This window comes from Leptinotarsa decemlineata, unplaced genomic scaffold (genome assembly GCF_025532065.1).
Source record: "Leptinotarsa decemlineata unplaced genomic scaffold, Ldec_3_MD MMD2_tig00000026_RagTag_RagTag, whole genome shotgun sequence".
Taxonomy (NCBI): domain Eukaryota; kingdom Metazoa; phylum Arthropoda; class Insecta; order Coleoptera; family Chrysomelidae; genus Leptinotarsa; species Leptinotarsa decemlineata.
In genome coordinates this window covers 8102822-8174910 of record NW_027412539.1, presented here as the reverse complement: position 1 = coordinate 8174910, position 72089 = coordinate 8102822, and positions in this window count along the sequence as shown.

Below are 72089 nucleotides of genomic sequence, written 5' to 3'. Positions count from 1 at the left end.
GGTTGGTGGGATCTTATCGGTTCGAAGGCTGAACTAATTTATAGAAGAGTGTTGCCAGCAGGTGCAGGGTGTTAGTTAATTCCCTTGTAGCGTTTTCCATTGGTAAAACTAGCGGTGCCCTCGTGTCGCACTGCCACTACACCAATTCTGTGAAACTTGAATATTTGTACAGTCACATGGAAATTTCAGCATACTTAAAAATTCCACTACTCTAACGGAAAAGATCGAATACAGAATATACTACTATGTGTTTATTTTGTAATAATTCATGATCATAAAAGTGTTTTTATTCATTTCATCGAAGAGAATATACCATTTTTTTTATTATTATTGATATATTTATTTATTTATTTGAAATACAATACTTTGCAGGACATAGACCAATTACAGAGCAGGAAATAACAGAGTATAATAAATACATTACTAGAGATTACAATTTTATATTTATTATAGCTGACAAAACAACTATTTTAGGAAGTGTGATTTTAATCTGACAATTTGCAACTAAATATATCTAAATTATCGCTAACAGAGTTCGTCACTTTACACAAGGTATGGATTGGAGAATTCTCCAGAACATTTGTGCGAGATGTTTTTATAAAGAAAGTACTCGGGTGTCTGGAACAGATTCTAGGAATGCAAATAGTAAACTTTTCCAGTAATGTTGGGCAGTCAACTATGCTTTTGATAATTTTATAGGTTAGTACAACACTATAATACACCTTTTTTTCGAGACTGAAAAAGTTATGCTCTTGTAGCAATTCAAAGTGGGTTGTTCCTATTGGAGGATAAATGCCATCGGTTTTTAGGCTTAGCAGTTTTAAAAATCGTAGTTGACTTGCTTCTATTCTATCAATATGATTTTGATAAAAGGGGATCCACACAACTGACGCGTATTCCAACTTTGATCTTATGAAAGCATAGAATAAAGTTTTTAAGGTCGAAGTTTCTTTGAAATCACTACTATTACGTGCAATTCATCCGTACAAACGACCGGAGGAGGTTACAACATTATCGATATGCCTATTAAATGATAGTGCAGTGTCAAATATGACGCCAAGATCAGTAAGTGCTGTTTCTGGTCTCACCAGGGAAACGTTTTCTATTGAATAATCAAAGATAAAGATGTTCGTTTTTAAACATGACCTTACATTTATCCGGGTTTAGCGACAAGTTATTCAGATAACACCATTCTACAACCCGTCCTACGTTACCTGAGAGGTTCACACAATCATCTATGTTCTCAACGAGGCAGTATAGTTTTAGATAATCGGCATTATATAATTGAATCAGTCTTTTGAAAAAACCCAACCGCTAACAGAAACTTGTGGAGAAAACAAAAGAAATATTTCAAAACCTATCAGATGGGATACGTAGATATGCATAATATACAAAATAATAGAAAAAAAAGAGGCGAGTGGGGTTTCCCAAACGAGTGAATCAATTAAGAAAAATGCAGGAGTTTCAAATTCTTGAATATTTTCTGTTGAAATTACCAACCGAGAAAGGAAGTCGCAGTCTCTAGAAGAAAACATTTACATACTTTTGGCGCTTGCAGTAAATATTCAAATTCGTTCGTTTATTATCATTCCCAGAACCGAAACAGTAGCTGCCACCCTTAGCGGCACCCACCGCCCTTCAATATATGTCTGCTGTTTATTTTTATAGTACTACACTTTGACACAAAGAGCGCATTCAATCCTTTTATGACACTCGACCATACCTAACATGGCAAAAACTTTCGATTTCTAAAATAGGCCAGTTTTTGCTCTTAGTTTTTGCTGGTCGTCTTTATGCTTGTTTCCGCGTTGGGACTTTATGTTTATATGGCTTTGTTAGAATCATTTTTATGGTAATCCAAACACCACATAATGAAAGGGAGCTGGGACTCTGGTGAAAACTACACTATAAAGTTTATTTAATATTCAAACGCTTATGTTGAAAAATTTCGAGGGATAATTTATATTTCTCTTAACTTACATTATCGATTTATTATCTAAAACACAGAAATGGGTCTATTGAAAACATTTTCCCAATATCAGAACAAAAATACTTTTCTATTTGCTGATTTGAGTAACTCAGTCTAGTTGAAAAACTCCAGACATCCCTAGAAGATAGATAAGTACCATTGTGATTATTCTCACATTGATTTCAATTTAAGAGCCACCGGTAGACAGCTCTTTCAGCCTAATGGGCATCGTCAGAATGGTACTTATCTATTTATCTTTTGATTTTCATGGAAAAAAAAATATATATATATATATATATATATATATATATATATATATATATATATATATTTTTATGTGACAGGCAATATCTGGTTTGTTGAAGGAGATACACAAAAATGTTTCATACAAAAGTTTTAGGAGTTCATGAGAGCTATATTTTGATATAATTTTTAAATATACAGGGTGTTTGGTGTAGGTGCTACAGACCAAAATTCCATTTTTTTAAATAAAACGCCCTGTATATCATTACATATTCAGATGCTACGTTGAATTCTGATATCATTTCATGTTTGGTTTTTGAAATTCGGTTACGGCGTTGTTGAGTTATTGCACTTTTCCTTAAATATAAAGTTTCAAAAAAACTTATTTACTCGTACACGAATCCAGTCTATATCTTTTATTAAATTGAACTAGACTACTACTGAATACAAACCATTATTCTCACCTCTACGATACGATATCGATATCAGTTGAATATAATATTGAAATTCTTGAGAATGTGACTAACTTGGGGGTGAATTGCTTTATATTGCACAATTTCATCAAGTAGCTTATGCTTGTTGATGCCATAGTAACAAATGTTGTTGAATTGTATCTACTTGTCAGTTCGATTCAGTGATTCTTTGCAAAACAGTAACTGTGTTCTTTGTGCGAAAACTCCAGTATGCCTTTCGCGTTTAGTCCAAGTGATTGCATTGATATGTTATTAATTTTTGGGGAATGTCAGAAAAACTGCCGTCAAGCACAACGTCTATACCAAGAACGTTTTCCAGACAGACCCATTCCGTCACGAATGACTTTTTCGAAAGTTGTAGAAAAATTGCGAACTGGGTCATTTCCTTCTACTATAAAGCATCATCGTCATACGAGATCTGTTAGAACTGAAGATTCAGGGATCAATGTGTTGGCTTATATTATTATTCATCCACATGTTTCTATCTGTACTCTTGCAGAAGAAGTCGGTGTGAGTAAATCTAATGTACAGAGAATTCTGAAAGAAAATAAATACCACCCATTCAAAATTCAGTTGGTACAAGGTTTGAAACCCACGGACTTTGAACGACGACTTGAATTCATTGCTTGTATTCAGGTAATATTACATGAAAGTCCTAACATATTCAGTCAAATTTTGTGGAGCGATGAATCGCGATTCCACAATAATGGAGTTGTGAATCGACATAACAGTCACTATTGGTCTCAAGAAAATCCCCACTGGGTCCGCGAAAGTAATTTTCAAACTACTTGGGGTATTGGGGTATTAATGTATGGTGTGGATTGTTCAATGGCCGCATCATAGGACCTTACTTTTTCAATGAAAATCTCAATGGATTGCGATATTTACATTTTCTAGAAAATGATTTGATCCAGTTGATGGAAGATATTCCCATAGCAGAACGACAAGGAATTTGGTGGCAACAAGATGGTGCTCCTCCTCACAATTCACAGGTTGTTACTGAATATCTGGATAGAACGTACCCAAATAGATGGATTGGTAATAAGGGTCCAATTCGGTGGCCGGCTCGTTCCCCAGATTTATCACCGCTTGATTTTTTCCTATGGGGTTATTTAAAAGATATTGTTTTCACTTCTCCCCCTTTGCATGTGGATGATCTGAAAATGAAAATTCGACTAGCGTGCAGTGATATATATATATATATATATATATATATATATATATATATATATATATATATATATATATATATATATATATACAATATATAGTGCATTCCATTTGAAACGAGCAAACCTGAATAACTTGCTGGAAAAATAAAAAACGTCAACAATAGTATACAGGGGGACACATTTTGACATATTCACATTTGATATTACTTCCCCTATCGCACTTTTTTTTAATGGATCACCCTATATTGCTTCGCATTATCAGATGCTCCATGATGAGCAGATTTCAACAAAGTTGAATACATTATGATCTAAAGTTCATAATTTGAAAGCTAAAAATTATTTGAGTTGAAAACGAGCCACCCTGAATGAACCTCTGTACAATCTGTTACCTAGATTCCATAGGTGTTTTCGTGAAGTATACTTCAAAAAAAGTATTATTTTGCCTAGTTAAGTTTGAATTCAATATTCTCTCCATTTTGTATTTGTCTCATTCTAAAATAACGATTGCCTACCAGGTGAAGTTAAAATTGCTGTTTCTGTTTTAATGAATTCTTGAGAAGCAATGTTTTATACGAGAACGGATTGAAATTGTGAATTTGTATTACCAGAATGGAAATAGTGGTAGAGCTGCTGCCCATAGGTATGTTCAATGATGTTTGTTTGAAGGTGGTTGACAATGTTACGTGGTGTATTTCATCAGTTCGGACTTCCATTGTCTAATATAATATAAATTGATTTGAAAACCCTGAAAGATTAACCGAAAATAACAATTTTATTAAACGAAAAACTGAAATTACAAAGAAATATACAAGCAACAACCAAACAAATAAAAATTGAAATAATAATGAAAGCTGAAAAATAAAAATTAAAAATTATTATTAACAAAAATGAAAAGGTTTCAAACCAAGTTATGTCACGACGTTTCGATTATTAGTATCCACAATCGTTTTCGGGTGATAACTGGATTTATTTGTCCGAGATCTGACTATTCATAGGTCGCTCGAGTGCTTTCACCTATCCCCTCTTCACTTTCTCCGCTTCATTGGTTTTTAGCGGGAGATCCGTTTGGCGGGAATTGGTCGTTTTTCGATTGACTAGAGGTTTCCATATTGTTTCCATATTATTCAATGATAATCATCCAGGAAAAAATGTACGACACAAATACGTTTCAGAATTATTGAAAAAATTTAAGGAAACTGGATTTGTTAACAATAAAAAGCATAACAGTTCAGCAGGAGTTGTCAACGATGAAGCTATTCGTTCTGCCGTTTTAGGGCATGTTGGACTAATGGAAAATTCGCAATCTCTTACTAAGTTATCTCGAGAATCGGGAGTCAGTCGTACAAACGAAGATGATTTCCATGAACGTATCGAGTTTTGTGAAAGTCTCACTGAACGGATCAACTTGAATCAGAATTTCTTGTACGTTTAGTTTGAATGGAGAGGTGAATCGGCAAAATTCTCGATATTGGAGTGATACGAGTCCTCATTTATACCGTAAAGTTCATACCCGACGACCTCAAAAACTGAATGTTGGGGCAGGCATTTTTGGTGGCTACATACTTATCGATGATAATTTGACTACTGATGAATATTTGGATATGTTGGAGAATCGAATAATATCGTGCATCAATAGGGCAATTGCAGAGGAAATAAATTTATTCAAAAACGGAATAGTTTTTCAGCAGGATGGTGCACCTCCTCATTATGCAGCTCTAGTGCCACAATTTTTGGATGATCATTTTTCTGGTCGCTGGATTGGCAGAAGAGGTCCTACAGAATGGCCACCAGGGTCTCCGGATATATCATTCCTGTAGATTACTTTCTATGGAGTTATTTGAAGTCTGAACTTAATTCTTAACCATGTGAGGGCGGCAATGAAAGCTCGTTTGTACCATTGCATGGAAGTTGGTGGAAACGTTTTTGAACATTTACTATAGACGATTTGTTTCTTCCCATTGTCCTGTCATAAGATTTTGATTTAAGAATTAATAAAATCTTTTTCTGATTTATTGCTTCCATATTTGTCTCTGGAACGAATATTTCAAAAAGTGACCTCCTGTATAATTGTTGACCTGTTTTTTAATTTTTCCTGCAAATCATTGTTTTAAAAGTTATTCAGGTTGGCTCGTTTTCAACTCAAATAATTTGTAGCTCCCGAAGCATGAGCTTCAGACCATATACTCTATTCAAATCTGATCATCATGGAGCATCTGATAACGCGAAACAATTTAGGGTGATCCATTTAAACAAAAATTGGTGACATGCTCTGGGGCTACGATAGGGGAAGTAACATCAAATGTGAATATGTCCAAATGTGTCCCTCTGTATACTATTGTTGAGGTTTTTTATTTTTCCTGAAAATCATTGTACCAAAAGTTTTTCATGGTGGCTCGTATATTCAAAATATTGTATAATACAATATAATAATAATAATAATATTGATGTTTAATTTAATCATCGTTAATACTATTAGTAACATAATATATATGTATTTTCATTCTGTCATCAAATAATATCGACAAAATGTTCTCAACGAATGGGGCAATGTACAAGGGTGTGCATTTTAACTGATTAGTTATAAGAGAACAGCAATGAACCAGATAAATCAATTGAGAAAACTACATACTTTCCTGATTGCATCGTCCTGACATCTTTTAGAAGGGCTATACCCACCCTTTGAATAAACATTTTCCCTCAATAAGCAAACATGGGGTTTTCAAAATATTCACGAACAGCTTCGATATAAGAATTTATCTTCTTTCCACCCTATATGCTTATAAAGGTCAGAGCCGAACTTGGGGTAGAACATTGGAAAATATTCCTCAATGAGGAAGGCAGCCTGTCTGGCCCACAATTGTCACCCAAAGATTATTGTGGATACTAGTTTGAATATTTTGAAATAATAGTAAGAAAATATTTTTATAAAAAAATATATATAGGTATATATATATATATATATATATATATATATATATATATATATATATATATATATATATATATATAACCCTTTCAATTCAAATAAGACAGTATTCTCCGAAGAAAAAATATTGTTGACAAAGCTATTAAGTAAATATAAAATAAAATAAATAAATGTCCTATGAATATAAAAATATAAATTTCATTGATTATTTTTCTGTATTGATTGGTGTTGATAATTGTCTCTTTAGAGTAACGCGGCAGGTCGTAACTATTGAAATAGTTTGAAACTACATCCATTTGCAGATATCACCAAACTAATATCATCTACATAAGCGGTTACTGCAGAATATGGTATTTTCCTGTCTATATTATTGATATATAATAGGAATAAGAGTGGCCCAAGTATAGATGACTCATACTTGATGAAAATCCATATTTTCAGTGGAAATTTCAAAATAAAGTGTTACTTGAATAAAATGACTGATGTTTTTAAAATAACTTAGGGTTACTATTAGTACTATTTTCAGTGTTTATAAATTATAAAGCTGAGATGTTCTATCGAGAACTCTTTTTCCAGACCAGAACATCATCACGAGATGACATTTTCAGTCACTGTTATAAATATTCAACCATCTATTATTTCTGTGAGTAACTTTGTCTCTATTGTCTGATGTTTCAGTTCGGTAGTTAATCAAACTATAAATGATACAACATTTATAGCCTCTAATTTTATTCCTATGCAGATATCTTCATTTCACAACGATGCGATGGTAAATCACCAGGCATTATTCAGAACAAACAACTAGTTTAGTGATCCAATAATTTATTTTTCAAGAAGGGTAAGTTGGCTAACAGGATTTTTCTTTAAAAAAACAATTTTTTTCTTGCAAACGTTTCGAATTAAATTAAATTCTTCCTCCCACAAAACGTATAACTGCTATTATTTCAATTTTACGAGGAATCGTGAATTCTTAATTGAATTTCTTACCGATACAAGTTTCTTTGTGTTTAAATTATAACTATTTTGAAAAACATCATCATACTAGACATTTTAGATACATAATAAAAATAAAAAAAACACTGCAATAATTAAAATTTGCGAGTCAACAACAACACTACACAAAAACATAAAACAAGCAGATGGCTTTATCTATGATACTGATAACGTAGTGTCTGTTCTTATCAATGACCAAAAAAATGGGAATGAAAAAAAAGTGAATTATTCAGTTATTTTACTGAATAAATTGTAATATGCCGTATTTTTTTTCATAAATAAAACACAAGCACTACAAAAAAATCCTTAAGGCGCTCTAATAGCGGTGCCTATGAATCGCTGAAGATTCAAACCATTTGGAAAAACGTTCTCAGGAAGTTTATTCCACATAAACGCAGTTCTCCAAATGAAAGAGTTCTTAAACAGTGAATTTTAGGTGTACTGAGTTGAACTCAGTGCCAAGTCACTTGAACACTTCCCGTGAAAGTATCTAAAGAAGAGAGACAAATCTCCAACCTTTCTTCGAAGTTCCAGACTATCAAAGTTGCAAGTCAGACGATTGATCTTCTCTGGATGGAATTCAGTAAGTTCAGAGTATGTTTGGGGGCAGAGCTCCATACATGAGAACAATACTCCAATGAAGGTTTGATCTGTACTTCATAAAGCATCAAAAGTTGCTGAGGTGTTTACAGTTTTCTAGTTCAGAACAGTGTTCCAAGCTTTTGAGAAGCAGCCTTTATAATTCCAGTGACATGATTGTGCCAAGATATAGTGATGTCCATTTTAACCTCCAACAAACTTATCGAAGCAGGAAGCGGAATTGTCTGTCCTGACAATATGATCCCTGGGTTTTTGTGGCATTGAAATGAGCCTGATTACTGATCACTTCTGCATCCTCATTAAGATATGCAACCTCCTGCTGCCGGTGAAGATATGCATCCACAGCCGATGTCCTGGATTCCAAATGGAATGACGAGACAAGTGTGCTGTCGTCAGCAAAGCAATATATTGGATTCTTGTTTTTTTTTCCAATATAGATCCCTGGAGAACAAACACCATCGCTGATGGTAAAAGTATTCAACAGATATACATCAACGGCCACTTGCAGGGAACGTTCTTTCAGGAAGCTGGAGAGCCATACACAAAAATGATTCCACAAGCCATAGCATCGAAGTTTGACCAGTCAAACATGTCTCCATGTTCTCCTTCATGTTCAACAAGAACTGTGGAGTTTTTGATATTCTGTTTTTTACAGTCCCTCATGTACTCTGATACGCGTGTTTTAAGATATCGTCTGGTTTGACCAACATAGCATTTGGGTCAGCTTTTACAGTTCAATATGCACACTACGTTGGATTGTATGTCTGGCTGTGTTTTAGTTTTTTGTTTTGAGAAAAAATACTCTCCAAATGTATTTTCTATTGAAACAGTCAGTTCTATATGTTCATTACTGAGTAACATTCCAAGTTTCCCAGACAAATTTTCTACATATGTTATTTTGTGATATTTGGTGTGGACTCTTGAATTTTGGGATGATGAACTCCTTTCTTTAATAATTTTTCTGATAAGATCCCTTGGAACATTATTTTCTACTAGGTGGTGCTTGGTTGATTGGAAAATTTTGCTCTGGAACAAAAAAAAATTGTTGTTTTAGGAAAAATTGATGATGTTGCCCAATTAACTCATTTTGGAAAATAAATTATTCAGAATTTTTACCATCTGCAACTGTTATCCTATCATAACTTTTCGAAACAATTTTTTCAGAAGTTTTCTTACGACGCCTCGTTATGATCATGATCATTTGACATGCAAACTCCTCGAGGCCAACAATTTCCAAGTCCACCACTGTAGGCATTCCTGCAACTCCGAAAAACGCCCCCCGTTTATGGATATTAGCTGCTGGGTAAACTCTGGCTGAATTCAATTAAATTTAGCCACGTTGGTGCTCTAAGCGACATTATGGCTGCTCCAAAGCATGGGCGACTTGATTAAACGTTGCATTAGACGAGTTATCAGTTGATTAGTGTGAACGAGCCTGGCACGTTTCGAATGGAATGGAGTCTGAGTTACGATTATTGATTTTTTACGACCCTCTTTGAATGGCTGGTAGCACTGTTAGAGGAAGGGTGAGAATATTGGAAAGTGTATTCTTAGACTGTCCCTCAGTTTTGATATATTGAATAATGGATGGATTTTGTCAAATCTGAAATATTTTGAAAAAAAAATTTGAAACATTCATCCTTTCCAACGTACCTACCCATACACATGAAAAACAACTACTTTCTCGGCTAATACCATGCTGGGCATTGAATTATGTCCGACAGACATTTAAGGAAGTTACCTCTCAGTTGTTAGACTTGTAGATGTTTTTTCTTCAGCAGTACCAAGCTGTGAAGAATCGAGAAGATCATCTTCAAACCGGTTTCGAGGTATTATCTATATATAAAAAAGCGTTTGGATTAACGAGTCACTATAAACATTCAAAGTTATGAAAAATATTGATGGCAGATAAAAGGTAAAAACAGAAATCTGGTTTGATTGATTCATTTCATCATATATATTATAATTTTTAATATAATTGAACAGTTTTAAGGTTGAAAATATTTTGTATATAACTTCATATGGACAATCTGAAGGTCTTAACTTTGAACTATTCCGTGCTCAACTTTCAAGAGAAATTTCTTTGTTCAATGATAACTTTGGTATTACCTTATACATTGCATAAGCAAATGCATTGGAAGATTTTTTCACTGAACAAATCAATTGTTTTGTGCTTTCCAGTGAAGCCATGTCAGTCAGAATGAAGGATTTTCTAGAGAAGGAATGAGTTTTTCAGAAATGAGTTTACATCATCGTCACCGATTGAAAAGTGGTGACGAATCTCATTATGATTCAGTTCACTTGAACAAAAATATTTACCAGAAAATGCCTTCCGATGACCATAGGTCAATTTTTTCCCAAATTTGGTCGACACAAAACTTTCCTAAATATGTATCACCCGATATATATGTCATCACCCGAAGACGATTGTAGATACCAACAATCGAAACGTCGTGAACTAACGTGACTTGGAATCTCTACACTTTTTTATTTTTATTATTTTCTTTTTTCATTCCTTTAATTTTTATTTATTCAATTATTGTATTTTTACTTGTAGGTTATTTCACTATCATTTCATTTCAGGTTTATTGTTGCTTAATATAATTGTTATTTTCAACTATTCTTTTTTTAATTATTCTCTTTTACTTGTTTCAGGGATTTCAAATCATTTTATATAGTAGACAATGGAAGTCCGAACTAGTGAAACTCATCACGAAACATTGTCAATCACCTTCAAATGTATAAGCATGTTAATAAAAAAATATATCGGTTTCGAAGTGGTTCTTCTGGAACAATAATTGAAAATAACATTTTATACATTTGTTAATTATTAGTGACAAACGTAATCACAATAATCGTTATAACTCAAATACTCATGATGCACTGTTTGGAACCTTTGGTGTAGTAATTAATGAATATTACTGGAGTTTTTTCCCATCGTTATTTTCAACACTTCGGCACGTGTTTCGATCACCAAGTGATCAAAATAGCGATTTGGTGTTGGGAAAAAACTCTAGTAATATTCATAACTCACATAGTTTTTTGGAAAACTTCCCTAATATTTTTTTTTATTTTCATTCTCTAATTTCAGAGTGGGTTCATGCGTTAGTCTTATACAGTCCAGTTCTCTCATATAATTTGGCCAAACAGGATCAATATTTATAAGAATTTTAATTTATAGGGTACTTAGCATCTACTGCAAAGCTGACGCTGTACTCGGGGTTGTTTTAACTTTGGGGGGTGGATACCACCCCTTTTCGGAGGTGAAAAATGTTGCTTTAAAAATACACCTGAAAACGAATAGGTTGGATATTTCTGAGAAATTTTTGATATATAAAGGTTTTTTACTGAAAGTCAATAATTTCGAACTGATTCGCGAGTAAACTGTCAAGTTTGCAACCAATACCATGTTTTCAGACGGTTCTTCTTGAATAACTCAAAAAGTTATCTTTTATTGAAAAAATATTCCCTAGAAAAATGTTGATAGAAAAACAAAAAAAATGGTGGATTTATGGTTTCTGTAGACCCATTACAAACGACCAATAGCTTGTTGAAGGATGGTTTTAATTCGTCAAATCTCAAAATTGGGAGTTTCAACGTAAACTATACTTTCGTAGCGAAACTCGAAGAATATTCTTGGAGTGCTTAAAAAAAACCTTTTCTTATTTTTAAGGAGGTCCTTAGCATCGAAACTAAGCAAGTAGTGATGGAAATAATGTTGGTCCATATTGATCGGCGACGAAAAAAGTGAAAATCACCTCCAATTACCACCCCAAATGATAATTATCGTTACCACACTAAAATCCATTATCTACTTATTATATACTTTTAAATTTCGCTCAGTTTAAAAAAAAATTCAAGCTTGAAGTGAAAAAAGCGTCAATGTAAGTTTGCAAAAAATTGTTTCTTCTTCGAACTATACTTTGCATATTATCAATCGTTTTTGAGTTATTTTGAAGAAACCTTTCAAACTACTAGTTTGAATGGTTTTCAAGCTTATTTTCTTTCAAACTTCTAGAGCAGAATAAAAGTACATAAATGAAGTGAATTGTGAAGTGAAATGGATAATAGTGCATGACATTATTTTTGTATTAACTTGTATACTTTCAATGCTAGGAACTGTTATTAATGAAAAATAGAAATGAAGGTTTTCTTCAAAAAAATTAAATGAGTTTTGCCAGAAAAATGCATTGTTCTTTAGTTACTTTACATTGAAACTTTTCATTTTGGCGTTTGATGAAAAAGAAACAAATCTTCAACAAACTATTACTCCGTTTGTATTGGGTCTACATACACCATCAACCCACCTTTTTGATTGTTTTTCTTTTTCACAAGCTTCATTTTTACTACTCGTAGTTTATCCATAAAACTATTTTCATAACTATTTAAGTAAATCGCTAGATTCATTGACTGGAAAATTGACACTTTCATGTTGAAAATCAATGACTTTCAGAAATAAAAAATGAAATGAATGTTGCTTAGACAAACCATGTATTTCCGAACTCCCTTCCTATGAAAAATAATCAACCCACGAGAAAAAGTGGGGCCTATTCCCAGTGAAATAGCAACCCCCGGGTAAACTTTAAAGTAGAAGTAATTATAGGGTTTTCCATTAGGCACTTTTTATCAGCGGAGGATCGTCCGAGGAGGCAAGGGAGGCTTAGCCTCCCTATAAAATTTGAGGCTATTCATCGCAATAAATTAAAAGATATTGACAAATAATTATGATTATTTTTTTCTAAAAATGCTTGGGTATCATTACTTCACCATTAATTTTTAATATAAATACATAATATGCCCGAAAAAACACTATTACTCACTACGTAGTACGTACCACATTGTATCCTGCATCAACAAAACTCAAACGCACCGCCCATGAACAAATAACGAATAAACTATCAACCCGAAATAATAAATGGCATACGTTGCAAGGGAGCCAAGCCTCCGACCGCTTTAAAAAACACAGGCTTAACGAGACCGATCCAACCAGCGACATACGTCCCGATTTGTAATTCCAGTTGCAGAAATTATAGCGTCAGAGGAGGCTTGCCTCCAGTTGGTCTCCGTTAGTGTACGAATGCGTTTGTTCTTTATTTAATTATTTGGACGGGATAACGTGATGGACCGGGACTGAAAAATATTCCGGTTAATCGTTTTAGTATTTCTTGATAATATTTGTTATTTGTGTATAAAACAGGCAGTAAGTTTTTTAAAATTATTATGGATAAGTTGGACGAAATTAAAAATTCTGACGATATACCTAGTCGATTGGTTGCTGACAAATAATTTCAAGTCTTTATCTTATGATAATAAATTTTACATTATTAAAACTCTGGGAAGGCCTCAACCAAATTTGATTTCAATTAAATAGTCAGATAATCGACAAAATCGTGAATTTAATATTAGTTGGTACGATAAATGCGATTGGTTAACCGGTTCTATTAAACGAGAAAAACTTTTTTGTTGGCCCTGTGTTTTATTTTCCGTACAAACCGAATACCAAACGTGGTCTAAAATAGGATACTCCGATTTAAAAAATTTACCTCGTGTTATGGGGCAAATATGATTCACAATTTGGCACTTTTTTAAACGGTAGCGTTTTTTCGGGCACCTCAAAAACCATCCAAAATGAGCTTATTATAAACAGTGTGGCATACATTATTGAGGAAAATATAAGCAAGAAGATTGAAAGTGTTTCTTTTTTGCTTGGGAAATTGATGAAACTACCGATATTACCTGTACATCACAACTTTCAATCGTTTTTGATATGTCAAAGATGGTAATGTGGTAGAACGTTTTATGAGTTTTCATGATGTTTCATCTGGGCGCATAGCTGACGATTTATTTGATTTTTTAATTCATACGTGTAACACCTATAATTTTTGCGCAAACCTACGATGGGGCTGCGGTCATGGCCGACCATTTAAATGGTTTACAAACTAAAATATAAAGTCCATAGCTCCTCATGCACTTTTTACGCATTGTCATGCCCATGCCCTAACTTTATTCTTAAGCAAAGCGTGCAACAACATAAAAATTTTCGCGTCTCCGCGGGCTTTTCTGTGTGTATATAGTCTATATGACTTAAGCCTCCCCTGTTCTCCAATACACGAGCTGCCACTGCTTTTTATCTTTAAATTTAAATAAAACAAAGTGTGTGTGATATATCATCAAAATATTTTATTCGTTTAAAAGACCTATTGATGCCATTATGTATGGAATATAACATCGTTTGGATGTCCTTCTCGGCTTCTCTGGGTTGAGTGCATCCGAAACGTTCAATTGAAGATGATTTTTCGATGAAAATGAGGGTCAGTTGTCGATTGCTCCACATCTCATTCAGCGAACACACGTCGTTGTTTATGGTCGTTTACCTTCAGTTTCTGGCTCAATTAAATTTTGTATGGCTGCAGGCCCAAGTTGCGACGCATAATTTGCCAAGTTGCGGTCTGTGAAAGACCGAGTTCTTGTGAGCGACACGAAACCGACTGCTTCGGATTCTCCTGTATACTATCACAGACAGCGGCGATGATTTCGGCAGATCATGCGTTTCGTCGACAAAGGGGTGCTGGTCAATCGTTTACTGAACCAGTGGACTCAAATGTATCCACATTGCGAATAGTCCTCTCGGTTAGTCAATTATGGCGACCGTGAAATGAGAGAAGCGCGCGGTACGTTGCCCGAACACAACACCTATTTCGATTGAACAATGTTATCATTATTTCGTGTTGTTGAATGCTATATTATCTCCCCATTAAGTCGGACGTCGTCAGAATTACTATATATTGCAATTCTTCAATGAATTATGAATCCACCTTTGCTTTTTTCGACATGTCGTGAGTAGGTTCGATCACTCTTTCAAGTACCGTTTGTTTCACTATGGCCTCAATTCTCTATGGTTTACAGCCTGGATAGGTTTTAAACACAACTGAATTTCTCATGTTTTGTAGGTTAGGTTGCAGCTCTCTTCAGTGAACTCAGTAACAACTCATCCCCATTTCGATTTTCATTCAGATGCAAATGTTCTAGATCAATGCTTCTTCATTTTGTGAAACGTAATCACCAAAATTTCATTCTTCAAGAAATACTCCAAACCTCCGACATTTACGTCATCCTCCAAGTATTTTATGCGTTTGGGGTGTCCAATACCATCACGAAATCCACCGAAGCGCGTCATAAATACCGATATTTCTTCGAAACCGAGCATAATCCAATTATATACGCCTCGTGGAAACGAACCGAAGAACGGAGAAGAAAGATCGAAGAACCCGCTATCGTATTTCACTAGCCTCATACATATATGCAAATGAGGCAAGAATTTACGAGGCAGGCACTTGCTGGAAAAGCGACACGTCAAGATATAAAACTATCACCCAATGTAACTGCCTGTCCGAGAGCCCATGTCAAATTTTTTAAAAATATTCCAGGTATCTCGGATTATAAATTTAAAGTACCCACAATCGTAGTATCCAATAAAGTAGAGAAGTTCAATTTTGTTTTCGGACGTGGCTATCTTACCTGTTTATCTTCTTTTCGAGGAAATGACATTTATGGCGGAGTTGTGGGTTTTGTTTATGCCTAATTGGGTATTTCGATCGGGGATCCTCTGATAGGTTCATCCAATTTATTTTATGTCCATCATGGTGCCTTGGCAGCTCCGATATCGGTTTTTTATGAGAATGGTTCGGCTTGAGATAATACCGGTTACTAATTCTAGCTAATGGATGAAATTCTCGATGGCCACTCAACGTTCTTTCGTCTTCTACGAAAACATCAGTGTATAATGGTTTTGAACACGTTTCTGTAAATTTTATTTTGGCTTCAGTGAGAACTGTTTTAAATACTATTGAAAAAGAATCAAAGGTCAGAAATCTGCGGTAATCAAAGATGTAACTCGGGATGTAAGTCGACGAAGGCCGTTTTTCAAATACTGAAATGTCTCTCATTTCTTTCGGCACCTTATTGAACAGAGTGATTGAGTTACAAATACAAAAATTTGAAAAATGAGTCTTATGTAATAAATGCGACTTGTGGAGCTGGTGCTTACGATTTACAAGATATTCTATATCTGGGTTGAAAGTTGAAAGCTTTGAACGGAGGTCACTTTCCTATTTCTATAATTATTTTTCAAATATACCAAAGTAGAGAATACTCTCTCACACAAATATATGGTTGAAAACCCCATCAGCTCTTTTGAGGCTATGTTCGAAAGAACTGGATACCCTCCCCTAGCCTTTATCCAAAATGGGAAAAACCATTGAAAAGTATTAAGTAATTTTAATGTGTTTTCGCGACCTACCCAAATTGCTCCCGCGACCCACCAGTGGGTCGAGATCCATAATTTGGGAACCTGTGTTTTTGTTTTTCATTTCGTAAAAAACGATTTTCAACTCTGGTTTCACATTTCATACTGATTTTGAAATTTTCATTATCTGGAACTTTGCATAGCTGCGGTGTCAGACTTGCTGAATACGGTAATTTGAAATATGTAATGTTCAACGGTGCTTTTTTTTGTGTATTTTCTCTGTCGGAATATACTAATTTTTCAGTCAAATATCTAGGATAGCAGTTCTCAAGTAACTATCTAACTATCAGTTTTAGGTTTTGGTGCTAAGTATGTAGCACATGAGAATTTTAAAAACCAAAACCTAAAACTAATATAAACTATGTTGCGTCAATATTTCACTAAGAGAAAAAAGTTAATCATGAAGCGGGATAATGAGCGATTTCTATCAAATTGGTACTTCCATACCCTTTTATTTAGCAGAAAATAGTCAATAATCTGATGCATACTCTAGGTTTGAGATGGAAATTGGTTTAATTACTGGAAAAATCGTAGGTGAATAGATTTTTTTATGTATTTATGTGATTTTATTTTATGTACCTATTAACGTATTTTATGTATTGGCATTTTATTGTATTTTAATGTACTACACAGTAATTAGGTAAAGTACATGTCTTTCAAACTGTATGGAGATTTATTTCAATTTAAATATATGATTTTGACTCAAATGGTTTGAGTTCTTCTCAATTCAAGAATGATTTTGGGTTAAATTGAAAGTGGTATATTTTAAGGAGAGAATAATTTCCCCATCTTTGTACAAATTAATTGTTTTCTTCTTTCCTTTAGAAGATTTCCTTATTTTTCTAAAGATAGAGAAAGAAGTGGAAAGCCAAAACTTTTCCATTACAAAAATCATGGTCTATTTTGAACGGATGTCCATTCAAAGTGATTGAACGAATAATATCATTTATTTTTGCACATCACGAATGGGGTTACTGGTGAAGAACTGTTTTGTTCTGTGGTGATAGGAGCCCGTTATATTGCAGTTTGTGTTTTCCAAAATTACAGTCCCCCGACGCCTATTTCGCTAACCAAGATAAAAACATAAGGAGATAATTAAAACGGTCATGAAGTCTTGATAAATCAGATGGAATTGATGATCGATCTCTATTTTGGATTCTCGAAAAAGAACAGATCTTGTGTTAGTATCACCTGAGCTACGGAATTGCTTGTTGGGAGGAACCTACCATACTCACCTTCGCCCTCTTGAGTTGCTCCAAAACAGGTTCCTGTTTATTGTTCAAACCGCCTTATTATTCTACTGAAACTCTGTTCAACGAAGCAAAAGTTTTTGATATTCGCCAGCTCTTTTATTATAATATTATCATACCATAAGAACAGAAATTTCGCTCTACTGACTCACTTGCACAATACCCGCAGAAAAAATGATCATGTTATTCCCCAGACACAAAAATCAATTTTCCAATTAGGAAACCACACACTAAATAGCTTTATTCATATTACATATTTTATTGTGTTCCAATTATTGTTCCATATTCTTTTACTAGTATATAGGTATATATTATTCTTTCCATTCAATTGAAAGTTTTACTTTTATTTACATTTTATTTTACCTACCTTGTGTAACTGAAATTGCCACTAACAGTAGTTATATTTTGAACTCTTATAGGTATATTTTTTGTACCATCATTATTGTTATAGTTTTAACTTTATATCTATATATTATATCTATGTTTTGATAAATTCTTGAAATTGTATTGTTCCTGTTATACGAAGCAAGTGCTTTTGCACTTATCGTCATTTTCTTTTATTCAACTATTATTATTATTATTATGTTGTCTTAAACCTTTCAAATGAATGAATAAATTTATTATTATTATTTTTTTCCAGAATATGCGCTGGTCAGGCCCTATCCCCCGAAGCCTCGATACATTCGAGAGGGCGCGCCAGCATTATCAACCAATGACCACTCCCAACACCGTGGGGTAAATGATCATTGGTTCCTAGAATCATGTGCCCTGAGCAAGCGCAGCGAGCCAAGAATGGCAGCCTTCTGCATCTGTCCGGCTAAGATTTCTGCCTTAGTGCGGCAAGCCGTTATATTTTAAGATTCGTAAGTAGAGAGGGCATCATTCCACCAAGGACTCGAATAATCAGAAACCATATTGACACAGTGGTCCGGATAATAGAGTCTGCGGAGTTCGAAGAGAAAATCTCGATATTTTATCCGTTTTTCCTCCTCTTTTCGGACGATATTCTTCTCGCCAGGAGCTGGAAACTCCACGACAAATATCGTTTTCTTATTATTATTATTATCATCACTCATGTAACTCAAATTCTTGGCGATCTTGAGAGATCTTCTTCTGAATATGTCCCTGAAAAAATTATCCAGAGCATTAGAGATATATAAATGATGTGAAGGATATGCTCCAGCAGAACACTTATCTTCAAGAATTTGACCTTAAAGCTCTAGTATGTTTCTTCTTATGATGATTTGAAAAGTAGTCTACTACATTCAATATGAAATATTTGATGAATATATGGGTTATGTTTTTGTTTTTGATATATCGAGGTGACCACAACTTGTGCTGAGGAACAGTTGAATGAGGAAACGTGTTGTGAAAATCTCATTTGTCAAAAAAATTTTTGTTTATAGTATTCCTATAAAGTGTGAAATATAACTTCATCTAAGATCTTTATAATTCGTCGAAAATATAGAGAAATAATTGTAATAATGTAGTAGCAAAAATAATAATTGTATTTATGTCGTATTGAAGGCGTCACATTCACTACTTACAGACTAGGCAGCAGTCTTTAGATTTCAATTATATAATACCAATAATGACAAAATTACAACCGAAATCAGAGTTGCATCTTAAACATCAACAGGAAGTTTGCTTGTTAGAAGTTATCACTGTCGTATTAGGCTCATTACACCGGGGGAACTTTGATTTTCTGATTAATTAATAGCCGAGATGGAGTTGACGATAAAAAGGTATCCTCAAGAGATTATTGATCTTTCAACTGATGAGACGATATTATTATCGAGTACCAAATAACTCCTGTCTCTTTCGAGAGTTACCTAGTCTAAAAATGCCTCTTTTATAATGTCGAAGGTAAACTGGAAGTAGGGCTGAAGTAAATTTCCGAAATAGGTAATCTGGACACAAACAATAACAATGAGTATTCTGGGCACAGGTACCTTCCAAACGGTTTCATTGCCGTTTTTCAACGGCAAAAATATAGTTTCAATGAAAATGTCACTATGGTTTTGAGCTATGTTGTAAAATAACGTTGGAAAAAAAATATAAACGAAAATTCCGATTTTCAGTTTTTTTCCGGATATATCCGGAAATACTCGGAATTTTATAAGTTTCAAAACAGTATTTTGTTAAGCTCAAAAAAAAACGCAACTTTGCCCCAATTTAAGCTTCGACCTATCTCCTGTAGTTTAGGAGATCCCAATGGTGTGGGTCGAATTTGAATTACCCTGTATGATTTTTTGATTCTATCTGTACTTTTGTATTGGGTATTGTGTGTAGCTATTTTCAATTTTTAAATTATATTTAATGAAATGGTTCCTGAATCCGTGAGTAAATGAATAAATTATAAATAAATTTGTATACCAGACCAGTGTTTTTGAAATATATTTTTACTGTGGTTTCCACAGTGTATAAAGTTCATCAGTTCGCTAAATAAATCCTTCTAATAAATTCCTGCAACAACGAACATCTTTCAGAACTCACAACCCTCTTTAGATGTATACAAATTACCGAATTACCATACCAACGCTGAAAAATAAATCTCCCCTCGCATTAAAAATTTTCACATCAATAATTAGTCACAAACACGTAATAAAGTCGTTCTACAATGTCTTCCATTCTATTCAACGTGTTAAATGATGTCTGAAGAACTTAGATGAGTTAAATGAGATATGAATAAATTCTTCTCATGCGAAGTCGTTTCCATTTTTAAGAGCCATGTTCATTCTCGGGCATAATGCACATTTTGAAAGGGATCTTGTCTGGCATTCTTTAGAAGCTGTCACATATTTCATCGGGCCCCTCCCGACGGCAAGCTGAGAATCTTCTCTTCTGAAAGTTGACTCCTATCTCTAGAAGGGTCTTACAAAAACATCCTGTCGTGGAATGATGGCTGAAAGCTTTTTTGCTGTCAGTAGCGTACTATTGGGACGAAAGTGGTAGAAAAGGTTTACGTATATATGTGTGTGTGATAACTTATTACTGAAGTGAACTGAAAAAATGAAAAGGCTTTTCACTAAATTAATAGAATTGAGTGAAACATAAAGACAAAGTCAAGTAACAATATTTTAAAATAAATATGTTTAAAAGCTGTTTAAAATCTGTTAATCAGCTGTCGCCCCCATACGAACATAAAAGGTAAGACCTCGTTAGTCCTTAGCTCGCACAAGTTTCTCAACTTCTGAGAGTTGTCGTTCGAATGGAGGCGACAGCTGATTAACGGAAAAACAGAATTACTTCTTTGTCTCGAATAATTACGCTGATAATTGCTAACAATTCTTTGAAATTAATACATAGACCTGAAATGAAACTTGAAATCTAATTCTGTGAAAAACATTAAAATTGCACGAAATACTAATTGGTCCATTACTAGTATACAGAGTATTCCAAATTAAGTTGGCACCATTGCTAACTCCGTTATTATCGATGCTACGAACTCGGTTTAATGGGAAAACTAGTAGCATTTTTAATGGCCTTCTCGATGCCGAAAACAAAAAAGAATTGACAGTCGCGTCTTCAAAATATTTCATAAAATGATATTTTTTTAAATGGGCCACCCTATATTTTATCTTGCATTTCGATTCGTAATAACATTATTAACAATGAATCCCGTATCACCTTTCTTCTTAAAGTTAAAAATGAGCGACTTATGTGGAAATATTTATTTATTTCACTAGTACTAAAAATGTATTTCCAAGAATATCACGAGATGTTTCGCAATTACACTAGCTTTTTCGTAGTGAATAACATAGCAAAGTATGTATATTTTCCAAAACTATATCTTTTCAGGTCTGCATTTCTTTTAATGATTTAATTTGATATCATAACAATTAAAACTGCTGAAATATTTTTGAATAGTGGTGTTTTTTATTTGAATATGCATCACTGGAACATAGTAGGTTCTATTCACGAATCATGTTCTGATGAACAGGTATTTTATATTTTTTTATCAATAGAGTATATTTATAAAAGTAATACAAATGATGAAATTATGATACAACAACAAAAAAAATTAATTGGCGCTCCGGGCCAACTTGATTGATTCCAGTGACGCATTTGCTTTTTCAGCTGCAGAAAAACCCGGAAAAACCTGCAGCACCACACTATCTGGAAATCTTGATCTGCCAATGGCCTCTCTTTCATAGAATAAAATTTAGTGTCTCCAGAGGCTCCAATAAATTGAAGATATCGCTAGAATATTTAGTGACACGACAATGAGGCAATTTGGATTATTACAGCAAATGCAAGTTTCAACAAAATAAAGTTAAATTTAATTCATGAGTTTTTCAAATTCACTTCGAAAAGTATTCAAATTGATGTTTCAGATGTTGGGTTTTAATTTTTGAATGGATTTGTTTCTAATTCACATATTGGCAAGAGCGCCTATATGAAATTGAAATAATTTATACGTAGGGAAAATTATCTTTATAAATCAACAATTGAGGCAAAATATAAATTATAGTTCAATACCACTTCCACAAGACACATAAACAACAGTTGTTTTGTTATTTATTTATATAGAGGAAGATATGTTAGGTGGACAAAATGTAATATGTCACAGAATGTCTCGGAACTCGGAACATAAGTAAACAGAACACCACGCCTTGAAATATGTCATCTTTGTTTGTCTCATACAGGTAACAGATTCATTGTCCTTTATTAGCTATAACCGATGTTGCCAAATGGTGAAATAGAAACAAATCCCTTTAAATGTTGAATGCATTATTTCATTCCTCTTTTTTAAGTATTTAAATAATTTTTTAAAGAAAAAGGTTGAAATGATAAGTTTAAAATGCGTTGTTTTAGATCTCTTTTATGAAAACTACTTGATTTTCGTCTGGAGAAACATTCCCCAGTTCGTTTCGTCTTTGACCAATGCCATAACCACAGTAACATGGACTGCATGAAGATTATAATAGCGGCCTGCTAGATTGAAGTGTTTATCTATTCGAACTTTCGTAAGAGTTTGGTGATCATCATGTTATTATCAGATTGACTGGTGCTTCAGCTATACTTGTTTTCTTATAATAGTCAGTTAGTTTGGCGCATATTTGGCAATATAGATGATTGTCACCTGTTAAAAGTTCTATTTCCAGATGATTTAATAAAAATCTTTGAACGGATTGGTTATCAGTCATATAGGAAACGCTAGTTGAAGTTTCAGAAAGTCACATACATTTTTGTTGCGTCTTGAACATGTACTACAAAGTAAACTAGTGAGGATTCTTCCAGCAAAAGATTTACAAATACAAAACGAGATAGACCATATGGAATCATTCAATCCAGAGCGGTCAAGAGTATTGATTCTGCTATTTTCCTGCTCACGAAGAGTATTTAACAAGAACCCCAAGAACTCGGAATAATTCTCATGTAAGAAACATTGTCGTCCTCGTTCATCGTTAAAACCTCGTTCGTGAAATTTTTCGTTATAAACAACACTTTAAGAAAGCTATTCATGTAGCAACTGTTTCCTAAATTATCTTATCCAATTATCTTTGCAAAATTTTCAGGACATCAGTCTACTGATTCGTAAGGAAGAACATGTTCCACATAATCTGCATCAGAACCATTTTTCAAGCTGCATTCGATACTTCCAAGTGATGGAGGGTTTCGTAGAGGAATCGATTAGGCTCTGGCTCCACTGAATCTACGAGGACTGCAGCTCATATTTTGAGGGCAAGAATGACCCATATGTCCATTGACCGCGCTGAAAAAGAAGAAAGTGGATCAATCACTTGCGAATTAAGCTTACAATCGAACATGGACCATGAAACACAACAATTCAGTGTCGAAAATAAAGTAACTCATTTTTCAATATCAGTTCGATATAGACAGTGAATTGAAAATATCCTTAACTCAAACTGATATATTGAGTGAATTTTTTTAATAACTTAAATATATTCTAAACTACTTTTGTTTTCAGGTTGGAACAAGTCAACAAGGGTAATTTTGGTATTATTATTCATGTTGTCTCCAACCCTCAAATCAAGAAGTAGAAATCATTCTACGGGGACCTTTGGAAGGTTCATAATATTCGAACATGGAAGTGTCTGCAAAGAGTTAAAAATAAAGGTCATATGCCACAAAATGTTAAATTACATTCTGTTTTCGTAAGAGGTGAATCTAGCTAGAGGTATTTTCAAATTCTAGCTAGATTCAATTTAAAATTTTCCACTCTAACTGAAGTTGAATTTGAACTATAGCAAGAAGCAATTTCAAACTGTAACTAGATGTAGTTAAACTTGAGTTCAACTATAACATAAACACTAGCTAGATTCAAAAGTCAAACCCTATAATAAAGAGTAGATATTTTTACACTGAATCTATCAATGGTATTAGAGAAGAAAAAAGTACCATTTACTCTAAGGAAGTTGATTTAACTCTGAAAAACAGTAGGTGACAGAAACTTGTGTGTGTAGTGACAGAAAGTTGGATTTCATAGAAAGTTGACGTTTTGGGCATTACTTTTCCAGTTTCAGAACCAGTTTTTCAATATAAGATTTGTTTCGATTCTTAAATTTTCTTGTAGCTTTTGCGAGTTGTCAAAAGAATAGCAAGTGTCTACATGACATATTGGATAGCTCAATTTATAGAATATTGTCTGAGATTTAAACCACGGCAAATTTACTTCCAGCAAGATGGAGCACCACCCCATAATAGCAGAGACGTACTTGATTTTTTAATAGAGCATTTTAATAATAGAGTTATTGCAACCAACGGTCCAGTACGGTGGCCTGCCCGCTCACCAGATCTGACTGTGTTAGATTTCTTCATTTGGGGATATGTAAAAGAAAGGGTCTACTATGTAACAGCCCCAGCCACTCTCGAAATCTTAGAAGAAAGGATTCAACAGGCATTTAGAAGTATATCGCCTCAAATGTTACAAAACGTGTTGAGAGAAACAATTGAACGAGCTGAAATGTGTCTTGAACAAGGAGGGATGCACTTTGAAAATTTACTATAGTGGAATTTTCAAGAACTTAGGATATTGCAAAAAATCTAAGTGCATCGCTGAAATTATTAGTTAAATTTGTTAAATTTGTTGATCCAATCGCAAATAAATTAGTAACGTTAGATTCGTCAAAAAATCCTTTTTTCGGAAATTGCTTGTCAAAAAATGGTCGCCATTTGAAAAATAATAGTTAGACACGAAAATGTTATTTTGTAAACTTGTCTCATTCATATTCAACACACTAGTCACTAAAACTCCGCTATTGCAATTTTCTGATATCACCTGAGGTCCATAGATTAGTTTACGTCCGATCATGGCCACCTAGATGCAATTTTAAAAGTGACTCTGAAAAACTTCCGGAAGTGTCAGTTTCTGATCCAGAATTGTCTCAGAAATCCAAAAATGTTACAATATACAGGGTGTTCCATTTAAAAATTCAGAACCGGAGCCATTTCCGCTGAAACCGGAAGTGACCGGAAAGTGAAAAATATGTGAAAACTCTCCTCTCCACATACCATTTATCTGTACCAAATCTCGTTTTGATACACCTAATAGTCTAGAAGTTATGACTTGTCTAATAGATTCTACGGATGCTATACAATGTGCCACTTCTCTCATCGCTTTCATACGTTCAAAACGAAAGATTTCTTACGCAGTGAGAAATATCCGCCATTAAAGTGAGAAATAATGAATGTTACATGTCAGATTGATATGCAATATCCAAGTAGCCCATTGTCGGCGTTTCCATAACAACAAAATCGAAGCACTGCATAATTGATGCTGTCAATTTACCCAACGCAAATAGTTTCATTGTTGATTGTTGTAGTGTAAACAGATTTATTAAATATTGAATATAATGGAATACGAAGATTGAGAGTTGGGAAATAAACCTCCAGAAATTGTTCAGAAGAAGTCAAGAAGATTGAAATCATCAACATTATGGTTTCAGTACTCGATGCTGAGGAGTACCTTAATTATTAAAAATTGTGTTGATATATCAAAATACGTAAAACTACGTGCATTTTTAAAACGAAAATCTGAAAAATATGCTCCAAAACAGTCAAAAACATTAACTTCTGAAGAAATTCAACAGTTTTCAAAAGATGAAAATTTTTAAATTGTTATCGAAAAATTAATGTTTGGTTTTGATTTCAGCTATTGCTATTACAGGATTTAGCTATCGGCCTTACAGGGGCATGCCGTTGTGATGAACTTCGAAAATCAAAAATTGATGACATGGAAGATCTTAATTCGGCCCGTTTAATAAAATTACCCGATGCTAAAACCAAGGTTCCTAGACATTTCACAGTCACAGAAACATTCTACCAAATTCACAAAAATATGTGAAACTTTGACCATGCACAAATGGAACATGTTTTATTTAAATTACAAAAATAGCAAGTGTACGAAACAGCCTGTGGAGATAAATAAATTTGGCACCATGGCGAAAAAAATGGCGAAACCCTGAATTATATACTGGCCACTGTTTCCGAAGGTAACTAAGGAGTAATTTTCGGTGTTAACAAAAAATAAAAATAACTTTGCACCAACAACTTTGAAAATTATTTTACTTTTCAAAAAAATTGAGAGTGGTTAACACCATAGTTGTGTGATTTGTAATATTACAGGCTTTTAAAATGAACCATCGTATACAGGATGTTGTCTATTTATCGTTTTACAAATTTTCATTTTTCGTAGTCCCCATTTTGAAAAAATTAGTAAAAAAATAATACTTCGCTTAGATGGCCATGACAAATCTAGATGTATTTTTCTAAGCTGAACAACTTTTTCAAATAACATTTTCCGAGAGTTTTCAAAATAAGAGTACTTCATTCGTGTCTCAAAATAAAATTATTTGAAGGCTCTTCGTATATTACGTGTGTTTTACTGTGTTTTGTTGGTGCATGTTCAGTTTTAGGGGATGCACTAACTTTCATCAGGAGTAAAATTTTTTCGAAAAACCCTTAATAAATAATGAAAAGAGAAATGAAAATTTCTATGTTTTTTACCACTTTTATTTGTAACTAACGTTACTGCAGTTCCGTCCTATACAGACATTTTCAAACTCATACAATAAACTGTATTGTATAAGTATAAGTTGAATAAGTTTGAAAATGTCCGTATAGGACGAAACTACAGTAACGTTAGTTACAAATAAAAGTGGTAAAAAACATAGAAACTTTCATTTCTCTTTTCATTATGATTTCCTACCACGTAGTAACGGTTACATCCATCAATTTACCTTAATAAATAAGTTTCCCATATGTTGGATACTTTGGGAATGACACTGTATGTATTTTAATTTTCAATATTCGAAAACAAAGCAACCGTAGAAAAAGTACAGTGTACAATGCATGAGAAAATGACATATTTCTCACTCGCTTGAGTTGCGGCACTCGCCTTAGGCTCGTGCCAAAAAACTTCTGCGCTCTTGAGAAATATGTCGTTTTTCTCACTTGTTGTTCGATATACTATTGTACTCCATTATCAACATTTTGGTGTCCACCAGGTATAATCCACTTTCTTAGAGTTAGTTTCATTTGCTTTCCGCCTTTTCAAAATTTAATTTTCGTTTGATTCACCAGGTGTTTCTGTTCAAAAATTCTCATCGATATTCCACCGTAAAATTGTGTATTCTAATAAACGGCATCGGAAGAATAGTACCACCCACTTATGTGAAAAAAGCCGGCTCAAAAGATGTTTAGAAACATTGCTAAGACATAAAATCGTTATACAACATCGACCGTGAAGGTATTATTTACAACAATGGAACTAAAATAAATTATCTACATTGTATTTGAGTACTCGTAACCTATTTTTTATGTCCCATGAAGATCATAAAACAAAACATAAATTGAACACCACACATGCCTACATATTATGTGTTTTTGAATAAGGCCCATTCGTTACCATGTCGTTATTGGCATCCACCGTACTCACCGCTTTGAATTTGTAATGAGGGAGGTACCTCGCTTAGCATATTAGAACGAGCCACATGGCGTCTAACCCTAAAACATTTTGTAAAGTTTCACAAAACGCTCATGTTTCTTCTTAGATCATTCTTAAAAAAGTCCCACTCGATCCTAGCTGGAATATTAGAATTAGCTCAATGGTTCCAGAGATACAAATTTTGAAAGAGAAGTACACCACCATTCGTTCCGTAAGATACTGATCATTTTTTGCTTTGTTGTAAATGAATCGTGAATAAATCGTTTATCTTAAGTGACTTGGAATCATGTCCGTACCTTGACTTCAGAAATTCCTTTAGACACCTGGAGAACCAACTATATCTGTAAATATTGAAGATACATTTGAGGTAAGTTAAAAAAAACCCATTTACGCACCAACAACGCACACACTTGACAACAAAAGTCACACCTTATTTTCTCGGTTTATCTGAAAAGTTGGAAATAATTGGTTGAAGGTATGATGTTCAGACAACTTTTAGACTCATCATCACGTTGATATTTCTTCTCACAGCGACAACATATGAAAATATCAAAGAAAAAAAGCAAGACTCTTCAAGCTCTCACTACTGTAACCCTTTGGTACATGAAGAATGTCTTTAGTGTATTAATTCAATACTTTATTGTGAGATTTCACTGAACAGTTTACAAAACCGGAACACGTACCGGCGTGTTCATTCTACCTACTGCTTTGTATAAATTATCAATTTGAATTATATTAACCTACCTAGTCACTTCATGACTAATAATTTCACCTCAGTTTGCATCTCTGTATCTGTAGAGTAGTAGAGTGAGTGTAGGTCCACAGCACTTAGGCCACATGTGACCATTGTACATCCTCCCGAGGAGTTGTCCTCCTAGGTCATCGTACGTCCTGTCTTTTCCAGGAAGGTGAACAGGTCACTAGGAGACATCTCCCTTATATTGGCAGGTATAGGCCAAGCCTCGCCGAACACACACTCTCTTTGGCAACCTTGAGGTGTCTCACGATGGCCTCCGCGAAGGTTTTGAAAGGTGCAGCGATATTACTGTCGTTGCGCGGCTTCTTCAACCTTCTTGGGTTTTCCTCCGTGGAGGTGCACAAGTGAGGGAGCTTTCCTGCAGGGGCAGCCGGTTCCTTGCATTTATTCAAGTCGGAGCTCTTGGCGCCCGCCGCAGGCAGTGTCCTTGCTGTTGGAGGTGATCTGCTATCTCCAGTCTGTAGATTCTGGTGGACATTTCTGTTCATCCCCAGCCACCGCCTTAGATTGATGTGAGCACTTCTGTCCAGCCTCGGGATTGGTTTTTGTTTTTGTTGTTTCTGTTGTTCCATTCATGTGTGTTCCCACGAGTAGCAAGGGAAGAGTTGGTTACCTCTGGCAGAGCCCCGCATTACCAGAGGTAGGCTGATTACAATGAGGTTTCGTCCAGTTCCCCAAGGGGATCGTTCGTGACCGCATCTCACCCTGCGGCCATTCAGTTGTCGGCACGATTCCTTACACCTTAGCTTGGGTAGGCTGATCCACGGTGGCATGTTTTGCAAAGGCTTTTGGGGGGTTTTAGTTCTCCTAACCTGTCCGTAAGGCCACATTATCCTCCCGGACAGGGCCTCCAGTCCCCTGGCCGTTCCCTTATCCGCCACCTGCGGACGCGCTCGATAATTAGCCCTAAGATGCGCATTCGCTAGGAGACTGTGCGTGTGAGAGAGAGAGAGAGAGAGAGATTCAACTCTCATGTCTCTTCCTAGTTTTGATAAGCTGTAACAATATGAACATTAGGAAATTAATTCAACAGACTCGTTCAAATAACAGTAAATAAAATAAAATTTCTTCAGTTTACGTATCAACTGAATACCAGTTTCAACGTTAGAAAACAAATATAGAAAGAAGACCTCAATTATATAAGGCAATTCAGTGAATTTTTCCGAGCTCTCAACCTACTGGTTTTCAAGATTGAGCCAAATGTAGTGCGCCATGACCCCCTGCCAAAAGATGGTTCCTCTTTTGTTCTCCGGAAAAAGGATCTCTCCGTTTGGTCTATATTTAAATTTTTGTGCAAAATTCACCAGTTAACTTATACAATTTATCCATCCGGCACTAATTTTGCAGAAATTATTATGTGTTCTTCAAGCCACGTTCAAGTTTTTCTGTTTGAATGAAACGAGCAATATTATTGATGGGTTCACCAAAGTATGTCAATGTCGTTTCATGAAGTTGGATATTAGTGGTTTAACTTATTTATCATAAATTTTCATCAAGTTTCGGATATTTCCATTACATATTATCTTTACTATATGGAAACTTTATTCAAGTGGAAAAGTTATATTGATGTATCTTAGTAACAAAGGTATGTATTTTAACCAATTCTATCCTGATTTTCAAGAACAAAGTAGTGGTAAATTTCCTTTTAACAGAGACAGTGAGACAGAAGGGCTGTTTGCACATTCCGTTTCTGTTCTGTTTAGAATTTTTGTGACTTGTTCATTTCTTTCAGTGGTTTATTGAGCTTATTGAGATTTGATACAATGGATCATACACTTTTTTGTAAGAAGATTTCATACTTTGGATTCGATAAACACATCGTTGAGTTGTTAGGCAGTTACCTACAAAATCGAAAGAAAATTGTATGTATGGATGGTAGCTATTCACATGCTTTACCAGTTAGTTTTGGAGTCCAACAATAATCAATCCTTGGAACACTTCTGTTTTCAATATATATTTCAGATTTCCTTGGCATAATAAATAACTGTCGTGCACATCATTATGCAGATGACAATCAGTTATACTACTCATTTAATAAAAATAACTGGCAAGAAGCTTTTCATAAAGTCAATCAGGATTTCGACAATCTCTCGCACATGTCCGCAGCTAACAATCTGAAACTGAACACTAATAAATCCCAACTTTTTCTGACAGATACGAAACGCAAAAAGACTGAAATTGAAGGTCTGATCGATGATACACTTTCGAAAGTTAACGAAAGCAAAAACCTAAGACTGAGATTAGACTCCGACCTCAGATTACACCAGCATGTTAGTGTAATTTATCAGAACTCCTATAATATTTTCGGCAGCTGTATCGAAATAGGTACTTGATAACATCTAGACTTAAACTGAAGCTTTGCAAAGCACTAATATCATCCAGAGTCTCTTAATTTGATTATCATATATGGGTTTGGATCACATATCAGCTGAATTTGAGAAGTTTGAGTCAAGCTGATTGAAATTAGGCAACTCCACTTTCTTGTTACAACTCACAAATTTATCTCTGGAAGGTAACCTCACTATTCATTTGAAAGATAAGTAACATTTGAAACACAGAGTCAATCTAAAAGCGGAAGTCGTGGTAAATGTATCATCCCCGAACACACCACAGCTTGTTTCACTCGAAGTTTCATATATAATTCAGTTATTCTCTATAATGCACTTCCCAGTGACTTCAGAAACTATACGTTATATAACTTCAAGAAGAAATTGAAACTGTTTTCCTGTGTACTATTTTATTCTTCATTTTCCAATGTTTTGTTCAACTTTCAAATATTCTTATATAAGTTAACTATTTGAATGTCTGTGTATATTTGTGTCTTTTTAACTAGGTTAAGTTGAAAAACAGCTCAAGCTGAACTTCTCTTTTCGTTATTTTTGTTTTTGTGTCTCCCATTCGCATTAAACATAACAAACTGCATATGCTCCTTTTTTGTACTGCTTACAGTTATGCTCTCTATTATACAAGCCTATTTCGCCTAAGTCTACTCTATTCTGTACTGCTGCAACATTTCTTTTCCCAGAATATCTTTTCATGAAGGGGGACCCGTGAGTGTTCCCAGGTATATTTTCTCAGTATTATTTTTTTCATATTCCCTGAGTTCAATTCCTAAGATGATGATACCTCCAGAGCTTGCTCTTGGTCTATATGGAGTTTATGATCCACATCTAGATTACTGAGTATCCAGACTACCAGTATAGAGTCAATCTCGATGTTACTGGGTTCAACAGTACTCCAAGTGCAGCTTTACTGTCAACCTGTAAAAATATTGGTTCACTCATTTTATTTTTTGGATAGCACTAGCTTTAGTCTGGAGGACGGAATACCCGTGCACCGTGTATACCAAGTGTTTTTGACAATCATGTTCGTTCCTCCATGAATTCTGAAATAATTATTCTGCTCGAGATATTCCACTCTTGACTTCCCCTATTACGAGCAGTAATTATATTCTATACTGCTGTTAGCGCCGGTTCTCATTCCTTCCGTTATTTCTAAAACCCTACCTGGTTTGTTGATAGCTGCCGATTCTTTCGTCTTTGAAGCAACCAAACTAGAGGTGTATATTGGGTTCAACGACCATTGTGTATAAACAATATGTCATGTCTGGTTTCAGCTTCTATGTTTTCTCGTAGATATGTCTAGTTAGCGTTAGTGAACATTGAAAATGGTATGCTTGGTTGTTTCTTCAAATATCTTCTTTCAAGGGAGTCAGCAGTTTCATTACCTTCCAGGCCATTGTGGCTAGTAATCCAGACCAGAGACAATTTGTTACATTTATATCCAATATATTGCTTTGCTGACGACAGCACACTTTTTTTTCTGATTGATTCGGCCGTTACTTGATGAAGATCCATAGTAATTTCAAAAACTACACCTGACGATTTGATCTCCACAAACTTTATTTGAAAAATATATCACAACATATTTCGGTAAAACATTAGCTTTTTCAAGTGATAAATGATCAAGTGATAAATCAGTAGAAAAAGGTAATGTTTTAGCGAAACATGTTGTGATATATTTTTCAATTGAAGTTTGTGGAGATCAAATCGTCAGGTGTAGTTTTTGAAAAGATAGCACACTTGTCTTGTCATCACATTTGGATTCCAGGACATCGGCAGCGGATGCACATCTTCATCGACAGCAGAAGGTTGCATATCTTCAGTAATTTCGAATTGGGGTGAGAGTAACCAGGTTCAATTAAACACCACAAAAACCCAAGCATCGGTTTTCTCCAAGAAGATAAATGTCTCCGAACCGGATATAATAATGTCAGGTTAGACAATTCCTCTTTATGCTTCCATAAGTTTGTTGGGGGTTACATCACTTGCAACCTTGATAGTCTGGAACATCGAAGAAAGGTTGGAAATTTGTCTCTCTTCTATAGATACTCTCACGGTAAGTGTTCAAGTGACTTAACATGTTTGATTTCCCAAGAGCGGTACATATCAGAAATACGCGACATATTATTAAAAAGTATCGGACTTACTTTGCTATACCCCTCTGTCATATATTAAATTTATTCTTCGTAGTAGGAGAAATACCAGCGTCCTTCAAAGAATCAATTACAGTACCAATTTTTAAGTCTGTGGATAAAAAACTATATAACTAATTCTAGACCTATAACAATCATAAACAATTTTGCAAAAATTTTGCAAAATTGGTGGTGCAAAAAGAGTGGTGCATTTCTAAGAAAATAATATTTTTTTTTCTCAATGTCAATTTGGTTTCAGAGAAAACAGATCCACTGAAAGAGCCATCTTTGAAGTAGTTAATTTAGTTAACAATTCTGTTTTTTTAGATTTAGCTAAGGCCTTTGACACGGTGGATCACAATATACTTCTTCAGCGTTTACATGATTCGGGTATAAGAGGAGTAGCGTTAAACATCTTTGAGGATTATTTGTCTAATAAGATTCAGAGAGTTAAAATAAATGATTCAATTAGTGAACCTCTAATAATAAGCAGGGGCGTACCTCAAGGAACGGTGCTTGGCCCTATCTTATTTCCAATATACATAAATAATATTTTTTCAGTGAGGTACTTCGAAGGTAATATAACTTCTTTTGCGGATGATACAGCATTAACTTTTGTCGGGACCACATGGGAAGAAGCTCATAGGTAGGTATAAATATAATTTTCCACTGGCTAAGTAATAATTTATTAAGTGTTAACGTCAAAAAAACTAAATTTATTGCATTCTCCTCAACAAAGAAGGATCAGCCCACTATTACAGAGATTAAAATCCATAAACTTACTTGCCAAAACGATAGACTCTCTTGCACTTGTTCCTTCATAGAAAAAACTGATACAATAAAATACTTAGGGGTTCTAGTGGATCAGTGCCTTCGTTGGAATGATCATATTGACTATACGGTGAAAAGAACACGTAAGCTCACTTACAAATTTTATCAACTCAGAAGTATAGTCAGTAGAAAAATGTTGCTTACTGTATATGATGCCCTGGCCGAGTCCATTTTACGGTATTGTCTAATAATATGGGGCGGAATATTCAAATCTTCCTTACGTAATTTAGAAATGATCCAAAACTCACCCATAAAAATTATGTTGAAAAAAAATAAATGCTATAATACTCAAGCATTATATGAAGAGAGTGGAATACATAGTGTAAGAAAACTGTATACTTTCCGTTATATATCATGGACAGCCAGTGTTACGAGTTCATTTGTTCAGAATATATATTTAATACTCGTTTAAAAACTTCTCAGATTGCAAAGGTTCCACGATGCCGACTCAATCACAATCAAAAATGTATCACATACATTGGACCAAAACTCTATGTATAATTCTTTACCGCCGTCACTAAAATGTATCAAAAGTTATACTGAATTGAAAATAGAATTTAAGAAATTCAACAATCACAACTACCACAGATTGGAAACAATACTGGATAGTTGACTAATTTACCATACTGCAATCACTCAAAACAATGTCACAAGCTGATGTTTCTGTATCTTCTTTCGTATTTGATGCTCTTGTTATGCTAAAAGACTACTCATCATTTTGGTCGTCCTTCTAGGACTTTCCAGAACTAATTAGTAGGATCATCTTAGTTTGTAAATGTATTGTTTGTATTGGATTCGTGGCTGTAACACAAGCTTGGCTTAGATAGCTACGATCCATCATAGATGTAATTGATAGTTCTGTAAAATGAGTTGTTATGGTTTATATTTTATATTAATCTGAATTGAATAAATTTTGATTTTGATTTGACTGTGGCTGCGCTCATCATTTTGAGGTTCATTTGGAGAACTTCGTTCATGTGGAATAAACTTCCAGTTTTTCCAGTCAAGAATCAAGCCAGAATCAAGTCAGCTTGACTATCCGAGACTATTTTCATTGGTTTATGCTTGTTCTTTGCCGTAAACCTTTGAGCTATTAATTGCTTCCTATATGATCATTGCTGGTCTGATGAGCATCAAATATGTCTAATGGATTTGTTTTGGCCCTAAGCTCCAAATTTTTCCAAAGATCCCTCAACATTCACATTTTGATAGCCTGGTTTTGTGTGAATAGTTTTCCAAGTGAGCGATGCAAGATACGAATTTTATCTAGGATAATACCTAGATATTTCGCACCATCTGACACCAACAATCAATATCTTCCAATAAATATTACAGGCTACTATCTTCGACGTGTTCCTTGCCAAGGCGAAATGCGGTTATTTGAATAAGCTTGCAGATATACCACTTTTCTTCCAGTATAGGTGAATAGGCTAATTTGGTTATTTAGAAATTTGTTTAGATCATTTCTGATGAAACCGACTTGGTTATCATATGTGAGGGAAGTGTTTTTGTTGATTTGTTGTTTCAGATTGTAGAGTCTTTTATGTTTTTCTAAAATTATACGATCATATTGTTATCTACATTTATTTTCGGAACCAACTTAAGCCGTTGGTTGCTATTTGACGGACCTACATAACTTATCACCATCGAAAATTCAAAATTTCGAGGGTCTTACCTGTTACCTACCCGTTTGAGTTTTTTGGTTTGATTTTCAATAATAAGGTTTTAATACTGCGCATTAGTCCGGTCAAATTAGTATAATAACATTGAAATGAACAGAGATTACCGATTACAACTTTTACAACTTTTTGACTCGTCATATCTCAGAAACGGTGGCTCTAAGAAAAAAAGTTTTTTGTAGAGAATTTGATGATCTACAATTCTTATATGAGGTTATTTTATGATAAAACTTACCGTTTTCCTGAAAATCGCGAAAAAACAATATTTTTCGAAATTTTCAACCTTTGACCTCGAATAAATTTTTTTCCAGGCATCACAATCATTCTGAATTTTGAAATCTTATTTTCAACTGTTTTAAACAATAACACGCGTTTGCAGCTTGTTGTAAATTTATGTACCTTCCAATGTCTAGATTGACCGGATTAATATAGCAAGAATTCGATTCATGATACAAAGTGGTAGATGATTTAATGATTTGAAATTAAAATACAACGTTCAATAATATTTAACATTTATAATTCAACATCTTTCGTAATGATTCGAGAATGTTGTAAGTAGTGAAACAAATAACTAATTAACTAACGAACATAAAATCCATAATTAAATTTGTGAAACATGGATATGTACACAGAATAAATAGCTAATGTGTTTTTTCATGAAATTTATATTGAACATTGTTTTTTTTAGCTTTAAAACTAATGATTATAATCATATAACGTTTCTGCGCATAATTTATTAATGGAATGAATCCCGTGTTCAAGTTTTTCGTAATAATGCTCTACACATAAATATTGGTTATATTTATTACAGCATACCATGTGTCAAATTTATAAGTCGCCAGAATGAAGAGCATTTTATCAACCAAGTTGACGTCATCAGGAAATAGTATGAACCAATATCCAACAGGTTGAACATTCATCTCCTGTTGCTGTTCATAGTACTATGATGCCGAGATATTTAATAGTTCTGTTTTCCATCCAATGTATTGAGTAAAATATTTCTCCTTTGAAAAATGCATCTTAGTTCGTAGATATTTCAGTGGCAGAGCACTGTATTGACCTAGTATTCCAAAAAGCTCTCTAAGTTCAGTTCTAACTCTTGTTAGTTGCGCCAAAAGTAGTTGTACCTTTTGTCAATCTATTGAACGTTTTTCTCTGACAAACCCGCAGGAGTACTTGTGTTTTGTCTTTCGACTTCTTATTTTTATTGTTGATCCGATTTCTGAAGATTTTGAGGGTAATATTTTGAATAAATTTATATAAAGTGCATTATATATTTCAATAAATGGTAAATGGATTCTGAGAAAGAACAAAACCATAAAAGGCTGATCATAATTTGAGTAGGAGTTTTTTGTAAAAATCCATCAAAGTGACGACATGTAGAAACTTTTATTAAGAGGATCGGGATAAAGTTTTAGAGAAACAGATGTTGTATGTAGTAGAATGTTAACTTTTTTCATTTCAGCAAAATCTATATGGTGTATGCGCCCAACAGCATAAAATACCTTGGTTCTAAAATAATTTTGTTGAAAGAAGCGTCGAACTCCACTACTAAATATGATAAGAGTAGTTTGAGAGAGAGAGAGACATTATCTGCATTATTGTCCGAAGTATAATTGCTGTAAACCTTGCGGTAAAACCTTCTAAAGGATCTACTTGGCTTATGCTCCATTCTTTCTTGCGGTGTTGATGTCGATGGTGCATTGGCTTGAGGATACGCGAGGTTGTGAATTTTCTCCATCAACATCGTCAGATGCAAGAGAAGCTGCATCCTCAATCAGTAAAGATGGAGCAAAATATTTCTGGAATTTCTTGCGTAGTTAATAGATATTGCATCACTGTGTTTTGCTCCATCACTCCTGCATCCCAGTGATGTGCAAATGATCTATAGATGGCATTCTCGAGGGGTTGAAATTCATGTATGTTCAATTCTGGAACAAATATGCACTTTCCTGCACTTTTTATCTGGATATGTGCTTTGAAAATTCATCAGAAGGTTAATTAGTCATAAAAATCTTTGAAGATTCTTCTATTGATGTTCCCGGTGGCAAGTTAACATATAATTCTGGTTTCAATATTTTTCCTTAATATGATCTTCAGCGTGTTCAGAAGACTATGATTGCACTCTTTTAGCCCCTGTGGATGGTGGATTGTCAGGCGGCAACCTTTTAGATATTAGATATTAATGCGTGTAGTGGTATTTACAGTACCACTACACGCATCCATATTATTATGTTCAGATTGCATTTGATTTCTATGGAATTATGTCAGATATTCTTTTATCATGTGGTAACTTTTCTATATTCTAAACCGTAAGAGATACGAAGATGATTAAATGGGAAAGAAGGTAACTGTCATCGGGAACAATACAATGGTCAAAGAAAATTTGCGGGGACTCTCGCCCTTCTCAAGTTATACGGGGAAAACCAAAAATGCTGGTTTTCGTTTTCTTGAATGGAAGAATAACAAAAAATGAAAAACAAAAATGTTATTTTTTTCGAAGTGTACTATGACGATGTAGTAATAAATATTCGATAAAACGTTTCGTGTCAACATGGCCACCATCAACTTAAAAAAAAACGGACTTGTCAATAAATTCACCATCATCAGTGACAACAATCAAACAGAAAAATAATTTATTTTGTTATTAATAACTTTTGGAAAAAATGAAACCAACACGTAAAATCAAAGCTACATGGCAATCTATAATAAATGCTCGAATTAACGACCTCATTGTTGAATGCACATAAGTTGTCAGTCCAGACAATTTCTGTGGCAATTTTCTAACATAATGTATGTATATGTGTGTATAATACTAATACGTGCATCTCTCATTTCTTGTTTGAGATGGTCGATATCTGTACTTGGTGTTGAAAAAATTTTATCCATTATGTATCCCCAGACAAAAAAATCCAAAGTAGTAAGATCTGGGGATCGAACTGGTCAGTTAATTGGTCCATTGTTTCCAATCCATTTTCTTGGGAATATTGCATCTGAATGTTCTCTTACTATTGGTGCATTATGGGGAGGAGCGCCGTCCTGTTCAAATTATTGTATTTCATGGCGGATTTTCAGTGGCAATTCATCTAAAGAGCCATCGAATTCATTGAATAGAAAATGGAGATACATTTCACTATTCGAATGATCATCGTAAAAAAGGGCCAAGGATGTTCGTTCCCACAATTCCCCACCAAACATTTATTACTAACCTTTCTTGGAAATTGGTTTCGCTATGTAAATGTTCATTTGTATTATTCCATCTATAATGGACATGTCTGTTAAACCAACCATTGTTGGTGAATTTTGATTCGTCGGTCCATATTATTTTTTACAAATATTTCCAACTTCCCGATTTCTACACCTCAACCACTTCGCAAATCGTACTCTCCTTCCGTAATCCCTTTCATTGAGGCGATGAACTGCGTATCCTGTAGCATTAATATTTATTCTTTTTCAAAATAAATCTGGGGATTTTACAGAAATCCCCATTTCATGGTCAACTTTTCGTAAAGAACAATTTATATTAGCCTAATTTTTGTTACTGGCCAATATTAAATAAAAAAAAGATGTTTTCACTGTTTAAATTCTTTTGTGGTAATATTTGTCTACCCATAACATTCATTTGATTCCTCGCACTCCCAGTAACCACACATTTTCTTGTTTTCTCTCTGTCAAATGCACCATAATTCCTCAAGTTTCTTTCTAATCGTCTAAACATTTGGATGTTTGGAATACGACGATTGGGGTATAGCTCAACATACATATTCCTTGCCAAAGGAAGATTTCTATTTGATTTTGCATAAATAAATAGCGTCTCAGTCCTTCCATCATTTGAATACATCTTTCATAAGTTCATAAACGTCTGACAGTTCTCAACAGATATCAACAAAGCATTTATTTTTCCTGCCATAGAGACCAAGCAAAGCCTACGCCTACGCGTTTGAGATGGTAAATGAATTGAAATGCTATTTGATCATATCAGTTTATACAACAATCGAATTTTGACCAAAAACTGATATTATATTACTTCCAGTATTGAGAATTATAAAAATATCACGAATTATAATTGACTAGGGAGATATAATCCTTTAAAGAAGGATTACGGCAATACAAATAATTCGAAAACGAAAAAGTACGAATTTTCATTGTGTTAGAGTACCTACCTGTCGAATGTATTAGGTTGTCTGAATTATATTCTGAAGAAATCGAAAAAATTTACAAAAGAAATAACGACAGGACCGTAATTTGAAATTGGTGTCACTGATGATGGTGGTTATTTCAAATGAAACGCTATAAAAATGTCAAATGTGATGTACCCTTGGATTGTGAATTTATTGCTTTGTCAATATCTGTAATGAAAAAGACAGATCCGTATTTAAAAAAAAGTTGATGGTGTTTTTGGTGTTTTCCCCGTATAACTCGAAAAGAGCGGAAGTACCCTTAAATTTTCTTCGACCTTTTTTACCTTTTTTTCAATTTAATCGTGTTTGTATCTGTTACGGTTTAGAATATAGCACACCGGTTATTTTTTGTGAAAAAATCTCGAGAATGGGCTTCAGTTTTCAAAATGGTTCAAAATGGTTTTCTGACTATGAAAAAACAACAAAGACTCAATATGATGATTGTTTATTGGCAGAAAAAAATCATTTACCACATGCAACCTTCAGGTTTTTTAGTTAACAATACATCTCTGTTATATAAGTATCGGAGTCATCAATGACAATGACTGCGATAATAAATCATTTTCCATTACTTTTTCAACTTTTTAGTTTTCATGGAAGATTTCTCTTGTGAATTATTACTGAACTAGATCTTTTCAGCGCACCCTTTTCCTTGGGATTTATAGTTTCAAATGAAATTAAATTAAATTTCATTTGAGTGAATACGAATACCCAGTAGCTCCTACATTTACTGTTACTAAAAAAAAATATGACGAAAGCAATCCGGACCCATTCATTTCAAAGAAAAAGCCACCATGACCCTCCACTGATCCTCAAAAACGAACTCTAATCAATAAACCTTAAAATCTGTTTTCGTGTAACATAGAGAATAACTTCCTGTCCTTTTTTAAACATCGAAACTCGCAAGCTTGCAATTGTGAACAGCTTTAGCGGAAGCAATAAAACCAAGATCCTGTTTCATCCCTCTTTCATCCCCTTTCAGCGCTCCAGATTGCTATCCCGTAGAATGTGACCACTCCAGGCGAGATTGCATGTTGAGTCAGATTGAGTTATCTGAAGCATATGTAGAAATGGCCGTTTTATGATTCGTTTGGAATATATGTCATAAAATTTCTCATATGTGAATATCATTCATGTCTATCTATCTTTTGTATATATTATATTCGATATGAAACAAGAATTAGGTGCGAAGAGTCTTCAAAATGAGTAACTATTGAGTTGAATGATTTTTCAACTGGTTATGTTACATTGAGTTAAATGAAAAAATCGCCGAATAGGTTGAGAATTCATTTAAATAAATTGTAATTACCTTAAATTTATTAACAACGTTTCGATCACAGTTTGGGGTTTCCCCAAGGCCTGAAAAATTATTTATTCATTGAATTTATCTATTGAAATAATTGGTGATAAAGCAGGTGAAAAGGAACTGTAAAATCAATTACAATATATTGGAATTGAGGAGTTGAACCTGGACATTCACCACTTGATAAAAACAAAAATGTTTTCAGCAATGTTTTGATAATTGTAATTCATCAAAAACCATTTACAATGCATGAATATCTGAGAAAATTTAAATAATTAGCTTATCTTCGAAGAAAAGTAATTATTCGACGTATAGATTCAAAAATTAAATCATTTTCCGTGATATATCAGAAGTTATCATTCTTTTTCAAAAAATTGGAGATATTGAAAAAAATTAATTCTTATCATAATAGGCATTGACTTCGATGTTTCTGAATTTGACTTTCAATTTGTTACACTCAATGACATTTTGTTATTGTACAAGTCATTGAATTTTTGGCAGAAAATGGCTCTCACGAATGAAGAAAAAAGATTTATATATAAATTTATTACAAATACGATAGAAACAGTGTTAGGACATCGGCAATGTATTTAAACTTGTATCTCGAAAGACGACAACCATATCGAACTATGTTCAAGTTATTGGATCAAAATCTTATCGAGTTTGGTTCATTTGAAAAGCCGAGGAAAAAATACGGAGACAGAACGGACCAGGACACTAAAGAAAATTTGATAAATGAGGTATGTATGAGGTAAGTTAGACATTGTGTCCTTTTTAATAATTAGCACATTAAAAGAACGAGATTTTGATGTCCGTTTGGGGTTTTCATTCTGGTTTCAAGGAGAGAGATGGACAGATGAGGCAACGTTCTCTTCAACTGAAACGGTAAGTTCTCAAAATTGCCGATGGTGGGACCAAGAAAATCCCAATTTCACAGTTGAATGTGGTGATCAGTATTCCTTTAAAACTAATGTATGGTGTGGGATACTTAAAGACCCAATAATTGGGCCATTTTTCTTTAGGGAAAATTTATCATCCGTCGGTTATCTCAACCTTTTAAATAATGAGGTTAGTGAAGTTTTAGATAATATGCATTTAAATATTAAATACGACCTATGGTATCAGCTTGATGGCACACCAATACATCACACGGTTGCTGTAAAACAGTCCCTCCAACAAATGTTCAGAGGCAAAGTTATTGGACGTAACTGGGAACATTATTGGCCACCTAGATCACCCGACTTGACGCCGTTAGACTTTTTCTTGTGAGGTTACCTGAAACAAAAAGTGTAGCGAAGTAGACCATTTACTGACATACAACATCTGGAAAATACCATTCGCGAGTGCTGTGCAAATATAAATCCCCGATTTATTAAAAATGCAGTTACAGATGTCAGTAGAAGGACCATAATTTGTATTGAACCTGGAGGACGACATACTGAAATGTAGGCTATAAGTGTTTGACAACCTCATTTAGATCAATAAGTAATTTTTTGTACCCATTTGTATTTTCTATAATATTATTGTTGTTTGAAATCCATAATAATAATAATAGTTCTATCGAAATTATTTGCATTTTTTTTAGTTGCCTCTGCTTTTTCGAAATCAAAGGTTTGTTTAAGAAAATTGCATCAGTCATGTTAAAATTTTTATAGCAAATTTTTAATTTCTCTCTAAAAATGTCCGTATTAGTAAAAATGTATCAGAAAAGTTAAACATGATGAGTTTGTTATGTATACATTTATTGATGACAATTAACCGAAGTTGTTTTTTAAAATAAAGGGGATATCTGTCAAAAATAAGCAAAACGTTAACTTTATCCTTGTTGCATAAAATTTGGCATATGGATATAAAATTGCCGTAGACACAACTTTTTCAAGTAACTTTTTGTTAAATTCGATCTAGAAATGCAGTTTTTCAATAAAAAAAAAAGTTGAATTTGACAAACACTGAACGTCAGTGGATCGCAGTTGGCCGCATCATTTTGAGTTAAATTTAAAGCACAAACAAGTGCCGAAGTTAAACTTCATTGAAACTTTTCGAAAAAAAAATTTCCCATATGGTGCGCACTTTAATGGTGACACTGTATATCTATATTGCAAAAAAATTACTTTTTTAAGATGAACCAATTATTCATACAAAGTTTATCAATAAAAATCAAATGAAGATTCAGTACCTGAAATGTCATACATTGAAAATGCTGGTTATTTGAGTCCCACTACTTCAATTGTATTCATTTCCAGGAAATTCACAATCCTCACAGTCTTGAATCTCATTACGGCTTCATAGGGAAGTGAAGTGAAATACTGTATCTTCGCAATGCGTAGGGAAGTTCAGCGAATGGCTGTAATAAAACAGGGAAATTGAAAAGGGGTCCACATTATTTCTCTCTGGAATTCCAAGAAACTGAAATATTTCTCCTCTGCAATTCGTGAATTTTATCGCCCAAGAAAACTCCTAACCTTTTGGAATGACTTTGATTTACTTAAACATTTTGTTTTATTGCAGGAATATAGTAAAGCATTCTCATCAAGAAGACGATCGTTTTTTTAGCCCCAGCTCAGCGAAGACGTGAACAGCATGAAAATACGATATGCAGGATCTTTCGTTAAGCGCTTGCTATTTTTAAAATAGAACGAAGTGTGTGAGAAAACGTCAATTGGTCAACATGGTCTTCTTTAGGAGTCGAGTCCATAGAAACTGAGAAATATTTTGCAGTTTTCACTCGATCAATATTTTTTTGAAACGGCTTTTCCTGAAATTTCTAGCAGTTCTTCACAAATCGTGGATGACAAGTAGTTTGTGTGACCACTTTCGCGGTTGCCATGTTCTTCTGAATGTTTAAAAAAAACATCGTAATCATCTAAAAGTTCTAATATTTCAAGGTAGTTGCCGTTGTTAGGAGATCCGAAAGTTTCGTTGTCCCCTCTAAATGCCAATCCCCTTTCGCTAAGAAAAGCTATGACTCGCAATACTCTTTTAAGAACTTCTCGCCAATATTTAACACTTTTTTCCATTTGCTCCGACAGTTCTCGATCTATGCAACCAATTAGTTGGGATCACCCACTATAATCGATTGAAGCCTTCAATTGACTTTTCGAGGTTTCGTGTTCAATCAATCGTGCGACGGCATTTCTCCAATCACAAAAGCCCTCCCTCATGGGTAGACTGTGACCGTACGGGTGAGAAAAAAATATGTTTTATAATCTGTTTTTCCGTTAACCAGCTATCGCACCCCTATGAACGACAATCTTCAGAAGTCGAAACTCGTGCGAGCTAAGGATTAACGAGATCTTATCTTTTAACGTGTGATTCCTAATACAATTGCATACAAAACAGAAGAGATGCCCTTTGCATGGAGAAAAACATAACCAGCGTTTCTTAGCCCACCGTTATTTGTTCTTCGAATTCAAAAAACTTTTCTTGCATTTCCTTGTATACAGTGTCACACATAAAGTCCGCATCAAATGGGATATTTTTTTGTTCATCTCTTCAAGCAACTTTTGATATCTTCATTAGGTTGTGCTTTGAAAATGATGCCAAATGACATGCATATGACGGATCAAGTGATTTTTCTTCCCTGTCCAATTTGACATTTTTTCCAAAAAATGTTCAGAAAAGCAGTTATTGCTCGAAATTTCGAAAATCGGTAAAGAGAGAAGATGATTGTTTTTTCATTTTCTACCCATATACCAATTTTTAGCTCTCTAGTACAAATTTAGTTTTTTTACAGTTTTTCGAAAATTTGACATTTGCCGATTTCTCAAATTTAGCCAAACCTCAACAAAGTTAGTGCTTTATGCTTAACTTATCTTTCCAACGCATTTTTATTACCAATTGCAATTCTAAACAACGAACAACTTATTTCGCAAAAATTCAAAACACCAGAAAAAATTATGCCAAAAATGATGCAAAGTTGATACAGTTTTTAAAAACAGATAAATATTTCACTTTATTTCTACTTTTTGCGAAATAGCTTGATACATAAGCATAATTAAAAAGCAATATCAATGAAAAGTCAATAATTTATTCTTTACTGCACTTTTCAAACAGTTAAACTTTGATTTACTAATTACGAAAAATTACAACGAAATTAAACTAAGGGTACTGTGGAAACAATTGAACTGAACTGAATAAGCAAAATATTTTATTGTCATATGACATTTGTTGAATAACTCAAAATAGTGTTTATCAGTTTCAGATTTAAAATAGTTTATTCGTTGTCTAGTGTGTTGTTAAAAATGCTGAATCTTCAAGAGAAAATTGAAATCGTTTCAATATGCGGCGAGAATACCGGTCACCGACAAGTAGCTGATATTTTCAATGCCAGACATCCTGCAAGAAATATTCATCAGTCAACAGTTAGTAGGATAATAGCTAAGTTTAAATCTACTGGCTCGGTTGAGAGTAATTTAGACATACTGAAGAAGTGGAATTTGAAATATGTTTGGATGTCGTAGAACATAAAAAAACAAGTATTCAAGATATTGCAGATAGAACAGATGTTAACCGAGAGAGTGTACGACGTATTTTACACAAAAATAAATTTACGCCTTATGAACCGAAATTTATCAATACATTAAAAGAAAGGGACTTCGATATGCGCTTGTATTTTTTTTTTTTGGTTTCAGGGGGAAAAAGAAGAAAATTATCATTTTCCTCATCAAATTTTATGGACAGATGAAGCGACCTTCTCTTCAAATGGTGTTGTGAGCTCGCAAAACTGCAGGTGGTGGGCAAAAGAAAATCCACATTTCGTAATCGAATGTCGAGATCAATATTCGTTTAAGACTAATGTATGGTGTGGCATATTAAACGATCAAATTTTAGGACCATACTTTTTTAGACATAATTTAAATTCTGCGGACTACCTACACTTTGTGAATACCGAACTATCTGAAGTTTTGGATACTATGCCCCTTCAAGTAAGAAATGTTGTGTGGTATCAGTGTGATGGTGCACCTATTCATACTACAAGGATGGTTAAAGAGCGTCTTTTGGAAATATTTAGGGGCAAAGTAATCAGTCGCAATATGGAACACTTTTGGCCGCCTAGATCTCCTGATATAACCCCACTAGATTTCTTCTTGTGAGGTTACTTAAAACAGAAGGTGTATAAGCAAAGACCTTTTTGAGATATAAACCATTCGAGAATGTGTTGTAAGCACGAAACCCCGTAGTATAAAGAATGCAGTTAAAGATGTTTTAAAAAGGACACTTGATTGCATTGAACGTGGTGGAAGGCACACCGAAATGTGACTTTTTATTTTGTATTTCTATTGGTATTTACATGGTTTAGGCATATGTTTCGATTTGATTTAGTGTTCTTAATTTAAATTATAACTTTATTTTAACAGATGTTTGTTAGAATTTTTTACGGTTTAGTTTTCTAGGCAACAAAATCTAAATTGATTTCTGAAGTAATTTTGTTCATTCATACCTCATAAAAGATATTTAGTAAATGTGAAATTACTTTCGTATAATTCCTTCCCTTAGTTTAATTGCGTTGTAATTTTTCGTAATTAGTAAATCAAAGTTTAACTGTTTGAAAAGTGCAGTAAAGAATAAATTATTGACTTTTCATTGATATTGTTTTCTAATTATGCTTATGTATCAAGCTATTTCGCAAAAAGTAGAAATAAAGTAAAATATTTATCTGTTTTTAAAAACTGTATCAACTTTGCATCATTTTTGGCATAATTTTTTCTGGTGTTTTAAATTTTTGAGAAATAAGTTGTATTTAGAATTGCAATTGGTAATAAAAATGCGTTGGGAAGATAAGTTAGGCATAAAGCACTAGCTTTGTTGAGGTTGGCTAAATTTGAGAAATCGGCAAATGTCAAATTTTCGAAAAACTGTAAAAAAACTAAATTCGTACTAGAGAGCTGAAAATTGGTATATTGGTAAAAAATGAAAAAAACAATCATCTTTTCTGTTTACCGATTTTCGAAATTTCGAGCAATAACTGCTTATCTGAACACTTTTTGGAAAAAATGTCAAATTTGACAGGGAAGAAAAATCACTTGATTGGTCATATGCATGTCATTTGGCATCATTTTCAAAGCACAACCTAATGGAGATATCAAAAGTTGCTTGAAGAGATGAACAAAAAAAATCCCATGTGATGCGGACTTTATGTGTGACACTGTATATACTTGTTTTTCCAGACTCGGTATTAAATTGCTGGGCTGAATTTTTATCTAATAGTTCCTTGTTGCAATACTGAAGGGAGTTTTTCGTCTAACTATTTGTAACAAAACACAGTATTTTTTTGTTTCTACTGAGCTTTTATCGATTTAATTTAATATTTTTTAGTGGTGTGGTGGCGACCCCCTTGTGGTGGCGACCCATAGGCAACTGCATATGTTGCCTATGCTTAAATCCGAAACTGCTGTTTGGTGTGGATTTTGGGCTGGCGGCGTCATCGGTCTACATTACTTTGAGAACAACGTCCAACAACGTCATTACTATCAACGGCGAGCATTATAGGTCGACGATTACCAACTTCTTTTGGCTATTTGAGAGCATGGTCATCTCAAGTGGGAGGCGATGTGAAGTGGCCACCGAAATCGAGCGATTTGACCCCGTGAGACTTTTTCTTGTGGGGTTTTCTTATGTCGCAGGTGTATGCGTATGAGCCACTCCAGCCTGATTTATGCGCTAGAGTCATGGAAAATTAGACGTTTCGGATGAGTCTACCTAGACTAGCTGTGGCGTACATTAGAACGATGTTATATTCCACACTACAATAAATCCTTCAAACGAATAAAATATTCGATGATATCTCACACACACTTTGTTTTATTGAATGTGGAAGACTTTGAAGCTCTAAAGGAAAGACCATATAGTATGTGAAAGGAGATAAAATTTAACCTATATGAAACATTGTCATCCTCAATGGTGGACATCGATGTTTCGGAATAAGACACTTGCTTCATCGCCTCTTCAGCATCAATTGGGATAACATCATAAGATGAAGCACTCAATCATAATTTTACGACTCCATGTCGAGAGAAGACTTTTTTCAATTAACAAGCTTTTATTAGCTTTACCTGTATGTATGTTTGTTTGTTTGTAACTCTCCTTTTCATTTCATATTCATTTCCGTTTGAATGCTCGTGATCTGTATTTGACAGAATTATAGACATTATTGCTTGATCTATTCGCGGGCAGATGGCACTGTACGTAATCTCCTTGATATAATTCGAACTCACTTTACATGTATTTCTTCATTTGAAAAAAGTATTTTTTTATTAACACGCGCGCCTGCTGCCTTAGTTGTAACCCTCCTTTCCGCACCTGCAGCCTTCCTTAGGCTTGGTAGCTGATTTTCAGGCTCCATTTCCGGAATCGGAAAATACCGATGGTCATTTTCTAAACAATATACGGCTTGATTGGGTTTTTTTAACTTTAAAAATGCCAATCAGGTCATTTAATCCCATTAAGAAAATCCTCCATGTCTAAAAATAAAAGAGATTATATTGCATGTTTTGAGTTCGTGCAGTTTTGTTGGATGTCATCATTTCTGTAAATATGTTACATATAACTTTCCTTTTTCGGTCTTACTGATTTTAATAAAGTAATACAAGAGAAATCTGTGATTATTTCATAATGTTCTTTGGAAGAAAAATCTTAAAAAGAGGATCCTTCAAGAATTCAGTATATACTATCATGATGAAAATGAAATCATTGTTTACGGCGCCATTCAATTATTTATGATGTAAGAAATTCACAATTCGAAATAAAGGTACAGTTTTTCGCTGACTTTGTATACCTACACCTATTTCTGTGGCAAACATCTCAATTGTATTTACTCTGAAAATGTCGAATTCCTCCGTATCCAAAGATCAAAGATCAACTAGGTACCCAGTGTATGCATACCTACCTCTCAATGATAATTATTTCACTCGACAACTTTTACTTTCCTAAAAACAGAATTGAAAACATCGAAGCTTTACTTCAGTCATTACATTGAACAATAAGAACTTCAAGCCACTTTTATAGAGGATAGCTGTCGAGAAAAATGTATGCGCACGTGCTTGAAAAAAACGATGTCCGTATATCCATTCAATGGAATGAAAGAAAGTATATAAATATCAACATACCTGTGAAAACACCAAAAAACTTCAATCCTCACATAATCAAAAAGAAACTGTAAACCTCTTCGTCATTTCCTCTCAAAACACAAAACACATTTTTAATTCTTATTCCATTCGTGATTAGTTTACGGTTCTTAGGCAAATGCAAATCGTGCCGACCAGCACTTCATTCCTTAGAAGTATTTCAACTATACCATTTCTTTCAAGGAAATAATTTAATTTTTCAAACCAGCAAATAATAAAAATATTGAAATGAAATTATCTATTAGGCTTGAAATTATTTCCAAAATCAGTTAAATGTAGTGATATCTATTGTTGAAGTGAAAATAAATATTCAGCTGATTCAATTATATATTAGTGTCAAAACAGCACCACCCCGTAGTGCTAAACTGAATTGGAAAGTTTTCATTCAACAGACGTATTTTTGATTTGATGAAATTATATTGTTTGACTCAACCGAATTATTTTGAGAATTCAATAAATGTTATTCTTGAAATGATCCACAATTCATTTGACTAAGTAAAATACCTCTTGAATTGAAATATTAGAGAAATTAAAGTGAGAAATTATCATTTAATCGATACAATACACACGTCGTTTGGAATGAATGATACTTAATCAAAATGATGAAATAAATTAGACAAAATAAATTTCTTTGAAGTAACAAATCTTTTTTTTTCCGTGATGTAGCTGTTTTCTTCCTTCCTTTGGAAGTTTTCCATATTTTTGTATGAACATGGAGAAATAGAAAGCCAAAACCTTTCTTTCCCAAAAATTATTCTCTCCCAAAAGTATACCCTCTTCAATTTGAACAAATGAGAATGTAACTGAATTTAAACCCCTACTGGAATATGTCCTTTTCATAATAAAATGGTCGTGTATTAGAATTAGTTACTTATTTCATTCTAGAAATTTTAGTAGGCCCTTTCCAAATGGAGACCAAGTAGACGCAATAATAAAATAAGTATTTTAGTAACATTCTCTTACCGATGATCATTATCAAAAAACTTGGTAATTCCAACCACTCGCCTAATGTGTGAAATATGGTGGCAAAAAGTGGAAAACCGTGTTATGTGTTATGTATATATTAGGTTGATACGATATTCATGGAGCATTCCGCGAAATGGCGGCTCGTAATCGTAACAGCAACGATATGAAAGAGCTGTAAATGTGGCTAGCCTGCTTCTGGGATATGTGGCCGCATGCTAATTTTACGAGCCTTTCACAATTCTCGCGAATATATCTATACGGAATAAATATCGAAATAAATAATGTCGTAAAACTGGTAATGTGAAATACGGTCAAATGTTTGAAGGATATTGGAAGGAATGAATATATCATTGGTTACTTATACGGATAAGATTGTAATGGAACTTGCTTATTGTTCAACATCTATCGGTTCCAAAGGACGAAAAGAAAGACCAATTGTGGAATACCATATATGGTTGCAACATTTTCTTTCCCTCAATGAACAGTAGAAGTAGGTGAAAATTATTATACGCAATACAGAAAAAATATCCAAAAAACACTTCATTTCATATCATGGCGTATCATATCTGTGAACCTTCTATATAATTGTTTGCTAATGATCTGCTTGAATGCTTCTCATTTCTAATGACAGTTGAATTATTGGATGTTGTTCGTTTAAAATATATCTGCAACTTCACCATCTTCACAAACTAAAACTATTTCAACCTTTCAGATAATACCAACAATACAGTATGAAGCATTTGAAACTATGGAAACTACTCAATAATTCTATTTTTGAGAGATCAGTTCTTAGAAGCCAAATTCGACATTGTATTCTCTATAAACAATAGCTTTGAAAAGTATTTTTTATTTCGTGTAATTCAATATTTATATGAGAGTAGTTGTTTCGTGAGGATCCTTCTTCCAGTTTGTGTTTGAAAGTTACTTCTTTGCATGATCTACACATCGTTAAAATATATTATCTTCTTCCAAGATAGAGAAGTGGGGAGCCAAAACGTTTCTTAAACAAAAATCAATCCTTCCTAAAAATATCCCCTTTTTAAGCTTTGGAATGTTTCGTAAATACCTTTTCTATTTGAAGCATCTCCATCATGAGAATTTGAAAAAAATAAGGTAATTCTCATTGATAAACAACTGTACAATTAATCTGATGGCGGATACTTTCAATCTAAAAATCCAACAAAATTATACAAATACATATAATTTGACAAAATTCAGCCAAAGTAGTTGTGGTTCAATGAACATAATACAAATCATCTAAAAGGACAATTAGTTAAGGCCAGACTCAACTCCCTACACAATAGGTAAATGGACTCACACCTATCAGAATACACCTACTTCCCTGGCTAATACCACGAAGGGCGTTGGATTATATCCGACAGGTGTCAGTACAGGATTCTTCACTGAAGTGAATTCTGCATATGCTGTTGACGATACAACTGCTGCAATAGATTTTCAATCATTGAAACACACTTGCAGACCGACATTTTTATTATAATTGATATTTTTTCTTATTTTCAATTTCTTAATTATTTTATTATCTATATGAACACACCCACTTTCTCAAAACAATAGGACAAATATGCTGGACTTTCTAAACGACATGGAAAATTATGAGGAGAGAGAAACGATTGTTTGTGATAGTTTGAAAGACAATGTGGAACGTTTCAGGGGTGAGCACTTTTTAAATATATTCCATCTCAATATTAGAAGTATGCGAAAAAATATTGATGAATTTCTCTTGTATATTCAGTCAGCCAATACAACAAATATTGATATTATAATATTATCTGAATCATGGCAAATAGATGATATCCAAATTTTTTCCATTCCAAATTTTGAAATATTATATAATGAATCTCGTTTCAATCAGAACGATGGTTTGATAGTTTACATTAGGAAAAATATCAACTTCAATTCTGCAATAATACACCGAAATGAAATCATCTTACTAGAAATATCATTTTCAATAGGTAGTAGATCATATTTATTAACTGCATCATATCGTCCACCATCGTCTAATTTGGAAACATACTTATCAGATATTGAGTCCTACTTTGCTAACCAACCAGATGCTGATTTAAAAATATTCATTGGAGACATTAATATAAATATTTTGAATACGTCAGACACACTAGTAAACAATTATATATGCATGATGGCTGAAATGGATTTTTTTTCATTCAATAATAAACCAACCAGAGAAACGACTAACTGTACAAGCCTAATTGACCACGGTTATGTGAAAATATCAAAAAAATATAACATAAAAATCAATCCTTATATATTCAAATGTGATATAACGGATCACTACATGATACTGTTATCGGTAAAACTTGATGAAAATTTGAAAAAAACCAATTTTTGCACGGAAAACTCAAACACTGTCACTAACTATAATAAGCTCGTGAAAGCACTGAAGAAAGAGACTTGGGAGTCTATCATGCAATCCAGAGATCCAGAATCTGCATACAATACCTTTATTGTTCCAATGTACAAAAGTAAAGAAAAAAACTAACTAAACAGACAAAATTGAAACCATGGATGACAGATGGTCTTCTCATTTCTATTCACCATAGAGACAAATTAAAACGAAATCTTTTGGCCGACTTCTCAGAGTATAAACCTCAAAGAAATTTCCTGACAAAACTTCGTGAGAAACTGAAAACAAATTCTATATTAACAAAATATTAGAGGCTAAAAATGATTTAAAGAAAGTCTGGCAGAATGTAAATGAAATAACTAACAGTTAAAAAAAGAAGTCTTCTAGTTATGATACTGAAGATGAAAACAAACATAAATTCTTATCAGATAAAGAAAAAACGAAATTTTTCAATAATTTTTTTGTCAGAATTGGTGAAGATATGGCAAGTAAAATAGAAAAGCCTATATACCCCGTTTTACAAAGCCGCAATGATATCACCCATTCAAGATTCCTAGACCCAGTCACAAGAAACGAGTTGATCGATATCATTTCCGGATTACAAAATAAAACTTCTCCTGGTCCCGATGAGATATCTGTGTTCCTTATCAAAAAGTTCCACAAGTATTTGAATTGAAGGGGTTATATTTTTAGGAGTGATTAATTTTTTGGGAAAGAAAGTTTTTGGCTTTCTACTACTCCATCTGATACAAAAAAAAAGATGAGAGAATCTTCCAAAGAAAGGAAGGAAGTAATCAATTTGAAACTCTATACTCAAAATCGTAATTCATGAATGAAGTGTGTGTATTTTCTATAATGTTATCCAATTTGGTACTGAAGAGCCTTAGGGCAAGTGTCTTAAGGCGAAACATCGGTGTATACCAGTGAGGGTGACAGTGTTCTATGTGAGTACAATTTATTACCATTCATTCAAAGTAGAACTCATGTGAATGATATCTGATTCTTATTCCACAACAAATGTTTGAAATACAAACTGAGTAGAGAAAAGTATCTTCTGTATAATTCAGTGTTCATATAGAAGTATTTGTTTCGAAAGAATTATTTTTCTTTCGTGTAATTCAATGTTTATATGAAAGTAGCTGTTTCAGGAGGACTTTCTTTCAGTTTGTATGTGAAAGTTACTTCTTTGCATGATCTACACATTCATGTATAGAGTTTCAAATTGATTACTTCCTTCCTTTCTTTGGAAGATTCTCTCATCCCTTTTTTTTGTATCAGATGGAGTAGTAGAAAACCAAAAACTTTCTTTCCCAAAAAATTCCACAAGTACTTTTTAGAACCCATATGTCACATTTTGAATTTAATATTTACTGTAGTAAAAATACTCTAAATCTTTCAAAGACCCAATCACAATACCGATTTTTAAGTCTGGTGATAAAAAATTAGTAACAAACTTTCGACCCATAACTATGATTAATAAATTCTCTAAAATATTCGAAAAATGTGTATAAAATAGAGTTATACTATTTTGCAATAATAACATTTTTTCTGAATCACAATATGGTTTTCTGGAAAACAGATCAACAGAAAACGCAGTTTTTAAGATTGTTAGCCAAATCAACAACTGTTTTCAAAAACAACAAAAATGCATAACTGTCTTTTTGGATTTGGCCAAGGCATTTGATACTGTGGATCATAATATACTCCTTCTCTCCCCACACATTGGTGTGGGGGGTGTTGCTTTGAAAACATTTGAAGACTATTTGACAAATAGAACACAGATTGTCAAGGTAAACGACTCTCTGAGCGACTCACTAAAATTACTCGGGGCGTACCCCAAGGAACTGTATTAGGACCCATCTTATTTCTAATATATATGAACAACATCTTCAAAATTTCTTATTTTAATGATGAAATAACTTCATTTGCTGATGACATAGCTATCTCTTTTGTTGGAAAAACGTGGGAAGAAGTCTGAAATAGGCATCAAAACGATTTTCAACTGGTTGAGTTATAATTTATTGAGTGTCAATGTTAAAAAAAAACAAATTAATTGCATTTGCTCCAACAACTAGAGATCAACCAGCTACAAACATCATAAAAATCCACAAAACATCTTGTGCAAATGTTCCCAATTGTAACTGTACTTCTATACAGAAAACGGATACAATAAAATTCCTAGGGGTATTAGTGAACCAATCTCTTCGGTGTAATGCACACATTGATTATACAGTAGCTAGACTACGTAAATTAATATATAAATTTTATCAGCTCAGGAATATACTAAACAGGTAAATGATACTGATGGTGTATGATGCCTTGGCTAACTCCATAATACGTTACTGTATAATAGTATGGGGTGGTACCTTCAAGACATCGCTAATTATCTTAAAAGTGATTCAAAATTCATTAATAAGACTCATGATGAAAAAAGATCGGAGGTATTGTACCCAGTCGTTGTATGATGAAACTGGGATATTCGGTATTAGAAAAACTTCCATTTTTCAGAGTTTATTATGGACTGCTAATTCTTCATTCAAATTTGTTCAGCATGCTTTCAATACTCGTAACAGTTCAGTTAAAACTATGAATGTTCCACGATGCAGACTCACGCATAATCAAAAATTTATAACCTATCTGGGACCCAAACTTTACAACACTCTACCTGAATCATTGAAAGGCATGAGAAACAAACTCAAATTCAAAATAGAGTTGAAAAAATTTGTTGACAATAATTATGATATGCTTCTTCTGATACTTGAATAAGAAATATCTATTATTAGAGTTGTCTTTCAGAGCGCATCACAGAGAGATCTTTCTCTCTCTCTTTTTCCCGTCCCCTATCTTCTTCTTATTATCTCTTTTTTTCTATACTCTGTTCACTATGTTTGGTTATACAGGAAAAGATATACTATTTAGTTTGCTGGCTACAATACAAGCTTGCTTAGGTAGCCGTAACTATCAATAAAATTTTATAATCTCTACATTTCATGTATCTTCATTCATTTATTTTATTTTATTTTTTTATCCTTTTGTCATAGACGACTATGTATTTTGTCTTATTACTGAATCGAATAAATTTACTTTCTTTACTTACTTACTTACCTATCATAAAACAACTACTTCCCTGACTAATACCACGAAGGGTGTTGTATTATATCCGAACCTAACGTAACCTACAGTGTAGGGAGTTGAGACTGGCCTGAACGAATTGTTCTTTTAGATGATTTGATTTATAGCCAGTCTTCATGTATGCCCACTGACTATGTGAAAACGAACATAATATCTACAAAGTATAGGTACATCTGAATTGTTTGATAAAAAAGCAATAATTACTGGCGTTATTCATAGTTGAATTGTGCAACGAATGAAGAAAAATATTTATTAGACAACCTTCACCAAAGCCTCGGAATGTTTCATTGTCCAGTTCCGTTCACCAATACACTTCATTTTACAATTTTTTATATTTCAAATTTCATATGAATGAAATGATGTAGAATTTGTCTCACTCTCTCTTATGATGCACTGTTTGGAACCTTTGGTGTAGTAATGAATATCACTGGAGTTTTTTCCCACCACCAAATCGTTATTTTTAACACCTCGACACGTGTTTCGATCACCAAGTGATCGAAACACCGAACAAAATTTTTAAACTTTACAAATTTGTTACAAATTAGACGCTATGAAATTTCAGTGAACTGTTTCTCTTCTTCCATTCCAGCCCACAAATAAAACCATTTCAGTTTTCTCCGACAGCAAGGCGGCAATTAAAGCGCTCAGCTTATTTTAAGTCTTCTCAAGACTGATGGGAAGCTGTCTGAGTGCACTCAAGGAACTAAGTACCCAAAATAGGGCTACTTTAGCTTAAGTACTCGGACATGAGGATCACAAGGGCAATGAGGAGGCCGATGTTCTAGCCCGTGGAGGAGCATCTAAGGCTACGATCAGCCCAAAACCCTTCTGCGGGGTAGCGAAAGCATGTATAAATACATCCATAAATTCATGAATGCAATAAGCTCCCAGGAATGAGGAAAGAGTTCATAAAAAACCATCGTCCAGATTCACGGAAGACCTGCTAAACCACAACCGTAAGGTTGTAAGGGTAGTGGTGGGTCTACTAATGGGGCATAGCCGACTCATGGTTCTGACAAAAGAAACCTAATGCAGGGTCTGTCAAGAAGAGGAAGAACCCGCACTGCATGTGCTCTGTGAATGCGAAATGATAGCAAGTCTGAGACACGCAAGATGCGGGAAGAGAAACCAGAGGCTGCCAGCTATATGGAGGGGTCAGAGTCAAGGCTATGAAGTCTCATCGAAGAGATCAAGCTAGGCAATGAAAGAAGCATCATAATAGATCTGAAAAGGTCGCTGTGAATCAGGCCACGTGCTAGCTCTCCGACAATCTAATCTTATCTAACGATGGTGGACCAATACCTAATAGTATACTATATAGCTTGTTAAAATAATATTTTAATTATTAGATTTACACGACTATTACATAAGGACACACTGTAAAATCTATTTAAGACTATAGTCCGTTCATAATTTGTTGATAGCTCACTGCAAGTTTGACCCTCATTAGAGAACTGAAATACAAAGAGGACAGCTAATATGATATAATAACAAAAACCAAACTAAAACTGGCAGTTTAAGATGTTTTCGACTAACCAACCTTGTATCTGAAGAAATACAATACAGCTATAAAACTTTTAATCCGATTATGTAGGTATTTTGAGTGGAAATGAGTGACCAGTGTCGTAGAGTATATGATTAAAACATTAGTTACTTTAAATAAATAAATATATTAATATTCTTAAACTGTAGGTACTATAAACTGTATTTTTATTTTTTAAAAAATTCTTTATTTTATTCAAAAATAATAAGTTACTTGCAATTTGTAAAAGATACATTTATTTAATTAATACCTATTTTTAAATGATATAAACTACGATTACTTACAAAACTATTCAAATTCAAAATAAACAGGATCATCTTCGGAATCCGAGTCGTCTTGCAGGTTAATAATTAGCGGTTGTGTCTCTACAGTCGCATCAATTATATTGTCAAGATCCCACATTTTTTGTTCTTCTTCTATTGCATGTCTTACTGCATCTCGCCAATTTTGTTCTGTAATATGTTGTAAAGACTCATATAACAATTCACGTACAGCTTGTATTTTATATGACGTATTTTTTCTAGCCACATAGCTTTTCATTTGTGCCCAAATGAGTTCAATTGGATTTAATTCGCAGTGGTAGGGTGGAAGTCTAAGGACTGTGATGTTTCGTCTTTCCGCCATTTTGTAAACTACGTATTTTTTGAACTTAGATTTGTGTTGCCGGGCAATTTTTAAAAGTTCTGCTTTAACCATTCCATATTCGTAAGGCAGGGACTTATTCCGCAGCCAGTCAATGATATCCTGTTTCTTCCACGCAGTCGTTGGAAGTCTTTCAACTAATCGTGAATGATAAGGTGCATTGTCTAATACTATAATTGAGTTTGGTGGTATATGTTCAATCATCTGCTCAAAATACTCTTCGAAAACATCAGCTGTCATTTCCTCGTGATAGTCTTTTGTGCTTTTGGATTCAAATTCCAACAAACCATGCTTAGCAAATCCTTTTTCACTGCCAATGTGAGAAACTATTAATCTACTGCCTTTACCAGAGGGTGGGGAAATACCAGTAGACCAACCTTCCATAAAAGCTTGCCTGGAGCTTGATATATTTTTATCTGTCCAAATTTTTGTGAGAGTATGACCTGCGTTTAACCACGTTTCGTCCTGATAGTAAATTGGCCTTCCTTCAGCCCGAAATTTTCGTATAGATCTTAGATACTTTCTTCTCGGTCAATCAAAAGTGATTTTCGGTCTGATTTCTCCCACCGGAAATTTAATTCTTTTAAAACTTGCCACAATTTGTTTCGTCCGACATGAGGCAAATCCGGGTCGTCTCTAACTTCTTGTAAAATTTTGTTTAAGTTGGGTATTTCTTTTTTGTAAAAAAATTCGTGAATTTTCCTTCGAATACCATTTTTGGCAAATTCATCAATTTCAATAGGTTTTCTCCCCCTCGTTTGTATTTGGGTTAGCTATACCTTTTTTTTTTCCTTTCTGATAGGAACATATATATTGTTGACTCCCCTACGCCCGTCATGTTGGCACAACTCTTGATTATGTTCTGAACAGTGTTTGTGGGATTCTGAGAAACCAGAGCATCGTGAACGTTCAAAACAATAGTCTTCTCTCTTGGTGAATAGACAGACTTACTGACTGTACGCAACAGTACCGGTGTAAAACTTGATGATGTTGATGATGATGACGAAGCCATCGCAAGCAATCAAACAAAACAAGCAGGAACGAAAGGTACGTATATGTTTGTAGGAATATGAAAAAAGTTACTCACGCACTGCACAAAATTCGCAAAATAAATATTAGAGACGTTAATTACTGCCGTAGACGCCGAAACACCAACGAGCCATAAATTAAATACGATTAAAAAATGTACTAAACCAAAAATTATTTTCGTTCGTAACAACTTCACCCTTTCAAGGCAAGTTTCGAATATAAACTGAAGCTTTATATTTAATGAATAAACACCTCAGGAACCTCCGCCTATGATTTTACGAGTTTTACGACCGTTTTATGACTTGGGCCCTCATTTTGTGCTATCGACAAATTATGAACGGACTATAGTTGATAAGGCAATATTGTGAAATTAATTTAACATACTTTAGACGCAGGTACCTAGAAGAGGTATCTATGGTATAAATAAGGATACCATTGTAAGTATACGCTGTGTTCAAGATAAGAATGAACACCATGGGGATATCGGAAACTGTAAGTGATACAATATTCCCAGTAGTTTCAGAGATAACCGAGAAAAACCGAAATTTGAGAACATTGTTTTTATTTTCTCCTAGCTTCATTTTCAAAGGGAATGTAAAACAAATAGCACTTTGCCATTGCCACTTTTTAAGGACTACACAATAACGTAAGCAGAATTTTTCTGCGACGTTTCGTCTTTTAGAAAACATCATCAACTTTGTAGATCTTCTTCCATTCCATCCTGGCCTCAAACAATTTCTTTCCATGCCTATCCATAAAAGGAAGAAGTTCACAGTTAATCACGCTCCATTCTCCTTAGAATGCATCCGAAAATAGTAGTCGGTCTAGAGGGCTATAAAACATTCAGAAATGACTATCGTCCATCAACGTTTTATGACAATTGGCCAACCCTCGTAGCAGCGCGCTTTATTACATGTTTTCTGTCGGAACTGTTTTCTCGAAATTAGTTCGTTTTTCTTAGTCTGCAATTTACCGCCCGGAACGATTGGAAGTCACCGATCGCATTCCGCCTGGATTGCTATAAAATCGACTCGGCGGAAAAATAAAGTTAAAAAAAAATTCAAGTGAGGTTATTTTGATTGTTTGAATTCCGCATTCAGTGATGGGGAAGCAATTATTTATTTGGATGAGATATATATTTTTGGATTAGCCGGGACGAGATAGACAAACCGTGGTCAGTTAAATGTACCTGTACATTTTCATGAATTTTTGGAAAAGAGTTAGCCATAAAAATCAGTATACAGAGTGTTTCAAATAACTAGCGTTCAGAAATTATCGGCCAAGCTAGAGTTTTACAGTAATTTACGGCAAAGGCACTGAATTTGAGTTATATTCCCGATCTGGTTATTGTAATTTTCTTTTCTGATGTTTTCATTGCCTATTTTGTTGTATCATTTTTCTTTATTTTCTTTATTATTGAATATAGTAGTTTTAGGGTTTGAAGCCGGCTTTCATTTGAAAATCTAACAACACTTTCTAAATTGCCTTGATATTCAAAATTTGATGTGGAAAAATCCGCATCTGGCGACAGCAGCTGCCAAAACAATTTGGAAAAACACTCATAGCATAGCGAGAAGGTTTTCAAGGGGTGTCAGTTATTTGTGAAATTAGGAACGAAAGATGGTAAACTGGTAATTTTAGGACATTATTATTTTTACCTATTTATTGCACGACTGAGGATAGTTCAACAGCAACAATAGAAAAAAAATAGCAAATTTTCTTGCTAAATAATTTGAGTCCCACTCTGCACTATACCGGATCTTAGATTTTTATCCACCTTTTTTGACTTTGTGATGCACTGTTTGGAACCTTTGGCGTAGTAATGAATATTACTGGAGTTTTTTTTCCAACACCAAACCGTTACTTTAACACGACACGCGTTTCGATCACCAAGTGATCATCTTCAAGATGAAGATTAAACTAAATATTCTTATAATGTTATCCTCATTTATACCACAGATACCTCTTCTAAGTACCTGCGTCTTAAGTGTCTTAAATTAATTTCACAATATTGCCTCATCTACTAGTCTTAAATTAATTTTACAATGTGTTCTTATGTAATAGTCAGGTAAATCTAGTCAAATCAAGTCAAAGTATGCTTTATCTGAAAATTCATATCTAATTGACAAAGCCTGGTTAAAACAATTAAATGAAAAAACAAACAAACAAAATTACACATATTATCTATCGCTACTTAGCCATATAAAATAATACTATATACTATAAAATAATATACATTTTCAAGAAGATACTGAATATATGTATATGTAACAATATAGGACAGAAAAAGATAACAGAAACAGTTTGTATTTACTTAGCACAATACAACATTTTACGAAAATAGCCACTAATAATGTATTTTAATAATTTCCATTATTGATTACATGAACTGGTACAGTAAGAATTGTCTGACTGTTGGAAAGTGGTTTGAGGTGGTCTTGTGATTTTGCCCTACATATGTATCTGACAGCACTTTTTTGTAGAACGAATACTGAATTTAGTAGTTGTTGACTACAAAAGCCCCAAAAGGCAATTCCATACACAGTTCTGGCTGGGGATTGATTGAGTTCGTTTGAAACAACTCGAACTGCATAGCAGCCAGATGCTATTTTTTTGCATAAATTTGTTATATGCTCATCAATAAATATCCCTAAAATTTTGTGTGGGTTTTGTTAACTATATAGCGTGATTTTCTATAAGTAAGTCGCCAAAATTGAGTTTAAAGCAAACTATGTTTGTTTTATTTGTGTTGAAACATAAAGAGTTTGAATTGCACCACTGTTTAACTCTATAGAGATCCAGAGTTATGATGTCTCTGAGATTATATTCATTTGTCCCACGCCAAAGAATCGTGGTGTCATCCGCAAAAAGTGTAAACTTCCCTTTAATGTCAATGGTCACCAGATCATTCAGAAGAAGCAGAAAAAAGGATAGGACCCAGAACCGAACCTTGTGGTACAGCTGATGTACTATTGTCAATATGTGATTTATTTCCTTGGAGTTTTACTAACTGCTTCCTGCCTGTTAGATAACTGTAAAGCCAGTTATATAACAATCCTCTAAAGCCCTAGCACTGAAGTTTAAATAATAGTGTTTCATGGTTCACGCAGTCGAACGCTTTTGAGAAATCACAGAAAACTGCCCCAGTAGATTGGTTATTGAAATATTATTCATTGTTAAAATATTATTTTAACAAGCTACACTCTCATAGGCTACACTCTCATAGGCATCTAGATGCCTGTTGTTGTTAACCTGTCTAACTCTCCGTAAAATTTGACATCGCAGTCTTTATATTTAATTTCGTAAATTCCAGACTTTTCAGCGAGAATTCTCGACGTTGTCTTTTGAATTTCTTAAAAAGCTCTGTAGTGTATAACGTGATTAAAAAACCACTTTCCAAAATACTTCGTGTATTGGTGGTATAGAACTGAGATATATTTATCTTGATTCTCGTCCTTTTCAAAAAGTCAAGATTTCGTTCATTCTTAACCTAAAATAAACGAAATCTCGACTTTTAAATATATATAAAGGTGGTATAGAACTGAGATAAATATATCTCAGTTCCATACATGAAGAATTTTGGAAAGATTTTCAAGGAGCTAGGTATGGAGGTGGCTTTTGAAACAAGTCATAAACTACAAAGCCATTTAGGAAATCCAAAAGACAAAGTCGAGAATTAGGAAAAGTCTGGAGTTTATGAAATAAAATGTAAGAACTGCGATGCAAAATATTACGGACACAAAAAAAATCTATTAAAATAAGATACAAGAAACACTTAGCACACCTAAAATATGGAAGACCAGAAAAATCAATAGTCGCCCATCATATTTTGCAACAAAAGCATTCCATAGACTTTAGTTTATTGAGATTAGTTAGACAAGTTAACAACAACAGGCATCTAGATGCCTATGAGAGTGTAGAAATAAGTAAACCTAATAATATTATGAGTATCGATGGTGGACCAATGCCTATCATAGTATACTTTATAGCTTGTTAAAATAATATTTTAATTATTAGATTTACCTGACTATTACATTGTAAAACATATGGTAAAATTAATTTAAGACCAGTAGATAAGGCAATATTGTGAAATTAATTTAAGACACTTAAGACGCAGGTACCTTGAAGAGGTATCTATGGTACAAATAAGGATAACATAGTTAGTATATTTACTTTGATCTTCCTCTTGAAGATGATCACTTGGTGATCAAAACACGTGTCGAGGTGTTAAAATAACGGTTTGGTGTTGAGAAAAATCTCTAGTATTATTCAGCTTTTTTGAGTTTTTCCACCTTTTACAATACTTTACATAGTGTAGGAAAGGCAAACTTTTCAAACTATTTTTTACAAAGTGAAATGAAGTATTCATCAGAAACAATTTAACAATTTTGTACAAAGTTGGATCAATTTCATTTCTCGCGTGGGGAGTTTTTGACAAAAAAAGCGAAACGGTAAAAACGCCATGACCTGAAGATAGAAATTCAATAACAGTTAGACATATGTTCAATAAATTTGAAAACATTTGAAATCAAATATTAATAAAAATGCGTAGATAAACCAATGCGTGGCATGTAGAGACGTTTGAGAAATCTTTCTCATAATGATTCAATGAATAATTTCCAATACATGTTATTTTATAAATAATTATGAGTCAATCTTGTTCTGTTATCACCATTTATTGATGGTTCGGAAAACATATGAACCGTTATACATGCAACACATAACATTATAAATTTATATACAAGTTAAATTTCGATTTTCAAGTGTATCTATTTTAAACATGACCATTCGAACAGAGAGAGTGATACAAATTCAACATCATTTCATTCATATGATATCTGAAATACGGAAAATTACAAAATGAAATATATTGGTGAATGGAACTGGACAATAAAACATGAGTTTTTGGTGAAGGTTGTCTAATAAATGTTTTTCTTCGCTCGTTGCACAATTCAACTTTGAATAATTGCATTTATATTAAACATATAAGATGTACCTATACTTTGAAGATACGCAATTGAAAATATTAAGTTCGTTAAACCACAGCTACTTTGGCTGAATTTTCTGAAATTATACGTATATGATTTTGTATGATTTTGTTGGATTTATATTTTGAAAGTATCCGCCATCAGATTAATTTTCCTTGTGAAAATTCTAAAACAATTTATCAACGCGAAATAACAATTTTTTTTCAAATTCTTCTCTTCTTCTCTTCTCCTTCTTGGAAGAAAGCAATATATTTTAACGATGTGTAGATCATGCCAAGAAGTACCTTACTTTCAAACAAAAACTGGAAAAAACATCCCTCGAAACAGCTACTTTCAAATAAACATTGAATTACACAAAATAAAAAATACTTTCCAAAGCTATTATTTATAGAAAATCAAATTTTGAAGAACATGTAGGTAATTTGAAAATTTGGCTTTTAAGAATTTATCTCTCAAGAATTCTATTTTAAAATTCCGTAGTTACAAATGCTTCATCCTGTATTGTTGGTATTATCTGAAAGGCATGATAAGTTTCAATTTGTGAAGATGATAAAGCTGCACATAAAAAGTCAAAACTTCTCAAAGTGGTGTCAAAGAAATAGTCTTATGGTCAATGCAGAAAAAACAGTATTGGTACAGTTTTCTCCAAGAAAATACACATTACTATAAATATCACGAATATATACCCTTCAGAATCCACGAAGTTTTTAGGAGTTCAAATCGACCACTCATTGAATTGGCAATTTCAAGTCGATTACATGAGTAAATATTTACAGGGTCTTTGTTGCTCGGAAACGAATAATTCGTATGCTTCACAATCTACGTCATACTGATTCATGTAGGCCTGTTTTCAAGCAAAGGAAGATATTAACAGTACCCTATCTTTATATTTATAACTGTCTGCTTTTTGTGAAAAAACGCGAACTCGAATTAGAAACTCCCAATGTCATAATTACGCAACAAGAAACGGGAATTTAATCAAACTACAACAACATCGTACAAAATTATTCGAAAAGACGCCATCTCTAGCAGGTTCCAAATTTTTCAATTGTCTACCTTTCGATATAAAAAGTGTAGCATCAATTTCAGTATTCAAACGGAGAATCAGAGACTATGTTGTAGATGGTTGTTTTTACAATATGAATGAATATTTTGAATATCCACATTCGCCAATCAACATCTAATATCATATCCGGCATTACTTATTTCAACTATTACATACATGTATAAACACTTTTGATTGTTTATTTCAAACAAGCACTCTCATGTGTTAAATTTATGTATTTTGTAATACTGATGTACTAATGTTTATTTTTCATGTTTTTTACCATTGACGACTCCTATATCATTGTGGAGTGATCATTTTAAGAAATAAAGATATTGTAAATCATTAGCCAACAATTATAGAAGGTTCACCCAATTTATTTCAACATGCACTGGTGAAAACAATATATGTAAAACGCTTTCTTGAGAATATTATGTAAATACCTTCACTCCCTGATTTATCCATGATGAATTTACTTTGACAACCACCAAAATTTTGCTATCGATAACAAAAATCAACAGTTTCAAAAAACCTCTTTTGGTTTGGTATACTGAATAATAAATTAACAGGTCCGTTTTCATAAAATTAGATTATAGTGCTTGAAAAAATTATTCTCTTTCTCCGTTGACCGGCTGTCGTCCTTTATACAAATGTCAACTATTAGAAGTCTACACTAAGCGAGTTGAACATAACCTAGGTCTTACCTTCATCATAAAAAGCCTTGTTAAAAAAAATACTTGTAAATTCTTGAATTCTGGTAAAAATCTTCACAAATTTGGTTGGCAGTTATTTAGAAATATGAAGAAACAAATTTCGATTTAAAAAAAGTCATACCAAAGTAGTTTTAGCTTCCTTATATATGATTTTGATTATGTAGGTAGGTACTGAGACTCGACACAAAATACAAAGTAAATATATTCACAATAAAGATGAATTCAATCACCAATTCATGTATATTGAGTACTTGAATTTTTGTTTGTAGAATTTACTGTACTTTATCAATACATGTATCATGTATTTCGAAGAAACTGCACTGGGTTGTAATTCTACATTTTTTAATCCTACTTTCAATCGCAAGTGACACCTATGAGGAAATAGCGCAACTAAACACTTCATAAAAATCCACCAGATTCAAAAGTATCAAAATAATTATCTGGGTAACCAGTGGATATACAAAAATAAATAAATGATCTCTGAACGTGATGAACAGCCTTTGTTATTTTTAGTTGAAAAATGAAATTGATAACGTTGACTTTTTGCCACTAGCTCATGTACAGTTGATATAAAAGACGCTTTGGCATTCGCCACTTTTTCCACGGATGTATCATTCTGTTATGAGAGCAAAACTATTTTCTATTTGTCAAAATTAGCAAATAAAACTAAATTAATGTTATATGTGTATTGATTATTCTATCTTCTCTAACAACGTTTTTATTATTCTCCTTTGTCTGCCATCTAGTATTGAAGGCATGAAGTAGCAACTGGAATCTTCACAGAATTCTTTGTCGTTAAAAGTCAGTAATTTAGATTTCAGGTATTGAAGAAAAAGTTGAAAAAATAATAATTTAAAGTTGTATCTTAACTTTTGATGTTACTCTTGCATTCGAACATATAGTTTTTGATTAATTCAGTGGCGAATACAAGAATGGGGATTAGAAGCCATCTCCCCAGACGAATCATCAGTCTATCCAATGGTGTCTCCATGAAAAAATAGATGTATTTTTAGAAAATTCACAAAATTTCTGAAAAATATACCATCATTTTATTGTTACTTCAGTAGAATTCCCAGTTTTTGTAAGCGGAAATGTCAAAAGCCACCGAATTTGTAATAATCCAAAAATTGAAACAAATAATATTTTCGCTTCATATACCTATCGATGATTATGATGATGATGATGATCTTTATTGTTTTAAATTTCAAAGTTGTGTAAAGCAAATGAAACAAGTTTACAATAATTTGATAAAAATCCTGATATTTTAGGTCGCGAAATATATTACGTGGGTGACTGACGAACTAATGCTTGCCGGATACTCAATCTGGATTCAGAAAAGAACACAGCTGCGCGACAGTCCTTCTGAATGTGACAGATCGTATCTTCCAGGCAACCGACTCTTAGACTCGTTCTCTTAGACTAGACTTAGACTAGTTCTCTTAGACTATTCGAAAGCTTTCGGTACCCTAAATCATTCTGCTCTGAAACATATTCTACGATATATTGGACTCTCAGAAGATTCTGTTATATTTTTTGATAGCTATCTAAGTGATCGAAAGCAACAAGTTGTACTCAATACTAGGGTTTCTCAAACAAGAGAACCGATATGTGGGGTTCCACAGGGATCCATTTTGGGACCCATTCTCTATGTAATTTTCACAGCGTTTTTCAAAAATGTTGTCTCGCATTGTTATCTACAAATGTATGCGGATTATACTCAGGTGATGTATTCCTTCCACCCTTCAGACATAGTGAATGGTTGTCAGCAAATTAACGAAGACCTTGACAGCATTTTCAAAATATCCAAAGATCATTCTCTCTCATTGAATCCAAACAAATCTAAGGCAATGCTGTTCGGGAGGCGAAAAGCCAGACTTCTTCACCAAAAAAATGTTTGTGTTATTATCAATAACATTCCTGTAAAGTTTTGTGGTATGATGAAGAATCTTGGGCTCAGGATAGATCACTGAGGGGATCACTGTCTCTCTCTTATGGGTGTTTGACAGTCCCCCGGTGCAGACCACACGGTACCCACCCAGTAAAGTTATCGGTCAACCACCCAATCCCGCATCTGCGGGTAACAGGCGTTGGCCGGTTTCAAGCTGGATGTGTGGGAGAGGTGTCCCGCAAGAGCCCTCGGCGGTTCCTCATCCAACGCTGGAAAGGTAACTTTCCTGACATGAGTGTCCCTCGGGGTAACGTAAGGGTATGCGGTGCAGACCACACGGCGTACACCCAAAAGTTGTTGATGGACCGCCCTATCCCGCACCTACACGGGTAATGGGCGCGACATCTTCGACATGTGATGTGTGGTAGAGGATGCTCGTGAGAGTCCTCGACGGTTACTCATCAAACGTTGGAAAGGGAACTTTCCTAACATGAGTTCTAGGTGAGTGCCCGCTCGCGGCTGGAGGCTAGCGAGCCTCATCTCCAACTGGCGTTGGCCTCTTAGGGGCAGCGGCTCCACTAGCGGGTAAAGGGATACGGGGATGCGGTAATCCATTCATGGGTGCATTGCAGCCCCATACCGAGCCATACCGGGACGGTACCGCCCCTCACCCCACACCAACAGGATTTCGCAGGGCTTCCTATCTCTCACCGAACCCGGAATTGCTTCCTTACATCTACTTAGTGTGGCTAATCAAGAGACAGGACCATCGGCAGCGTTCGACCGAACGTTCGTACAAGTTAACTAAGCTCTTCTTTCGCCAGAGAGTGCTCGCGTCGCACACCTGCCCCCGCCAACCATGCCAAATCAATTGGGAATATGGTCCCGGAAGTGGCCGGTCGGGGTCCTAAGCTCGGATACTAGTAGCTCCGACCAACCGGGGTCCGACACCTCAAGCGTCTGCCTTGGTGCCCTCCAAGACTAGACTCGGATACTAGAGCCCGGAAGGACCGCGAGCCCCGACACCTCGAACGCTCGGATCCGTACAGAAGCAGGCGAGGATCACGGAACAGCATAAGCCGTCCAGTGCCTCGGTATGGGGCTGCAATGCACCCATGAATGGATTACCGCATCCCCGTATCCCTTTACACGATAGTGGAGCCGCTGCCCCTAAGAGGCCAACGCCAGTTGGAGATGAGGCTCGCTAGCCTCCAGCCGCGAGCGGGCACTCACCTCTCCCCTAGAACTCATGTTAGGAAAGTTCCCTTTCCAACGTTTGATGAGTAACCGTCGAGGACTCTTTCGAGCATCCTCTGTTTGGATCTCGAGCAACTTTAAATTTGAATCCTAAAAAAATTATTTGCGTGTCTCTAGTTCTTTCTATCTTCACTTATTGCGATACGGTCCATAGCTCTTGTCTTACGACAACATCTTCGCGAAAAATCCAGAAAAACCGGAGACTATTGTCTCCGCTTCATCTATGGTATTGGTAGGCGTCAACCTATCAGTCATAAGCTACAAGAAGTCGGGTGGCTAAATATGAAATCTCGCCAAAAACTTCACAGCTCCACCTTATAACATAAACATACATACACACTCCCTCCTAACTTTATAGAAAGATTGTGTTACGCAATGAAGTTCACAATCTCAATATAAGATCGAAAGGTACTATAACACCACCAATCTAAAATCATCATTGTTTGAGAAAGGTTTTTCCTATAATATATCGACCAATTACAATGCTATTCCAAATGATTTTAAGAATATGAAACTCTCCTCCTTTCGAAAACATTTGTTTGAATTTATGAAATTCTCTAATATCTAGAAAGCGGTTATTTGAATCAGCACATATACCTATAGTTTTACTCAATTTTCATTAGTTGTCTGCGATCTTTTGTTTCTTTGTTCTGTTTGTCCAAAGATTGAGTGGAAGACCATCTTTGTGCATTCCATGCGCTCAAGATGAACTCCGCCTTTTCAATTTGCATAGGAAATGTTGTAGCGTATTTGATAGATTTAATTTTTTTTGTATTCCTGTGTTCTACTGAATAAAGAATATTATTATCATTATCATTAATTTACAACATTCCGTTTGGATATTTATTATTTCTGAGTCAAATACATAATTGAGATTTCGGAAATGTCCATCCAAAACATTACTTCTCAGACAGCTATGACTTGTTTTGTTCTTTATCATAATGAAACATTTGTACGGAGGTGATTTTCATTGTATATTAACTACAATATATTTAAGTATTTATTTTTGAACTATAGAAAAAGTTCAACAAATGAAAATTCATTTAAGAACATATACCAATTGTTTATATATATACCATTAATTTATCAATATTTCATACTCGTTTTTTGGGAAAAAAGGTTTTGGCCTTCTACTTCTCCATCTTCATACAAAAAAATGTGGAATGGAAAAAAACTATCAATTCCAAAATATTTCATTTACAAAGATGTGCATGCAAAGGAGTGACTTTTAGACACAATTTTCCCATTCTATTCCTCTATAAGGTAAGGTTAGGTTGGGTCAAAAGTGAGTGGGTCTATTCGACACTCCATCGCAACCCGCAAGGGTTTATTGTGGCCACACATATTTTCACTCGACCAAATAAATCCAGCTTCTTAACGAAGTCGATTAGTTTTTATGGTAAGTGATGTTTCAGGTCAGATGGTGGAAGTACGGCTCTGCCAAACTCTGAAAACCTGATTCGCTCTGCTGTTTCATCATTTTCCGAACAGAGGCGACACACACTGTCATTCGATAGTCCAAGTCTCTGCATATGATGATTCAAATGACAGTGATCTGTAAGAAGGTCTGTTAGACATCGTAGTTCATCCCTACTGTAGTTCAACAACTATTTGGTATCAAGCTTCAAGGTTCTGGTCCGATGTATTTTGTATTTGTATTTTGTAAATTTCTGCTTGAAAAACAGTCGCATAGGTTCCTAGGCAGTTTGATATCTCTGTCCTGGGCCTGCGACTGAAAACAATTGCTCCTCCATAAGTGATCATCGGTCTGAAATTCTTCAACCCCAAGTTTTACCACAAATCCTTCGATATGCGTCCATAGTGACAGTCTGGGTTTGTGTAAAACTCTTTCCAAGTGAGCGTTCCAAGTGAGTTTTTCATCAATAACAATGCCAAAATACTTCACCTCCGTTCACTATATTTATCTCCATAAATTACTCAATCATAATTTATTATTTTTCTTTCATTCTATTGAAATAGCCAAAAAAATTATAAAATCTTCTGTGTCTCCTCAAAAACGACTTCTATAACTTGTTACGTTCTTTATAATGATGAAAGATTTGCACAAATTAAAATTTCATAATTTATTCATTGCAACAAACATTTTCACTCATTTATCTAGATCTAGAATATTATACCTCCTCTCTCAAGAATCCCCCTCAGGGGGCTATTAATTTCTATCCAGAAGAGTCATTTTTCTAATTGTGTACACGATTTTGATAGTCTGTAACATCAGAGGAAGGTTGGACACTTACTTGCCTCTGTTCTTTCGATACTTTCACAGAAAGTGTTTGATTATAGCTGCTCAGCTTTTCGATGTAGGTTTAGTTCATCTCGAACCACAGTTTTAAAATGCGCTTTCGAAGAGGCACCGATCTAGGTGCATCTTTAGCATTTATCTGCTATGTTTGTCAATCCTGATTGGCAAAATTTGCTGACAAAGAAATCAGATGTGCAATGTCTGTTTTTGATATTCAAAATGGCAACTGACGAAGTTGAATAATGGCGAAGGCGTCGGTAATGAAAGCGTTACTATTTTGGCGAAGGAACATTGGCGAGATCAAATTTTTCGAGCGTTATAAAAAACTATGTGATGGAGTCGGCTGACACTTGATGAAAATCCATTATGTATTCGAAAAACACTTTACACGCAATCAAGCGTTTCTTGATAATATTATAACAAACTGAATAATCAGTGAGGTGGTCATGCAATGGCAGAATTATTGACTAATAACCTTCTAAAAGTGAATGGAAAATTACTTTTGAATACAGCCGGCGTTTAAAGCTATTTCCACGCCAAACAGCACAAAAGTTGATAATATACTACTTTGAATAGTGAATTAATGAACTATGGGAATGTTTAGTTACAAGGTTAATGACCAAATACGCTAAACACACTTTCAGATTATATATTCATATGCATGACTTTTTGAGATAATGTGTATATGATTTCTATACTTTCAACAAATGGTTATAGTTTTACACCGATATTCAAATTCTGAAATTTGAATCCTGCAACAAATTTTATTGGTTTTATATTTTTGCTTAGGTTTTCTCAAAATAATTTCTCGTATTTCCTCGTAAACTCAGCTCAATCGATCAAAACGTGTTCAATCCCATAATTTCAAAAAGTTTGCTTTTAAAGAAATGCTTTCGTGAGTATAATAAAGATAAAATACCGCGACGGTAGACCAAATTATTACAAAATCAAGTTATTCGATTAGCAAAATTTGAATTCTCACACATTATTTTCGATTAAACGTGTTGACCTTCGGACCTTATTATTATAATTTTTTTTCACCGTAATGTGC